General features: G+C 37.7%; 5 protein-coding genes across 6 annotated transcripts; all 5 read left to right on the top strand.

The window, feature by feature from the left end:
• Nucleotides 1-9,246: 9,246 nt before the first annotated feature.
• LOC110195046 (olfactory receptor 52B2-like) lies at nucleotides 9,247-10,211 on the top strand. The gene is given in 2 exon segments (XM_020967703.2): nucleotides 9,247-9,523; nucleotides 9,526-10,211. Coding segments are annotated over 2 exon segments (963 nt in total).
• Nucleotides 10,212-19,811: 9,600 nt separating this feature from the next.
• Nucleotides 19,812-20,744, top strand: LOC110195047 (olfactory receptor 52B2-like). Its single transcript, XM_020967704.2, has one exon. It carries the CDS (start codon nucleotides 19,812-19,814, stop codon nucleotides 20,742-20,744), a length of 933 nt encoding a protein of 310 aa, XP_020823363.2.
• A 10,436-nt stretch (nucleotides 20,745-31,180) lies between these two features.
• On the top strand, nucleotides 31,181-32,167 carry LOC110195048 (olfactory receptor 52Z1P-like). The gene has a single exon (XM_020967705.2). It carries the CDS (start codon nucleotides 31,181-31,183, stop codon nucleotides 32,165-32,167), a length of 987 nt encoding a protein of 328 aa, XP_020823364.2.
• A 10,756-nt stretch (nucleotides 32,168-42,923) lies between these two features.
• LOC110195267 (olfactory receptor 52H1-like) lies at nucleotides 42,924-43,858 on the top strand. Its single transcript, XM_020967928.1, is given in 2 exon segments — nucleotides 42,924-42,962; nucleotides 42,965-43,858. Coding segments are annotated over 2 exon segments (933 nt in total).
• Nucleotides 43,859-51,211: 7,353 nt separating this feature from the next.
• LOC110195268 (olfactory receptor 52H1-like) lies at nucleotides 51,212-53,372 on the top strand. 2 transcript variants are annotated; one of them, XM_020967929.1, is made up of 2 exons: nucleotides 51,212-52,134; nucleotides 53,351-53,372. In XM_020967929.1, exons 1-2 carry the CDS (start codon nucleotides 51,212-51,214, stop codon nucleotides 53,370-53,372), a joined length of 945 nt encoding a protein of 314 aa, XP_020823588.1. The 2 variants fall into 2 exon arrangements, with proteins under 2 accessions (XP_020823588.1, XP_020823589.1); XM_020967930.2 differs by lacking the exon at nucleotides 53,351-53,372 and having other exon boundaries at nucleotides 51,212-52,159.
• The last annotated feature ends 18,717 nt before the right edge of the window (nucleotides 53,373-72,089 follow it).

Here is a 72,089-nt window from a genome sequence, read left to right as displayed (position 1 = left end):
TTTAGAGAGTCAACTACAGCATTGAGAATTTGAGTGACTTGCCCAGGGTCACATAAGCAGCATGTGTCAGACAGAGGCAACGCTTGAATCCAAGCAAGGCCTGGCTATTAAATTTTCAATGTGAGCATTAACACCTGAGAAATTGACAAATCAGGTTTTGATCTATCGACTTAAGAAAGAACATGTTAAAACAGCAGATTATGCTTAAAAGTGTATTGTATGTGTATGTTTTCCCCTAGAGACCCAGTTGTTAAACATTTACACCCTTGAACTAAATCTTCCTGGCTCTTAGGCCATATTTCTATCCACTACAAGTCTGATCCCTGTCCCATAGAACAACTCTTCAGATATTTGAGGATGGATATTATACCCATGGGCAACTAGGTGGTGTAGTAGATAGAACAGCAAATCTGCAGTCGGGAAGATCTGAGTTTAAATCCAACCTCAGAAACTTATTAGCTATGTGACCCTGGGCAAGTCACTTAACTCTGCCTCAGTTTCCTCATCTGTAAAATTAGCTGGAGAAAGAAATGGCAAACCACTTCAGTATCGTTGCCAAGAAAACTCCAAAATAGGGTCACAAAGAGATACTGAAAAGACTCAACAGCAACTTCATACCCCTACTCCCAACCTCTCTCCTCCCAAGTATTCTCTTCCCCATGCTAAACATTCCCAGTACAATTTCTTCATGATTTGAATTAGTGCTTCAGATTTTAAATAAACAAAAACTTCCATGTTGGGAAGCGTAGTTCTGAGGGGACATGAGAGCTGCTATGTCATTTGAAAGACTATAATACACAAGAGAGTTTAGATTTGTTTTGATTGACTCCAGTGGCAGCAGATGGAGATCACAGTAAGGGGAAAGGGAACAAGTATTTACAGAGTGCCTGCCGTATGCCAAACACTAGGCTAAGTGCTTTACAAATATTATCTCATTTGATCTTCACAACAACTCTGGGAAGTAGGTGCTATTATTATTTCTATTTTGTTGGTGAGGGAACTAAGACAGAGGTTAAGTAAATTGCCCAGGATCACAAAGCTAGGAAGTGTGTGAGGACAACTTTAACCCGAAGTCTTTTTACTCCAGATCCTGCACTCTATTATGCCATCTAGTATGGGAAATTTCTCCTTGGAATAAGAAAAAGGAAACTTTCTAACAATAGCTCTCTCATTTTCTAATATGCATATATATCTATATCTATATCTATATCTATATCTATATCTATATCTATATCTATATCTATATCTATATCTATATCTATATCTATATCTATATCTATATCTATATAATGCACACATATGTATGTATATACATATAATAGCACTGGCTGCATTTGGAGTCCAATGACATCTTTAGATGCTGGGTTACCACTTAATGGGGATGTTGTAGGAGGGATTCCTTTTTGCAGTAGATGTACTGATGACTTTTAATGTCCTTTTCAATTCTGAGATTCTGGAATTCTGGCAAAACACAGAGTCAGAGAGGTTCCTTGGAGAAATTGATCACAATAGGAAAGAGTCTTGGATATTTTACTACCTACTGATTGTCTGACTGGAAAGGAACGCACAAAGAAATTTTGACCAAAGAGAAACTTAATCTCTTCTTTTGCATGGCAGCCCAGCTTGGTGGACCTAGGAACAGACTCTATCAGTAACCACAGCCTTTTAATAGAACAGCAACTAAGAATTACCTGTTTTTCTTGGGTTCTTGGAGCTGTCTCCATCCACTAGCTCCTGTAACTCACTCACCTACCTCCATGGTTTTTCTAACACCACAGATGAAGGTACGAGGCAGCCACAGAGACCTCAGACCTGTTGAAGAGTGGCTGAAGGACTATTTATCCTTTCTAGAGGCCTGAAGGAAGACCTCAGTATGTCTAGGGTGTGGAACTGTTCTCCCTAGTTAAAAATCCCCCAAGGACAATTCAATTCAACTCAATTCAACAAACTTCGGAGAATATATTAGAGTCTTTCATTTGACTCTCACTTGAGTTCATCCTTTTGGGTCCCTTGATGATCTCTGGAGCTGTTTATGCATGGAAAGTAGGAGGAGTGAGTAGAATTCATGAGGTTATGTGTTTACCTATCATTTCAGGACTCATACTTCTCAATTAAAGTTCTCTTGTCCTTAGGGGGCCACAGCTTTATCCCAGTGCAACTCCCAATGCACAAAATTATGTTATATGTCCTTGCCAGAATGATTTTAATAGCCAGATTATAAGAAATCAAAAGGTCATCAATTTTATTAGCACGCTTCAGTTTTTCCTCTATAATCAGCATTACTACACATATCTCCTGCTTTTCTTATTATTGGCTTCCTCTGACTTTGGACTATTTCCAGTAATTTATATGATGCTATCCACCTCCACAGAGAGAACTGATGATCTCTGAGTGCAAATTGAAGTATAGTTTTCTCCCTTTATTCTTGCTTTTTTGAAATATGGAAAACATGGAAATATTTTCATGGTTTCATATGCATAGTTTATATCATATTGCTTGCCTTCTCAGTGGATGGGGTAAAGTGAAAGAAGAAATAGAATTTGGAATTCAAAATATAAAAAGAAAAGAACATTGAAAGAAAATAAATATCAGATTGGCTAAAATGATAGGGAAAATGACAAATGTTGGAGGGGATGTGGAAAAATTGGGACACCACTGGTGTAACTGTGAACCGATCCAACCATTTTGGAGAGCAATCTGGAATTATGCCCAAAGAGTTATATATCGTATTAATCAGAATAGCCAAGTCTTTCACAGTTGATCATTGTTACAATATTGCTGTCACTGTGCACAGTGCTCTCTTGGCTCTTCTCATGTCATTTTGCATCAGTTCCTATAGGTCTTGACATGTTTTTTCTGAAACCACCCCCTCATGATTTCCCATTGCACAATAGTACACCATCACATCATATGCCACAACTTTAAATATGCATTTCTTAAGCGTTTATTATGTGCCAGGCACTCTGCTAAGTTCTGTAGATACAAAAAAAGGCAAAAACAGTCCCTTGTCTTTGATAAAGAAATGAAATAATTGTTATATTTTTTATTGTCATCTATTATCATTGTTTCACCCACATATAGTAGCTGACATGCCATTCTTTGATCCTATCCCTTATTTTACTTTAATTGACTCTGACTTTAGCTTTTAAATATCTTTTTTTTTTTTAAAAATTTTGTCCTTAAAATTCAGGACAAGGCCCAGTTCATTTTCATCTTTAGTGTCCCTGAAATTTTTTTTCTTAAAACAACATTTTGTTTTCTTGCAATTACATGTAAAAACAATTTTAACATTCATTTAAAAAACTGAGTTCCAAATTCTCTCCCTCTCCTTTCCCTTCTCTGAGACAGCAAGCTATTTGATACAGGTTTTGTATGTGTAATCTTGCAAAATATATTTACATATTAATAATGTCATGAAAGGAAACACAAAAAAAATTTTAAAAAGTAAAAAATAATATGCTTCAATTTGCATTCAGACTCTATCACTTGTTTCTCCGGAGGTGGATAGCATTGTTCATCAAGAATCCTTTGGAATTGTCTTGGGTCATCATATTGCTGAGAATAGTTAAGTCATTTACAGTTGGTCAACATACAATATTGTATTACTGTGTACACTGTTCTCCTGGTTTTTCTCACTTTAGTTGGCATAAGTTCATGTAGTCTTCCCAGATTTTTCTGAAATTAACCTGCTCATCATTTCTTGTAGAACAATAATATTCCACTGTAATCATATACCACAATTTATTTAGCCATTCCACAACTGAGTATCCCCTCAGGTTCCAATTCTTTGCTACCACAAAAAGAGCTGCTAGAAACATTTTTTTTTTGTACAAAAAGTCCTTTTTCAGGGGCAGCTAGCTGGCACAGTGGATAGAGTACCAGACCTGGATTCAGAAGGACCTGAGTTCAAATCCAGGCTCAGACACACAACATTTACTAGTTGTGTGACCCTGGGCAAATCACTTAACCCCATTGCCTAACTAAAAAAAACCAAAACACAAAAACACAAGAAGTCCTTTTTCCTTTTTAAAATCTCTTTAGAATATAGACCTAGTAGTGGTATTTCTAGCTCAAAGGGTAGGCACAGATTTATAGCTCTTTGGGCATAGTTCCAAATTGCTCTCCAGAATGGTTGAATCAGTTCACAACTCCATCAATGATGTAGGTGGGAGGTAATGGCTATAATTATTTCTATTTTGTAGATGAGGGAAACTGAGGCAGAAAGAGGTTACTTGACTTGACTGGGGTCACATAGGTAGGAAATATCTGAGGTAAAGATTTGAAGTCAGGTCTTCCTGAGGCTCAGCTTTCCAGACATCGAGCCACTTACCTGCCTCCTGACCAAAATAATGTGGAGAACACCTTCCTGAACTAGTGTGACTGGTTTCTGTGGTGTATGTGGAGGCAAAGGACAGTAGCCATTTTATTTGGATTACACTCTTGTTAACTTTAGGATCCTTAGTAACCTCTCCTCCCCACTCTCCATTCTCTCTTCAAATGCTCCCACATTAAAAAACAGACACAAAAAAACCCCACAAAAAACTCCAAAACACTTCCTTGTACTAGACAACTAGGTAGTGCAGTGGACAGAGCACTAGAACTAGAGTAAGGAGTACCTGAGTTCAACTATGGCTCTGAATGCTTACTAGTTGTATGACTCTAAGCAAGTCTCTTAGCTTCTCTCTGCCTCAGTTTCCTCATCTATAAAATAGGGATAATAATAACAGCGCACGCTCCTATGGTTGTTGTGAGGAGAAAATTATATGATATTTGTAAAGCATTGTGAAAACCTCAAAGCTCTGTATAAATGCTAATTGTTATTATTCACAAATAAGTGTAATCAAGTCAGGTCAATAAACATTTATCAAGCTCTTACTTTAGCAAAACAAATCCATACTTTGTCCTCATTCAAAAATGTTTATCTCAATCTGTTCCTCTAATCCTCCATCTCTCTGTCAGATGACAAGGCAGACTGAGAGTTTGTATGGGGAAGGAAGACCAAAGAGAAAGACAGCATGATAAAGGTACATCATAGATGGGAGTGGTAGAGGATGGTAAGATGAGGTGGGGAGATAGTGGTTACCATGGAGAAGTATGACTTCCCCCCATAGCAGCATTCTAGCTCAATAGAGCAAACATTTATCAATTATCAAACATCACATACTTGGTAGAAGCTATCATGTTTCTATTAAGACTGGATGTTTTATACCAAATATTCCAAATTTCTTCAATTGATCCTCATATGGAATAATTTCTAGTCCCCTTACCATCCTAGTTAATTTCCTTGGATGCTTTCTTATAGTTCCCAAAATATGTCACCCAAAACTGAACTTAATATACCAGGTATGGCTTTCTTAGTGGTAAGGATGTTGGTGCTATCACTTATCTCCCTCGAGTGCATGAAGCTTGTATTAACATAGCCTGATATTAATGTTTCATTAATTTCTTCAGCTGCCATACAACATTGTTAGTTTATATTGAGCTTTCAGTCCTCTGTAACCTTCAGGTTGTGGGTTTTTTCACATTAAAAATTACCTGGTTATATTTTTCTAGTCTCTCACTTATACATTTGCTTTATTGACGCCAAATATTATGTTTATCCTTACTGAAGCTATTTTTATTAGACTCAGCCTATCATTCTATTTGTTAGTTTGGGTTGAGGTAACAGTTTTACAACATGACAAGATAGCTTACAACCATAAATAAATGATTAATGAGGAAGACCATCCTGACAAGAAGATGGTCTGCCATGCAAGGAAGTGAATTCTCCATCAGACAATTACTAGCAGTGTGATCCTGAGACTTAACTATCTTACGTCTCATTTTCCTCATTTATAAAATTGAGATAATAATAACATCTATCTCCCAGGGTTGTTGTGATGATAAACTGAAATAATGTTTTAAAAATATTTTGAAAATCTTAAAGCACTATATAAATGTTAGCTATACCCATTATTAAATGGCATAGAATTAGGTAAACACTAGAATTGGAGGGCTGAATTCCCTTCTTGCCCCTGTGCTATTCCCTATTCCATATTTTTCCAAAGTATTCATGCAATTGAGGAGACCCAGAGGATACAGCAATGTGTCCTAATAGGTGACAACAGGGAGAAAGGTCCTGACTGAATTTCTGAGTCATAAGTGGAAATAACTGCTGAAACTCCGGTCCGTTTGGGACTGCTAAGCCTGAGGTATAAATGCTAGAGATACGAAGCTCTTGTGGACACTAAGACACAATCCAAGCAGGTTAGGGGTGAGATCAGTGACACATCTTTCTTCAGCCTGAAGAGAGAGACTGGAGCCCCTGATGGGCACAGGTAAGTTACTGACAGGTATAGAGAAGTAGTAGAGGGTGGATGGGGGAGATAGCAATAAGGATGAGAAGACAATGACTGGAAGGAATATTGAAAAGTATTAGAAGAAAGAACTGTGAATGGGAAGATAGTGATGGGTCCTGGGAGAGTAATAGGGATCATAAAAAGTGATGAAGGTGAGTCCCAGAGAGGTTGATACACCATTAGTAAGTGGTAGAGGCAATATTTAAACTTGTGGTTTTTGGATCCAAATTCTATACTCTTTTAATTACATTGCCTTCCTTAAGCTATGGTCCCTGGTGTCAAAACTAACTTAAAATCTAACTGGTAAATAAGCCTGAGCCCTGTGAAAATATGAATAAAATATCATAGTTAGGATGGCTAAGATCATAAGTGTGGACACTTTCATATTGATTATGTTTCATAAGCACCTTCTTGTGCTATGCCATTTTTATCAGTGCCTTCCCACATTTTCTTCATAGCAGATCTTGCCAATATGCTAAATTCCTTCCTCTGAATCATTTCTAATAGTTTGTGGCAAGTTTGTATAACTCACATCATCCATTTCTTTTTACCTTTTACTCCAATATGTGGAAAACATTTTGAAAGTTTAAATACTGACTACCGTTATTATACTTGCCCAGTATTCTTTTCTCATCATATATACTGCTTATAGTTCCAACACCTTAGTGACTTGTAATTTTATCACTATGGGTACTATCTCCTTTGATTCAGATTGCACCTCATATTTGAGCATTGCTACAGTTAAACGTTTCATTACCTTGTAGCCAATCTGGACATCTATATAAGAGGTAAACAACTATTTTTACTACACACCATCACAGTACACAGTTATATTATGCATTATATTATAATGATTACAAGACAACAAAGTGATTTTCTGAGCCAGCACTTGGTTGATTCCACCAATTATCAGGAAGGATGCCAATTTCTATGGAGGCCAGAGCAGGAACGGAGTGGAGAAAGAATAGTGTAGCCTAGACCTATACCCAAGGACCTGAGGGCTTGTCAGTGTGGGTCAAGGTGCTGCTTCATTCAATAACAAGCGAACTAGGAAGGCTGTTTGTAGTGAAACCAATGCAAGCAGCAATGCTCTCCTTTGGTTTGACTCCCTGTATGCTTCAACTCCTGTGGAGTCAGAACAGGCCAATGGAAAAGGATTTGGGGTAAGGAATCTAGAGTTGTGACATAGTAGATGGAGAAAAGGATGGAATTTTAAGCATTATCACCATAATTTCCATTTCATCTACAACTTTCTTAGGTCTAGACAATCTGCAAAGCAATAAATAAAGCTTTAATTTGTAGCATTTGCCAGTTTCCAAAGTAGAGACATATCTTGGAGATATTGCAGATTTGCTTCCAGACCACCACAATAAAGCAAAATCACAATAAAGTGAGTAACATGATTATTTTTTGGCTTCTCAGTGCACATAAACTATACTGTAGTCTGTTAAGTGTGCAATGATATTATGCCTAAAAACACCAATGTACATACCTTAATTAAAATACTTTATTGCTAAAAACAGCTACCTGTAATCTCTGCCTTCAGAGAGTCATAATATTTTTTCTGGTGGAGGGTCTTGCCTCAGTGTTGATGACTGCCGACTGATCAGGGTGGTGGTTGCTGAAGTCTGCTGTGGTTGTCTACTCCAAACTAGTGGTGATTTCTTAAAATAAGACAACAATGAAGTTTACCACATGGATTGACTTTTCCTTTTGCTTGAACACTTGGAGACCATTCTAAGTTATTAATTGGCCTAATTTCAATATTGTATGTCAGGGAATGTTGAGGCCTAAGGAGGGGGAGACAGGGGAATGGCCTGTTAAGGTAGCAGTCAGAATACACATATTTATTAAGCATGCCATCTTGTATGGTTCATGGTGCCTCAAAACAGTTTCCCTAATAATATCAAAAATCACTGACCAGAGATCACCATGACAGACATAATGATAATGAGTAAGTTTGAAATATTGCAAAAATTATTAAAATGTAGCACAGAGACATGATGTGAGCACATGCTGTTGGAAGAATGGAGCTAATAGAATTGCTTGATGCAGCGTTGTCTCAAACCTTCAATTTGTAAAAAAATCTCAGTATCTGCAACGAGCAATAAAGTGAAGTGCAATGAAATGAGACATGCCTGTATAAAGGCTCACACTGAAAATTTAACTATTGGCTCTTACTAGCTGGTTTGAGCTGGCTCCAGCACACAAGAGACCGTTGCTGCTTGTTGTTTGGGCCCGAGCTTATAATACTCATTAGGCTTGGGGATTTGCTTTATGGCTTTGGCCTTGGGAATGTAGACTCTGACCATCTCTCATAGTCCTTCTTATAAAGAGGTATCTTCCCATTGATATTGTCATAGAGCAACATGAAGTGAGATACTTAATCGACAAGTGGATTTCTTAGAAGGAAAAAAGGGGCTATGTAACTAAAGAGAAACTATAAGTGTGATCTACTCTGAGTTTCACATATCTTCTGAAATATCCCTGGCTGACTACTGGTGCCCTTTAGAATGTTATTTTTGTCTACATAAGCTTGCATTTGCTGACTGCAAGGCTTTGAGTAAACATCCCATTATGTGACCAAATTCCTTATTTGCAGCCATGTTATTCAACTCCAGTTACTTTGCAGGTTTCTCCCAGGTGACACTCTCCCTCCCCTCCTACCTGCCTCTCAGGCAGGTCCAGCCACAGGGCCAGAGGAGAAAGTTTTCCCATGTTATTTTCTATAGCTTTATAGTATCAATATTACTTTAAAGAAAAAAAGGACAATAATAGACAGTTTTTCACCAGTTAGAGTACTATGCTTTCATGAGTGCTATGTAACAGTGTTTCTAAACCTGGGATCTTTATGTTTTTAGGTGACAAAGCCCAGGAGTGAGGAGAATAAGCAAAACACATCTGTTCCATGTCTGCTGTCACGGAAAACACCAATTACACTTTCCACCCAGCTGTCATCATTTTGAAGGCCATCCCGGGCCTGGAGAAAATACAGTTTTGGATCACCATCCCCTTCTGCATCATGTACATAGTGGCACTTGGGGGTAACTCCTTGTTGGTCACACTTATCTGGATGGAGCACAGTCTCCATGAACCCATGTATCTCTTTCTGGCCATGTTGGCTACGACAGACGTCTTGCTCTCCAACACCATCATGCCCAAGATGCTGGCTGTCTTCTGGTTCCAGCTGAGTCCATATCTTTCCAGGAATGCATCACCCAGATGTTTTTTGTCATTTTCATCTTTGTCATGGAGTCAACGGTTCTTTTGGCCATGGCATTTGACCGCTATATGGCCATTTGTTTCCCGTTGAGATATACCATGATCCTGACCCCCTCTGTGATCAGGAAAATAGCAGGATTTTCTGTGGCCAGGGGCCTGGTCATCACTTCCCCTTTTATCTTCCTAGTTGAGCGACTGCCATTCTGTGGAAACAACATCATTTTTGAAACTTATTGTGAACTAACTAAGATTTCCAAGCTAGCTTGTGCAGATATAACTGCCAATAACATTTATACTCTGGTGGTGTCATTCTTATCCACAAGCTTAGATGTCTTGCTCATTTCCATCTCATATGTGTTTATTCTTCGAGCTGTCTTCCTACTCCCATCCTGGGATGCCCAGTTGAAGGCTCTGAGTACTTGCAGTTCACACGTGTGCGTCATCCTCATGTTCTATCTACCAGCGTACCTGACGGTGCTAGTTAGCCATCTTGATTGTGGGGTCCTACTGGCCAATCTTTATGTGGTTGTGCCCCCTGCATTGAACCCCATTATATATGGTGTCAGGACAAAGCAGATTCGACATTTTGTCACATCAAGGCTCTCTAGGTTGGGCATGTGGTGTGGTAGGGAAGCAATTCAGGAAGACTAGGCAAATTAAGATATTCTATACATGTTGCTCTAGGCTAGAGAGGCTAAAAAGTTACCTCCAATTTCTGTGATGATTATGGTATCAAAGGGTATTCCTTTGTGTGTAATTGGTCTTATAGACTATACCTAGATACAATTAGTGCTATTCATTATAAAGAGTGAAGTTTTGATAGAAAAGAAGGAACCCTAGGTAAATATGAGAGTTTCACTGAACACCTGACTCAGAAACCTTCAAGAGCTTCCCTTTGCCTAAGTAAAATCTGTAGCATTTAAGGTCTTACGTGATTTGGACCCCAAATTCCTCTTCAATCTGGCATCACATTCTTACTCTAGTAATTTGCATAAATATGGTGAAAGGACTCACTTGTTTTTCCATGAGTATGCACCATGATCTGCTTTTTTTTATTTGTTCACACTTTTCTCTTTTTCCTAGAATGCCCTTCCTTCTTTGTCAAACCTTTGCAGTTCCACCCATCCTTCAAAGCCCAGATCAGATGCCACCTCTTCCATGATGCTTTCCATGATCCTTTCACTGCACTGTCATCTTTCCCTTCTCAGAACCATCACAACCCTTTGTGTATCCCTCATGCTTATATCAAATTCAATTGAATTTGTTTCTGCATATGTCTTATATCAGCTCCCAGGTGACGTATGAACTCCTTAAGGCCAGAACATGTCTCAATTTTCCTCGCATTCTCTACTTTGCCCAGCTTGGTGCCTGAAAGATATTAACACATTAAGTAAATAAATAAATGGATACATGGATACGTAGACTCTTAGTAGGACTAGAAATCTCACCAATTTTGCAGGCATGTACCTAATGCTGGATAATAAGTGGCTTAATTTCCCATCAAGCCAAAATGGGGATGAGGCAGCAAAGATATGTCAATCCCTTTCCACCATCACTAGAATTCAGCTACTTTAGGAGAAGAAATCTGTCTTCTGTAATATGTATTTCTAGTTCTTCATTTAAAATTTTTTTCCCTAAATTGTTTATTTAAGCTCCAACCTTCTCTTGAATAAACCAAGAACAAGAGAAAAGGATTACCTACTGCTCAGTTGAGATGACTTAGGAGATCAGAAGTTGGCCAGTTGCTGTTCAGGAGTAGCCATGCATGCTGAGAAATTAAAGAGAGAGAAGTGATTCAGGGACAGAAAGAGGGAGAGGTCAGGAGATGAAGAGCTGAACACGTTTCACCACTGGTACAGTGGAAAGCGTACTGGCTCTGGAGTCAAGGTTCTGGGTTCAAATCTTTTCTCTGATCCGACTACCTGTGTGGGCTTGAATAAGTCGCTTAATCTTCATGAACCTCAGTTTCCTAATCTGCAGAATGAGGGGGTTGAATGAGGTGCCCTCTGATACCCCCTTCCAGCTCTAGCCATCTGAGCCCATGACCCCTCAGAGAAAATACTGGAAAATATTTGACAATTTTAAAATCCTCTAAGGATGAATCTCCTTGGTCATCTTTGAATTACGAATAGATAAAACTATTTAATAATAATATAGCTAACCTTCATTTCACACTTTAAGACTGACAAAGTGCTTTACAAATATTCTATTATTTGATCTCCACAACCTTGTGAGGTAGGTGCGATTATTATCTTCATTTTACAGATGAGGAAACTGAGGAAGATAGGAGTTAAGTGACTTGCCCAGGGTCATACCGATAAGAAGTTAAAGCCCTTTAATGACTCTTCTCTTGGTTCTTCTGACAATCTCCGTTAGCCATCCATTAAGTTCACTTGTTTATTTTTCTGGGGCTAGTGCTTATGATTTTCTGGAATATCATAGGTGGAACAAATGAAACCTCAAATACTAATGGTGAGGCAATAGGAACACAAAGGCCTGAAAAATATTTATGCATGTATGTATATGTGTGTATGTGTATGTGCATATATGTGCATTTATATTGTAGAGGAAACTCCAGCAGAACATTTTATCAACAATTTGTTTCACATAAGGTAGTTAAGACCATGCTTTGATGCCCCTTTCCTAAGATCTCCCAGGGTCTCCATTGTCTGGCAGTCCAGGTACCTTGAAATGAATCCTTTTCTCCTGAGTATGGTAAGGAGACTGGCGGATGGAGTCAAAGGTGCTGAAGGAATTGTCTCATTGAGTTTTGATTGATGTGCAGCTACAGAACTGGAAGGAAGGAGGCTACCATTGGTGATCGAAGGCTCCTATCTTTGACCCTTCTCTATTTAGTATTTGAAACATTTGCATGCAGTTGACTACCATGGACCACTGATGTGCAGTTTTTCTCCACTGAGGGTTGGCTTGGAGAAGTTACTACTAGGTGCTTTATCTTGGCAGATTATCAAGTGGACCACGTAGCTTGAGCCGTACCACCTCAGAGCAAGCTAAGCATGTGCAGATGTCTAACTGGCCTCTCACCATTTCTGACTTCACAAAATTCACAATTCATTCTGAGGGTAGGCATTAATTGCCCCAAATTATGACTGCAGATACCTTGGCCCTTAAAAAGCTCAGTTCTTATCAACACTCAATCAACAGAAATTTATTAAGTGTCCACTATGTGCCAAGCACTGTACCAGGTACTGAAGTTAAAAGTTCAGAAACAAAATGGGGTCTTGCAATCAAGATCTTATATTGACTTAGAGAACTAACATGTGCATATATCAATGTGTAAATACATAGATAGAAGTAAGTAAGAAGTCATTTCAAAGGGGGTAAGCAATAACAGCTGGGGCAAATCAGGAAAGGGAGTAGCACTTGAACTGAATTTAGAAAGGAAAGTGAAAAAGAAGGAAGGAGAAAGAGAGAGGGAGAGGGCAGAGTCAGAGAGAGATACGGAAAAAGAAAGTGATAGAGAATCAGAGAGAGAGAAAGGGAAGGAGAGGGTAAAAACAACAAAGAGAGAGACACACAGAGACAAAGAAATAGCAATGACACACAGAGACAGACAGAGAGAGACAGTGAGATGGGGAGGGATTGAGAGAAGACAGAAACAGCTAGGTCTGACAAGTAACTTTGGTATTCTTTCCAGTACCATCCAGATACTCTGTTAGGTATGAAGTATGAGCAAAATGAAGGGGAACACAAGCAAATGCTAAGCAACCTCAGTATACCTCAGTTGGGAATCATACATCTTTATCTGGCTTGAATGAAAGCATAAATCTAGTTTAATCTAGTACAATTAAACCTACTTTCATCCTATTCTATAAACCTCTATTAAGAACTTTTCAAATACATAAAGAGATCTATCACTGACACATCCATTTAGCCTGTTCTAGGACACTTAACACCTCACCTCCACTTTCTTCAATCCTCATGATCCTCATATGCTGTATTTTCCAGTCTCCTCAGCATTTTTAAAAATGTTATGGCGTGTATTCTAAATACCCATTCCCCTAATCTACCCTCCCTTCTATCTCCCCCATTTCTCTTATCCCCTTCCCCTTTTATTTTCCTGTAGGGCAGGATAGATTTCTGTACCTCATTGCTTATATATCTTATTTCCCAGTTGCATGTGAAAACAATTTTTAACATTTATTTTTAAAACTTTGGGTTCCAAATTTTTCCCTTCCTCCCCCCCCATACCCTTATTGAGAAGGCAAGCAACTTGATACAGGTTATACATGTGTAGTCATGCAAAACACTTCATAGCAGTCATGTTGTGAAAAACTAACTGTATTTCCCTTTATCTTATCCTGCTCCCCATTTATTCTATTCTCTCTTTTAACCCTGTCCCTCCTCAGAATGATTTGCTTCTGATTATACCCTCCCCCAATCTTTCATCCCTTCTATCATCCCCCCTGCTCTCTTATCCCCTTCCCCACCCTATTTTCCTCTAGGGTAAGATAGATTTCCATACCCAATCTCCTCAGCATTTTGTTAACCTTCCTTTGAAAGCCTTAAGATTTGTCACTAGACTTTCTAAGAAGAGGCACTCAGAACTGAACATAGAGCTTTTGACTGAGTATTACCAGTGCAGAGGACAGCCAGCCTTTTACTTCCTCTTTCTTGACCCTATTCTTTATTAATTCAGCCTAAGATTTCATTGGCTTCATGTCATGCCATTCTGTTGATTCACATTGAACTTATGGTCTATTAAAAAACCTTAAGGTCTTTTTTCAAATGAACAATTATCTAGCTAAATCTCTTATTCTGTACTTACATAATTTCTGAATTTCTGAAGTCACATTTCCCTGCACACCATTCCCTTATATATGTTGTCACTACCTATTATGATATAAGCTTCTTGAAGGCTGAGACCATATTTCTTTTAGTTTTGTATTTTCAGCAATCAGCATTTAAAAATCCTTAATAAATGCCTTTTAATTCATTCACTCATTAACTTAAGACTTTATTTTGTCCTTTTCACAGTGCATCAAATTAGATTCAGTCCATCATTCTACTCTTGGGATCTTTTGGATCCTTATTCTACCATTCAACATGTTAACTAACTCTGCTAAGTGAATGAATACAGATAATAGCAATGTTCCCCAAACAAGCCGTAAAATGGTAAAGTGGGCTATTATGTGAAACATTGAGTTCTTCATCACTGGAAAGCTTGTGGCCAGAATGGTATTTTTTATTTTGGGGGGGAGACATCCCTGATTCTTTTCCGAAGAGGAAATCCTGATTTCCTATATTGAATTATGATTCCTTTTTAACACTGATGTGAGGGAACCAGTGGGCCACGTTTGAGCCTATTACCACTTTCCCTATGGTCCAATCCCATCTGTTCCCAAGAGACTTACTCAGTTGGTGGAAAACATTGAACACAATCCCTCTTAAGGAAGTAACGTGCTGAAAGTTCTGACTTCACTTCTAGCTTGAGGCAGGAGTGGCTAGTGAAACTTCATCCCCTTTTGGAATATTGGGCATGAGATATAAGCACCAGAGACACTGAGTCTCATTGTCACTTATAAAACTATCAAGAAGATTTCCTTGGCTACCATTAAGGTAAGTAAAATGGTTGTCTGAAGAGAGGAGAGACAGACTGGAACTCCTGAGGGAGAGAGATGAGTCTTTGGTAAATAAAAAAGAGAATTGAAAAAGAATGATAAAAGGGTGATAAGGAGAAGGTGGTGGTAGTGGGAATGAGGAGACATTGTTAAGGATTGCAGTATAATTAAAAGGGTAGAAAAAATAATTCTACATAAGGGGAAGAGCCTAATTGAACTAGGGAAACACTGATGAGTCTGTGGTGACACTAATATTACTGGAGAGACACTAAAGGGATGGAGAGGTAATGAGAAGTTTGGGGATGGACTGGTGGGGATGAGAGGAAAATAAGGAGATAAGTATTAACATATTTTATGAATGGGGAGAGAATAATACAGGGTAAGAAACAAAAACAAAAGTACAGTATACTGCTAACGATGGGGAAGGAGTGAATGAAATGGAGAGATAGTAAGGGGGCTCTGGTGACAATGATGGTAGTAGTGAAATGATGGAGGTGAAGAAATAGAACAACATATGAGATAGTGACGAAGTTGGGAAATATAAAGAATATTGAGAATGCAGCAATGGGGAGAAACAAAGGTACTGAAGATAAGGGAAGAACTATGTAAATGAGGAAAGAGAAAGAAGCATGTGGAATCAATAATGGGAAGATAATATAAAATGATGGTCCTGGGTTACAAGAGAAGTAATATTGGGAAACAGGAAGATAAGAAGACAATAATGTAAATACTGGACTTGTTCAATTAACAATAAATTGATCAACAACAATATCTTGAACACCAAGTAAGTACCAGGGCCTGTGCGATATAGTTTTGAGGAAGGAAGAATAGAAATAATTTAAGACACAGATCCAGGTGTCCCAAAACTTACAGCTTAGTTGGTAAAATAAGTCCTAGCCATGTGGAAAGATGAACAAAGCTTTGGTAGATCTGTGTTTTCATCCAAATGTATATTTCCTCCACTTGTGCAAAGTACACATCCCATTTGGTTCTTTCTTACGTCCTTCCATAAAACTTCCCTAGAAGAACTACCTAACAAGCTTTCTTTAGGTCTTTGGATGTCCATTCATTTTCCTTCTCTGTCGTCAATATCTGGCACACATCAGGTTCCAGATATTTATGCAAGAGATAAAAAAACCATTTACTGAATGGTTTTCTAAGTGACTTTCTGAGACAGCACATGGTTGATTCCTAGAAAGTGGAAAGAATGGTTAGGTTTTAGTGCAACAAAACAGCAGGCTAATGTGACCCAAAGTGAGTCCGTATCACTCTGAGTACTTCTCAGTGATAGATAGTAATCCTTCATCTATGATCTTTCTACTTTATTTGTCTGAGTTTCTATTAGAAGTTATAGCAGGTGAATGAGAAAGATATAATAGCAACCCCAGGTGGAGGCAATAGTTGTGTAGTAATTGTGCTAAGCCACAAGCTAGAATCTCTGTGAAGCCAGGGAAAAAGATGTCTCAAATCAATGAAAGGAAGGAGGACATAAGAGCAAGCTGGAAATAGCTCTGAGATCTCCTTTTTTAATATTTCTATAACTTTGCATTTTAAAAGGAGGCGTCATCACAACAACATTGTGAGGAAAGAAATGCATTACCATAACTGCCTTTTTTTTTTTTTCAGATGAGGAAAATAATAAGATCGTAGAGCTGTGAGCTTGGTCATTTAAACCTAGGCCCTCCCAAAGTCCAGTTACCCTTCCAGTACATTAGCCAGTCAGCTAACAAGCATTTATTAAGCACTTGCTATATGCCAGGAACTGTGCTAAAAACTAGAGATAGAAAGAAAGGCAAAACATGGTCCCCATTCTCAAAGGAGCTCATATTCTAATTGGGATGACAATGTACCAAAAAACATACATACAAGATATATACCATATAAATGGGAGGGAATTTCAGAGGAAGGCACTGGCAGTGCGGGGAGAGGAACATCTGACTATCTTAAAGATACACATGTTCCCAAAGTTTTCATTGTCTTCACCCATTTTTTCCCTTTACATTGAAATTACCAAGTACTGTGGTAAGTCAAGTCAGCAAGTATTTATTAAGTGCTTACTAAGTGCTGATGATAAAGAAAATTAAAAAAATCCAATGCTTTCAAGGAGCTCACTTTCTAATGGCACAGGCAACGTGCAAACAACTATGTACTTATAAGTATGTACAGGGTAAATTACAGATGATCAAAAAGGAATGGCACAAACATTGAAGGGAACCGGAAAGGCAGTTTGCAGAAGTGAGATTTAAGCTGAAATTTGAAGGATACTGTGGAAGCTGGAAAATGGAGATGAGGCGGGGGAATATTCTAGATATGGGGGACAGCCAGTGAAAATGCACAGATATAAGTGCTCTGTTTGAGGAACGGGAAGGAGCATAGTGTTACTGGATTGTAGAGTATATAAAGGAGAATAAACTATAAGACTGGAAAAGTAGGAAGGGGCTAGGTTGTGAACGGCTTTAAAGCCAAACATAGGACTTAACATGTGATTCTGGAGGCAATAGGGAGTCACTAGGGCCTATTGAATGAGAGAGAGTTGCCAAGGTAAGACCTTTGCTTTAGAAATATCAATTGGGGGCAGCTAGGTGGTGCAGTGGATAGAGCACTGGCCCTGAAGTCAGGAGGACCTGGGTCCAAATTCGGCCTCAGACCAAACACTTGATACTTACTAGCTGTGTGACCCTAGGCAAGTCACTTAACCCCAATTGCCTAAAAAGAAGAAAAAAAAGAGCTTGAAGGCAGTCTAGAAGGCGATGAATTGCAGTAGAACAGTGGTTATTAACCTGAGGTTCATGGAATTCCAAGGAGTCCATGGATAGATTTCACAGTACCTGTGAGTCAATCTGAGATTGGTTGGACTGTTCAGCTATAGCTTATATACAAGAAATAAAGAATAATGATAAACAAATTGTACAATAATAAATACATATCCAGCTGTACCTCAGACTGAAATTCTCCAGGAATGGCACTAGGTCTTCCTATATACAACCTGCAGAAGGGAGTCTTTAAGAAGATAGACAACATGTGGATGGAACCCTACATTCTGAGTGACCCAAGGCTGTTCCAATTGTTGAGACTATAAGGAAAACAGCAAAAATATGAAACAAAACAAAAATCTGTTATGTTTGAAATGAATGCTTAAGGTATTGTCATTACCCAAAAAGGGGACTGAAAAACCACATAACAAGTTTGCTTGCTTGTTTATTTTTCCTTTAGGATATTGACTTGATGGCAAGGGTGTGCTAGAGCCAGCTTGAACTTGTTCAGAAATCTGACTGTTAAATTTCTAGTTAAATTTCCTCAGAAATCTCTAAATGCTTTAAATCACGAGTTGATTTGTTGTTTTGTTGATTGTCTAGACTTAAGAAAGTGATGGATAAAATTTTAATAATGCAGATTAAATTTAACATTTACCAACACACCCTTTTTGATATATTGCTGAGTTCAAATAAAGTAACAAAATTCTAGGAATTGCAAAAAAATCAGAAAATGTTCCCCTGTACTGCTCTACAGGATACTCTAGAGTGTCTTCTTTCAGACACATGGAAATTAGGCTTTGGGCCCTCTTATGTAGTCCAGAGACTCCTTGTTAGCTTTCTGTGGTAAAATACATGGCAGGATTTTGAAGGAATGGGGTATTGAACAGGGAAGGGTCTATGGCATAGGCAGAAGATGTCTAGAAACTGATGTGATTGATGTCTGGGGTGGGGGTGGGGGTTTAGATCTAGAAGGTAACCACAAGACTAGTGGATACTAACCAGACTTGAAGAGTCATTAATAGATGACTGTCATCTTGGAAAGAGGTCTCTACTTTAGCATCTCAGGGATTAAATATCCTTTATTTGTGCTATTGAATATTTAGATCAAGGAAATTTGTGAAAACATAGATAATACACTTATCAACTTCAGAGATGACACAGTGTTGAGAGAGGGAGCTATTGTGCGGGTGACAAAGTTGGGATCCTATGGACTATATCCAATTAGATTAAAAATTAATAGGGAAAATAATTAAGTACCACTTAGACTTAACAAAAATCCAATGCACTAAGCACCTAGGGAAAAAAAGAGACTAGAAGTAGATAGAATAGACAGAAATAGAAAGAATAGATTATCAGTTCCGCACGACCAAGAAGGAGATTTTTGTTCAGGCATAAGTTGAACATGGCTTCTGAATTTCCTTCCAACTCTGAAAATCTGTCATTCTTTGTTCCATTTCTTTTAGCCTAAAATGTTTTGTTTTACAAAATCCTGCCTAAACGTTTATAATTTTATATTCAATACAATAGGAAAAGAGAATTTTGAAGCATTACTACTTTTATAACTTCATACAAAGAGTAATACTAACAACACAAGTTGGGTTGTTTCGTTATGGAATAAGGCAATGGGAATGGGATTTTATAGTCAGAGGGCATGGGTTCCTCTCCCAGCCCTGCTGCCTGTGTGACCTGGTACAAGTCATTGAATATTCTGGGTATATGGTTCCTCATCTATGAAATAAAGAGGTGGATTAGATAACCTTCAAGGGGTCTCCCAGCTCTAAATCTATAATGATCCTCAGAGCTGTAAGTGACATAGGGGAGTAGTTAAATGAATATGGGTGTTTTTTTTTCTTCTTTTCTAGGTAATCAAGCAAAAGAAGGAAGAGGAGAGAGCAAAACATACTGTTACACCCATGGATATAACTAATCAAACCACCTTCCATCCAGCTCTCATCATTTTGATGGGCATTCCAGGCTTCGAGAAACTACAGTTTTGGATCTCCATCCTCTTCTGCACCATGTACTTGGTGGCTTTTGTGGGTAACTTCTTGCTGACCATTCTTGTCTGGGTAGAGCGCAGTCTCCATGAGCCCATGTATCTCTTCCTGGCCATGTTGGCTATGACAGACTTCCTGATCTCCAATACCATCATGCCAAAGATGCTGGCTGTCTTCTGGTTCCAGGCTAGGTCCATTTATTTCCAGGCCTGCCTTACCCAGATATTCTTTGTCATTTTCATTTTTATCATAGAGTCAACGGTCCTTTTGGCCATGGCATTTGACCGCTATGTGGCCATCTGCTTTCCACTGAGGTACACCATGATCTTGACCCCCTCTGTGATCAGGAACATTGGAGGATTTTCTGTGGCCAGGGGCCTGCTCTTCACCTTTCCTTTTGTCTTCCTAGTTGATCGGCTACCATTCTGTGGAAACAACATTATTGCTGATACTTATTGTGAACAAACTAAGGTCTCTAGGCTGGCCTGTGGAGATATTACTGCAAATAACATTTATACACTGGTGATATCACTCTTGTCCACAGGCTTAGATGTCTTACTCATTTTCATCTCATATGTGTTTATTCTTCAAGCTGTCTTTCGACTCCCATCCCGTGATGCCCAGTTGAAGGCTCTAGGCACTTGTACTTCACATGTGTGTGTCATCCTTATGTTCTACCTGCCTGCCTACTTGACAGTGCTGGTCAGCCACCTGGAATGTGGAATCCTGCTGGCCAATCTCTATGTGGTTGTGCCTCCTGCGTTGAACCCCATCATATATGGCGTCAAGACCAAACAGATCCGGGATATTGTCACATCCAGGCTCTCCAGGCTGGGTCTGGGTTGCTGAGCTAAAGTTTTCCAGGAAAATTGTGCAACTTAAAATATTCTATGTGAATCACTGTAGGCCATAAATACTGATTAATTGTTTCCAATTGAAGTGGTCATTGTAGATTGAAGACATTTCTTCTCATTTATATAAATGATCTTAATAATAATAATATCTAGCATGTTTATAGAGCTCAGTGATTTACATACTACTTTACATATTTGCATCTCACAGCATCTAATTCAATTATATTTGATGACTCAATAATTCAAATATATGTGATGAGAATTATTCCCATTTTACAGGTGAACAATCCAAGACTGAGATATGTTAAGTGACTTTCTCCAAGGTCACCTAGCTAGTAAGTGTCTGAGCTAGGGATAAAACTCAGATCTTCATCACTCCAAGTCCAGTATTCTATCCACTGTGACACGCAGTCACCTCTAGAATTATCCTTGTGTGAAACTAGTGCTATTTGTTATAAATTCAATTGTCCACTCAGAAATGTTTCCCTTATGGAGGGGTTGTGGAAATATCTAACCAAGTGCCCAAGCGGTGATCTTGTACGTGGGAATGTGAGAAGTTACAAGTTGTCTGAAGAAAATTACAAGCAAAAGGACACTTGTGCAATTAACATCCACAGCTTTAAAGTGAAGAGTCTACTTCCAAGTGAGTTTTCCCATGATGGATGTGGATCCAGCTTCATTTGTATCATGCTTATGTTGATGTACGATACCTCCGTCTACAAGAACACCTGTGGCAGTTTTTGGCAAGGGGAAGGAGGAGGAGTTTTCTGAGGAGTTTCATCAGCTCATGCTCATTAGTTATGTCTATGTTATGCAGGAGATCAGGGGTCTCTGGGGACCTTCCACTACTCTTGTGTGTCTCTCTATTTCAGAGTTAAGGAGTCTAATTACTGTGCAGGAACAAGCACCAAAGTTCAAGAATTCAGAAAGAATGAGGAATACAGAAATATTCTCGAGGGCAAATCTGAGGTCGGCATTATGAAGTGACTCCTTTGTCTATCCCTCCCTCCTGGGAATTTCTTATCACAGATAATGATGGAAAAATAAACGTTGACATTTATATTATTTAACTATATAATCTGTTATTATAATAATGCATCATGTATGACACATTACATTGGTATTTTATATTGAAATGTATACATAATATTGCCCTTGTATATTATATACTGTATTATCATAATATCACATTATTATATAATATGAAGCTTGCAACACTCCTTTACAAGCATCATATCATTTAAGTCATGAAATCATGTTTGTATTGAAGGTATATTTGGGGGGAAGCTGGATATAGTTTAAAAATCATTGCATATGATGTCTGGAAGACCTGGATTTCGGTTCTGATGAAAATGCTTTCTATCTGTGTGACCCAAGAAAGTAATTTAATCTCTTTCAGGCTGTTTCCTCATCTTTAAAATGAAGACAATAACATTATACACTTCACAGATTTGTTATGAAGTTCAAATGAAATAATACACGTGTAGTGTTTTGTAAACCTTAAAAATGTTATATAAATGTTCTCTCTCTCTCTCTCTCTCTCTCTCTCTCTATATATATATATATATGCACATACACATATGTATATGTATGTATGTGTATATATATATGCATATATATATATATATATATCATATTATCTCCATTTTCAAGATGACATTGACGTTCAGAGAAGTTAAATGATTGCCTGCGGTCACACAGTATGAAACTATCAGAGACGAAATTTGAATTTTTCAAGCATAGTACTTTAACTGTCTGTATTGCTTTTTAAGTAATTTTTAAGGTCCATAATCATAATTCTTTCTGGCATTCATTGAAATGAGGAATGGACATATTATTTTAATGGACATTATTAGATCCCTTGAGTGCTTCTCTTTTTGGTTCTTTTGAGCTACAGTATCATTGATCCCACTCATTCTTTTTTTATTTCCTGGGCCTAGGGCCTATAAGTTTCAACCACTTCTTAGATCTTCACCCTTTTCTCCCTCAGAACAGAGTACAGAGTAGGACAAAGGCAACCATGGACATTAATGGCCTAAGGAGTCACAAAGGATTAAAACACATATTTACATCTCATAGCAAACTCCAGATTTGTATCACCTTCACATAGGAAGATTTTTCCATAGGAAATGTGGCACAGGCTATGTTCTAATATTCCTTCTCCATGAAACTGTAGCTTTTCAAGTGTTGGACAACTCACATGACTTATAATTCATCATTTCCCCCCCAACATGGCAAAGATATTGATAAGTACAATAAGAACTGTTGAATAAATGATTCATCTGAGTGTTTATTAATGCATGGATATAACTTGAAATGAGGACTCCATTGGTAATCCCAGTTCTCCAATGTGAGATCTTTTCTGCTTAACTATTTTGCCACTGAATTAGATGAAAGTATAGGGATATTTCCATTGCATAAACATTTATTATTTCAGTTATATTCAATGAACATTTATCTTCTACATACTAAACCAAAATTTAAAATAGCCTCTGGTCTCAAGGTATTAGATACACAGTTTAGCTGAGCATACAGAATTGTTTAATAAATGATTCAGTTGAGTGTATATTTAATGCATAGTTGTAAACTTGAAAAGAGGACTGTATTAGTAATCCCCATTCTCCAATGTGAAATCTGTTTTGCCAAACTGTTTTATCAACGAACAGGATGAAAACATAGACAGATTTCCATTGTATAAACATTTATTAATTCAAGTGTATTCAATGAGCATTTATTAAGCATCTACTATATGCTAAAACAAAACAAAAAATGGTCTCTATTTCAAGCAGCTTATATTCTACTGGTAGGGATGGAGGAGATAAAATATTAACACAGATAAGTAAGTTCAACATAATTTGAGGAGGGCACTTGTGGTACACAAGTTGAGCCTTGAAAAGCAAGAATTCTAAGAGATGAAGGTGAGGAGGAAATGTATTCCAGTCTCTCTTTATAGCCTATGTGAAGGCATGAATATGAGAGATGAAAAGCCAAGTTCAAGGAAAACAAAGTGGGTATGTTTGTCTGGAATACAGAATACATGATGACAAGTAATGAGAAATGTGTCTGGAAAGATACACTGGAACCATACACTGAAAGGTTTTAAATACCAAGTTGAGTAGTTCCTATTACAGAGGCAATGGTAGCCATTGAAGATTATTGAATGACAGAATGATGTGATCAAAACTACATGTGTAGCTATGTAGAGAATAAATCAAAGAAGGAAATATATTAGGAGCAGAGAGTCAAATTAAGCCCCTTTTGAATAATTAAGGGTAGCAATCTTCCCTCCTCTCCATCCCTGCAAATCACCTTTTCTGTCCAATCTCTTCAGCAAACCCTCATATCTGCATAGTCTCTTCATCCTGTTCCTTTCAAGAACTTTTAGCTTATCACTGTCCTTAAAAGTTGGCACCCAAAACCAAACACAGTGTTCCAGATGTGGTCTGACTAGGGCAGAAGGTGATTGCCTCTATCAATATTATGCTTCTATTAATGCATCCTAAGCTCTCATTAGCTTTTTGATTTCCATATCATATTATTGATTTTCATTGAGACTGCAGTTCACTAAAACCCCACATACTTTTCACATAATTAGTATACAGTCACATCTTCCCCATATTATATTTGCACAGGTGAATTTTTCAATATAACTATAGGACTCTACAATTATCCCTATCACTTGGCATCTTATTAAATTCAGTTCATCATTCTAGCCTGTGAAGGTGGTTTGGGATCTTGATTCTGTCACATAAATTAGTTTATTCCACCTAAAAGAATGGATAAATGAAAGAATATCCAAAACCAAAAATGCCCAATGATGGAATAAATTGTGAGTTCTCCGTAGCTGGAGATCTTAAATAAGTGCACAAAAATTTTTATTGGCTTTGTTGCAGAGAGGACTCATGATATTCCATCAAACCCATCAAATGAACAATGAATTTTCATTCTAATATTTAATGTAATAGAAACAGCCAAACCACATCAAAACCAATTTTGATTTTACCCTCTTCTACTGTTTCCAACATCCCCATCTAGCTGAGGGGAGATTCTCAGCAAATTACCTCTCTCCTCCCCACTGCCCAACAAGAAGATAGGAAAGTGTTAATTGTCTTGATTTCACTTCTTTTGAATCAGAGATGAAAGGTGGCTATTAAAACTCCATCCTCATGGGAAATGTTAAGCATGAGACCTTAATATAAGTGACTCAGAGCCTCATTGTCCCTCATACCAGAGATCCTGTCACTAACCAAGATAAAATCACCATACCAACAAGTGAGGTGAGTGATATATCTTTCTGAAGAGTTAAGAGAAGGACTTCTAATGGTTATGGATGAGTCATAGACAAACATAAAGAAAATATGAGAAGAATGGTGAAAGGGTAATAAGAGGAGGGAAAATGATTGGTATGGGGAGGAATGCTGGAAATGGAGAGACAATGGGAAGATAAGGAGAACATCTGAGGGATAATGATGGGGATAAAAGGTAATGAGAAAAAGGAAAAGATAGATACAGGGATGTAAAAACAGAGGTGGGAATGAGTCGAGAGAAGGATTATGGAAAGAGAGGAGTGAGGTGAGATAGAAAGGATGGGAAAAAAAGTGATTGAGTTGGGAAGAGAGATAATGTAAATACAATAGGCAATCAATTCTTAAGCAATTTATCAACTAGGAATTTGGCACTTGCTAAAAGCTATGCCCCATGTTTGTTGTTGGAGGAGGAGAAATAGAGCAATATAAAGATACTTTCCCTTTCCTAGAACTTGCAGTCTATCCAGGAAGGTATTTTGTAACCACGTGAACAGAAAAATAAGCAATATTTTGGCATAGATAGATCCGTGATCTCATGCATGTGGGAACTCCTTCCACCATGGCAGATCAGAACCCATCCAAGCCTACTTGGGCTTTGCAAAGCATGTACATTTTCTCTCATAAATCTCTGGAGAGGGGAAAAACTATGACAAGAAGGAGAGTACTCTTTTAGGTCTTCTAATGTCCCAGGGATAACAATGCAATACTTGACCTGTCTACCTCCTCCCCTTTCAATGAGGGATCCATATTGTAATCTAAACATCAGTCAATCAATCAAAAATTATTAAATGCCTGCCTACTATGTACCAGTATGGAAATGCCAAAAAATAAAATGAAACAATGTTTGGCCTAAAAGTAACTTACATGATATCTGGAGAAACAGCATGTACAACTATAAGAACATACAAAATATAAACAAAAGATATTCAAAGTAATTTTGGGAGGAGGCACTAGCAGCTGGGGAAACAGAAAAAGCCTCAGATAGTAGGTAGTGTATGAGTTAAGCTTTAAATGAAACAAGAGATATCAAGAGGATAAAGTTAATTCCAGGTATTAGGGATATAGTGCATGAGAAGAGTGAGAAGGCCAGATTTATTGGATTAAAATTGTTAATGGACCAAAATATCATAAGTGGCTGCTTGGAATCAAGATGTGAAGGACTTTTTGGGCATATATTTGGGATATATATTTGGCATAAATCTGGGGCTTCTGATCCAAGCCCACTTTTCCTCCCACTACATCGGGTTTCCTCTGTGTAAGCTGAGCCTAAGGCTTATGACCACACAAACACTTGCTACTGGCTCCTTACTTTAGTGCATAACTAACATTCACCAGATTGGAGCCTTGATCTCTGGCTTCATCTCAGGAAATCTAGCCTCCTTCCATAGTCCTCTTCGTGAGCAGCCATCTAATTAGCAGGCTGTCCTCTCCTCTAATCATCATGCCATATAACACCAGGACTTCCTCAACGAGAAAGTATTCCCAATTAATTACTTAGATTTATTTGAGAATATAAATAGGTACCCAAAGAAAAACTGTAGGTATAATATACTGCAATGTTCACTGGCAGGTCATTGGCTCAATCTTAGTATTGTTTACATTGTTAGTTCATAGTTTATAGTCTTTTGTGTTTTCTTAGTGTATTTGACAAAATGGAAGTGAGTGTTCAATTTATCCAAATCATGAGTTTTAGGGGATTATTTTTATTAAATAATTTAACAGCTGTGGAAAAACATTTGAGTTGCGATGAACCTGGTTGGGCTATTTGGTTATGGCTTTGAAAGTGAAAATAGAAACAGAGTTTCCAAGCTGGAAGAGACTTCAGAGGTCATACAATTTAAATCATAACTGCACAAGAAAGGAGAGCAAGATAGAACCATAAACTTGGAGTCAGGAAGACCTGAGTTTATATTCAGCCTCAGACACTAACTAGCTTTGTCACCCTGAGCAAGTAATTAACCTCTGTTTGACTCAGTTTCCTCAATTGTAAAATGGGAATCATAATAGCACCTACCTCACAAGGTAGTTCTGAATGAGATAATATGTCCCCTGATTAATGTCTGACAAGTGGTCATCTGCTGGTTCAGAAGGAACCCCATCTACGAAAGGGGGAAATTATGCTCCTCTGATCCTACCTCTTAAATCAGATCATCCAACTTTTGGACAGTTTTAATTATTAGGAATAATACATTAATAATAATAATACAATGACACAATAACATCAATTAAAATAATAATAATAATAATAATACTACATCAAACCTAATTTCTAACTTCTACTCATTTCTCATAAATCTGTCCTCCAGTGGTCATAACTAACAAATCTAATTCCTCTTACACCTGAAAAACATTCAAATATTTGTTAGCAGTTATTGTACTTTCCCCCTCTACCTCTTTCCTTTCCCCTGGGTCTGAATAATAAAACAGAGTATAACTGTTCACTTTTCTAGATGCAGTAAGAAATAGTACAGTTTCATAAAGTTTAACACCAGTTCTTGGAGCCTTTTATATTTGACCAGGAAAAGGAACCACTTAGTGAAATCTGTCACCTACCAATGAAACCAAACTTTTTTGGACACGGAGACTCAAGAAAAGGGGAAGAGAATAAACAACTGTCTTATGAATGAGTTATTGAAATTTTGAGAAGGGTAGGCACAGCCAAATGCAATATGACTGATTTTGGAATAAATAATTCAGATTATACATTTGAATTGATTGACTGACATGTAAGGATCCATGAAAAGTAACCAGAAGTTCTTGGACTTTTTTCCCTGTTAAGACACTTATTTGACATATTTCCAAATTTAAAGAGGTTAGTACAATGCTGGGCATTATCAAGGAAAACACTTCAAGGCAAAGCTGCTTATCTTTGCTGTGCCCTTCTGTAGAGTATTTTCCTATATGTGCCAGGCTGGGCCATGGACTCGAACAAAGATATCATTAACCAGAGTCCTTATTAGCTTTCTTTGTCTAATCACAGTAGACCTATGAGGAAATAGGATGTGGGATGGGGCAACTTGAATTTTAGGCAGAAGTGACTGGATTTTAGTAAGGTTAGATGGATTAAGAAGTGGTTAAGCAGATTGAAGCATATTTTTTCACTTTATTCTTTTTCATGTTTTTTGGCTATTTGTCTCTTCTTTCACAACTCTGACTAATGTGGAAATATGTTTTACATGATAGCTCACGTATAACCTATATCAAATTGCCTACCATTTTTGGAAGGGGGGGAGGGAGGGAGAAAAAACTGGAACTCAAAATCTTGTAAAACTGAATGCTAAAACTTGTCTTGAAATGTAATTGGGAAAAAAATAAAATACTAATAAAATTCTTAAAAAATTAAAATTTTTAAAAAGACTTTAGATTTCTGATCAGTGCCATGAGAAACCAGTAATCCAGAAGATCAAAGATGAAGTAAGTTACCCACCTCCTGACAAAGAAACAATAGACTCAAAATTGAGAATAAGACCTACATTTTTGGAAATAGCAAATAAAGAATTTTGCATCAGTTAAAAAAAGAAGTGGTTAAGTGACCAGGCCTAAAGGATAGTTGTGCCAATTTTTTTTCAACATTAATTTTTTATAAGATTTTGAGTTTCAAATTTTTTCTCCTTCCCTCTGTCTGATTCTCCTTCCCCAAGAAAGCAAGCAATCTGATATAGGTTTTACATGTGTAATCATGTAAATATATTTCCACGTTAGTCATATTGTGAAGGAAGAAACAGAACAAAAAGAAAAAGCCACCAAAACAACAAAAACAATATAACAAAAGTGAAAATAGTGTGCTTTGATCAGCATTCAGGCTCCACAGTTCTTTCTCTGGATGTGGACTCATTTTTATCATGAGTCTTTTGGAATTGTCTTGGATCAGTTCATTGCAGAGAAGAGCTAAGTCAATCATAGCTGATCATCACACAAAGTTGCTATTACTACGTATCATGTTCTCCTGGTTCTGCTCACTTCACTCAGCATCAGTTCATGTAAATCTTTTCAGGTTTTTCTGAAATCATTCTGCTCATCATTTCTTAAGAAATAATAGTATTCCCTTACATTCATTTACCACAACTTGTTTAGCCACTTCCCAATTGATGGGCATTCCCCCAATTTCCAATTCTTTGCCACCACAAAAAGAGATGCTCTAAATATTTTTGTACACGTAGGTCCTTTTCTCTTTTTGATGATCTCTTTGGGATTCAGATTTAGTAGTTGTGTTGCTGGACCAAATGGTACACACAGTTTAATTGCCCTTTTGGCATAGTTCCAAATTGCTCTCCAGAATGACTGGATCGGTTCACAACTCCACCAACAATGCATTAGGGTCCCAATTTTCCCACATCTTCTCCAACATTTATAATTTTCCTCTTCTGTCATATTAGCTAATCTGATAGGTGTGAGGTGGTATCTCAGAGTTGTTTTAATTTGCATTTCTGTAATCAACAGTGATCTAGAGCATTTTTCATAAGGCTATAGATAGCTTTAATGTCTCCATCTGAAAACCGCCTGTTAGTATCCTTTGACCATTTATCAACTGAGGAATAATCATACCAATTTAAAGGTACTAGGGAGGTATCTTCAGTGAGTAGGATCTTCCTTTTGCTCTATACTATTCAATATTTTTAAATAAATTACATGAATGAAAGCACAGTGTTATAAATTTCCGAATGATGAAAACCTGGGAGTAAAAACTATTATGTTGTGTAATAGTCAAGATCTAAAAATATCTAATTAGAAAGGAATGACAGAACTATGGGGAAAAGAAAGAGAATCAAATTTTGGCTTAGTGGAAGGAAAATCTTTCTAAAGATCTATGCAGATGCAATGGGCTATCTTAGGGGAAAATCCCCTCTCTCTGGAGATCTTAAAGAAGAAAAAAAAAACAACTGGATGATCAACTGTCAGATTTATTGTAGAGGGGATTCCTGCTCATCCTTTCCAGAAGACCTCTGAGTCATTACCAACCCTGAGTATCAAGCAAATACTATGTGCCTGGTACAGAGCTAGGTGCTAGGGATGCAAATACACAACACACATATATGTACATATATTTATATATTGTATTGTTAATTTACTCATGTGGGAGGCATTAGAAGCTGGGAGAAATTAGGAATGTGCCTCGGGATGAGTTTTGAAGGAAATCTGGGATTCTAAGAGCAGAGGTGAAGAAGAGTGTATTCTAGGCATGAGAAACATCCTTAACAAATGCACAGAGACAGATGATATAGTGTAATTGGGGACAGACATTAAGAATGACTGTCTAGCTGGACTAGAACATATAACAAAGAGCATAATATATAAGAAAACTGGAAAAGTAAGTTGGAAAAGTAGGAAAAAGAATAAAGCAGTGTACTTGGGCTCACTAAATCAAATGCATCTAGGACTCAGAAGGAAGGAACTTGGAGATATTTACTTGAACACTGAACTATCACTTCCTGGGAATTTTGCAGAAGGGATGTCTTTACACTTAAATGTTGTACCAGATATCCTTTGGAGTCCCTTTCAACTGCGAAATTCTGTGATATTCTCTCCCCTCATCTCCAGATCCAAGAGAAGGTTTTCCAGAAACCTATCTAGAGATTTACAACATTAATATTACTTTATACAAATAGTAATCATAAAAATAAACAAGTATTTATTAAGAGCTTATTATTATAATTATAATTATCATATAATTTATTAAGAACTTATAATTGTGCCTTTCCCAGCACCTCTTAATTTTAGTGCCTTCCCTCTTTGAATAATTTCCTATTTATTTTTTATATAGCTTGTTTGTACATATTTACCTATTTGTTGCCTCTCCCATTAGACTACAATCTGCTTGAGAACAGGGACTATTTTTGGCTCTTTTTGTATCCCTAGTATTTATCACAGTTCCTGGCACATAGTAAATATTTAATAAATGCTTATTGACTGACTGATTGATCCCCACAAAGGTACATAAAAAGCAATGTCCTAGTAGAAAGAGAATAGTTTTTTTTCCCCTATAATATATTTGCAGGGACAGTATTTGTCCAAAGAAGCATGTAACTTTCCTTGGGCAACATTCTTCTCCTCCTTCCATTTTTTGTAGGTGATCAAACTAAGGAAGGAAAGACAAAACTACATCATCAGTTCCCAGTCTGATGTTATGGCTGCCATTAATCATACCTTCCACCCAGATGTCTTCCTCCTTTGGGGCATCCCAGGTCTAGAAGAACTGCATATCTGGATCTCCATTCCCTTCTGTACCATGTATGTGGTGGCCCTTGGGGGTAACTCTTTGTTGATCATATTCATCTGGATGGAGCACAGTCTACACTTGCCTATGTACCTCTTCCTGGCCATGTTGGCCCTGTCAGACCTGTTGCTCTCCAGCACCATCATGCCCAAGACGCTGGCCATTTTTTGGTTCAAGGATAGAATCATTTCTTTCCAGGCCTGTATGACCCAGATGTTCTCTGTCATCGCCATCTTTGTCGTGGAGTCAACAGTACTTCTGGCCATGGCATTTGACCGCTATGTGGCCATTTGCTTTCCTCTGAGGTACACCATGATCCTAACCCCTTCTGTGATCAGGAAAATTGTGGGATTTTCTGTGGCCAGAGGTCTACTTATCACTTCCCCTTTTATCTTCCTAGTTGAGAGGCTACCATTCTGTGGAAATAACATCATTACTGATATTTATTGCGTGCAAACTAAGATTTCCAGACTGGCCTGTGCAGATATAACAGCCAATAACATTTACACTCTAGTGTTATCTTTCTTGTCCACAGGCTTAGATATTGTCCTCATTTCTATCTCCTACACTTTCATTCTCCGAGCTGTCTTCAGACTCCCATCCCGTGAAGCCCAATTCAAGGCTCTTGGCACCTGCAGTTCACATGTATGTGTCATCCTCATGTTCTACCTGCCAGCCTACCTGACAGTGCTGATCAGTCACATGTACTGTGGAGTGCTGCTGGCTAATCTCTACCTTGTAGTGCCCCCTGCACTGAACCCGATTATATATGGTGTCAGGACTAAACAAATTCGGTATCATATCATACACAGGTTCTCCCAATTGGGCCTGGGAGGCTTAGCTGGAGGTCTCAGGGATAATTGGGTAGCCCAAGACATTCTGTTTAAGTCACTATGACTTAGAAATACAATGAAGCTATATCCACTTGTAAAGATCATTGTGACAATGATTTGTAACAGATGATTTCTTTCTGGTCTATTAGGCAGCTAGGTGGCACAGTGGAGCACTGGACCTAGAGTAAGAAAAACCTCAGTTCACTTCCAGTCTCATATACTTACTAGTGTGTTACCTTTGCCAAGTCACTTAATCTCTTTTTGCCTCAGTTTCCTTGACAGTAAAATAGGGGTAGTAATAACATTTGCCTCCTATGATTGTAGTAAAGATCAAATGAGAAATTTATAAAATACTTAGCACTTTGCCTGGCATATAGTAGGCATCCTATAAATGCTAGCTATTGTTGTTATTATTCTTATGTTTAACACTGGTCTTGTGCACTAAAAATGTGAAGTATTAGTGCTATTATTCTAAATTTCAAATAACCACACACAAGGTTTTTTTTAAATTTAATTTATATGCTATTTCACTTGGTGATCTTATCAGCAGCTCTGGTTTCAGTTATCATCATCATTATTCAGATGATTGCCAGATCTACTTGTCCAACCCTAACCTCCACGTTTGCATCTTTAACTACCTATTAAACACATCGAATGGGATGTCCCATAGACACCCTAAACTCAACATGTCCCAAACTGAACTCATGTTTCCCCAAAAAACTGTCTCATCTTCCTAACTTCCCCATTTTTTCAGGGGTATTATCATTCTCTCAGTCATCTAGGCTCACAAACTAGGTACAACCTCCACTCCTCACCCTCACTTACCTCTCATGTCCCATCAATTGTCAGATCCTGCCATATCTAGCTTCATAATATCTCTCATATATGCACTTTTTTCCTCTGACACTACAATTACCCTGGTGATCTTAATCACCTCACCCCTGGATAGGCTTGTAAAAGCCAGTTTGTCTTCCTGTCTTAAGTTTTTCTCTACTCCAGTCTGCCTTCCACTAAGCTGTCAAATTGATCTTTCTAAAACTCAAGTATGATCACATCACATTTACTATTTAAAAAAACCTTAGTGGCTCCCAATTACCTCCACAATCAAATTCAAAATCTGTTTGGCTTTTAAAGGCCCTACCTGCCCCTACCACCACTTTTGCAATCTTCTTACTCTTAATTCCCACCCATACACTCTTCAATCTAGTAATAACTGTCTCATTGCTATTCCTCGTACATGACATTTCATCTCTTGACTCTTAATATTTTCCCTGACCGTCTCTTGTGCCTGGATTGCTCTCCCTCCTTATCTTTGCCTTTTAGTTTTCCTGGCTTCCTTTAAGTCTCAGTTAAAGTCCTACCTTCTAGTTCTAAATCACTTTTGATTAGAGAAATGAAAATTAAAATAACTCTGAGATACCACCTCACACCTATCAGATTGGCTAATATGACAGAAAAGAGATAAATGTTGGAGAGGATGTGGGAAAATTTATACACTAATGCATTGTTGGTGGAGTTGTGAACTGATCCAACCATTCTGAAGAACAATTGGAAACTATGCTCAAAGAGCAGCCAAACTGTATAAAGCTTTTGATCCAGCAATAACACTACTCTGTCTATATCCTAAAGAGATCATACAAAAGGGGAAAAGACCTACATGTGCAAAAATATTTAGAGCATCTCTTTTTGTGGTGGCAAAGAATTGGAAGCTGAGGGAATGCCCATCAATTGGGGAATGGCTGAATAGCTGTACATGAATGTAGTGGAATACTATTGTGCAATAAGCAATGATGAGCAGGTGGATTTCAGAAAAACCTGGAAAGACTTAAGTGAACTGATGCTAAGTGAAGTGAGAAGAACTAGGAAAAAACATTGTACACAGTATCAGCAACACTGTGTGATGATCAGCTATTAATGATTTAGCTCTTAGCAACACAAAGAACTCATGATGGAAAATGTTATTCACATCCTGACAAAGAACTGATGGACACTGAATATAGATTGAAGCATACTTTTTCCACTTTATTTTTTCATGTTTCTTTTCCTTTTGATCTGTTTTTTCTTCTTCTTCTTCTTCTTCTTCTTCTTCGCTTTTAGGCAATTGGGGTTAAGTGACTTGCCCAGGGTCACACAGCTAGTAAGTGTCAAGTGTTTGATCTGAGGCTGGATTTGAACTCAGGTCCTCCTGACTTCAGGGCTGATGCTCTATCCACTGCACCACCTAGCTGCCCCTAATCTGTTTCTTCTTTCACTACTGTGACTAATATGGAAACATGTTTTACATAATTGCACATATATAACCTATACCAAATTGCCTACCATTTTAGGAAGAGGGGAGGGGAGGAAGGGAGGGAGAAAGATTTGGAACCAAAATCTTGTATACATGAATACTAAAAATTGTCTTGGCGCATAATTGGGGAAAAAATAAAATGCAATTAAAAAAATAAAGTCCTACCATTTGTAAGAACTTATTCGAGGTCCTCCTTAAACTTAATGCTTTTCCTCTGAGGCTATCTTTGATTCATCCTGTATGTATCTTGTTTTTACAGAGTTGTTTTGTAACGTTTGTTCAGTTGTAGCCTTTCCCTGAATCTCCAGTGCTTAGTACAGTGCCTAGTAAAGAGTATGTACTTAAATACTAATTGACTTGAAAATTTAATTTGTTTTCAAAGAACAAGAATCTGTTTTATCTCTCTTCCATGTCCTTCCTCGACATTAAAAAAAAAGCAACACACAAAACTTTGTAACAAATACGCATAGTTAAGCAAAACATTTACCCATTAGAGATGTCAAAAAAAAAAAATCCACATCTCATTCTGCACTGATCCTCTGAAATCAAAATATCTACAGACATAACAGAAAAGTGTTTTTCAAGCTTTAAAGTGCTACATAAATGCTAGCTCTGAAATCATTGTTGTTCATTCTATTGATTAGAGTTTCTAAGTCTTTCAAAGTTGTTTCTTTTCAATGGTGCTATTACTATATAAATTGCTCTCTTGGTTCTATTCATTTCACTGGAATTATTTCATATAAACCTTCCCAAGTTTCTCTGAAATGGTACCATTCATCATTTCCTATAGCACCAAAAGCATTCAGTTACATTCATTAGTGTCTCACCTACACAAGAGTAGTACTGAGAATGCCTGGCCATATGAATGAGAAGTGAACTTACGTGTGGGTATAAGTGGAGTTAGTTCAATTACCTCGATCTTCAAGAACAGTTATGAGGATATTTCAAGGAAATTCTCAAGCCAGCCATGTTCACTCTGTCATTCCTCTCCAGTCCTCATTCTTCTCTGGACTTCTTTCTTCAACATGACCTTGTTTGGATACCTCCCCCCCTTTTTAGCTTTATTTTTATGTTGTACCATTAGAGTGCAAGCTCCTTGAGAACAGGGACTATGTTTCTTTATGCTTGTATTTGTATTCCCAGGGTTTAGCATAGTGCCTGGAAGCAGTAAGAGTTTAACAAATGCTTGTTGACTTGACTTCATTGATTAAAGTTTCTCAGGCAGGAAAACCCACAGACCATTCATGTTTAGTAGCAGGATGGCTTCATGGCAGTTATATGGAAGGCAATACAAAAGGAAATCAACAATTTTTGAAAACCTGATCACTAGTTCTAAAGTCCTGTTGAAGAGACACAGTGGAGTACTTGTTGAAAGGTTAAACCCCAAGTGATCATCTAGACCTCAGATTAATTGTTAATGAGTTTCTAGTACTTTGCCATGTCACTTAGGATGAGTCATTTATATTTCATTCCTTGGATTCTATTCACTTTCCTTTTTGGTTCATGTTTAATTCTATGCCAATCTAATGACTAGGGGATATTTTGAGAATTATGGAATCCTAGAGCAGGTAGGACACACAGAGTTTACCTGTATTTGGACATTCATGATGTTCCTTAAAAAAGTAGTCTCTGGCTACTACCGCTTGAATATTTTTCTCAGGGTTTTTTGGCCATTAGGGGAGAGTTGGGCTCTTTTCCGTCTATGGCTAGGTATAAATGGACTCCAAGTTCACCACGAGGCAACTGTAACATAGCAACAAGTAAAGCCAATATAATCATAGGTTAAATTAACAGAGTCAAAGTATTCAAAATGATGGTACAGCTGTATCCAGCCCTGGCCAACACACATTTGGAATACTTTATTCAGTTGTGAGTGCCATATTTTAAGAGGTTAAGGTGCATAATCTATAGTGAAAAGGATCATAAAAAGAGGGGATTCACAGAGGACATGACAGCTGCCTTCATGTATCCAAAGGATGGCAACTCAAAGAGAGATTAGACTTATTATTTTGGCCTTATCAAGACCTGTACCTTCAAAACCTTTTTTTTTTTTTGCTTTTAGGCAATTGGGGTTAAGTGACTTGTCCAGGGTCACACAGCTAGTAAGTGTCAAGTGTTTGGTCTGAGGCTGGATTTGAACTCCGGTCCTCCTGACTTCAGGGCTGCTGCTCTATCCACTGCGCCACCTAGCTGTCCCCCAAAACCTTCTGAATGAAAGAAATAGGAGCAATAGACTTTGTAGAGAAAATCTAGGCTTTATATGAAGAAAAAATTCTTAACAATTAAAGCTATCTTGTATTTTAATGGACTGCTTCAGATATAGTGAGTTACTCCTCACTGGAAATCTCCAAGCATGGACAAGATGATGATTTGTCAAGTACATTTTAGAGGAGATTCTTTAGCGTGATTCGATTCTCAGGTGTGGTTTGGAATAGATTGTCTCTGAAGTCCTTTCCCACTCTGAGATACTGTTGTTCTTTGAGTATGTTTTATCATCCATGGCAAAATAACCGGTACTTGTGCTCAAAGTATAGGCTTTTCCTTCCCGCCTTCCACACCCAGAAGAGAAATTAAGGGGCTCAAGAAACATTTCTCCACTTCAAGATGTCACAAAAATGAAGTATTCCTTTCATTTTTTTTTTTGTGTGTGTGTGTGTAGGCAATGGGGTTAAGTTACTTGCCCAGGTTCACACAGCTTGTAAGTGTTATGTGTCTGAGGCTGGATTTGAACTCAGGTCCTCCTGCATCCAGGGCCAGTGCTCTATCCACTGTGCCACCTAGCCACCCAAACACATAACAGAAATGAAACATTCCTTTAAAAAATGGAAGAAAGCCTTTTAAAAAGTAAAACAAATACAAAATATCCGTCAAGGCTGAAAGGTTCAATAATGTCTTCAAGAGGACAAAGGGAAAACAGACCATAAAACACAGAGTTAAGTAATTGAATTGAGACTTTTTTTCCATGAAAGGGGAAAGTGTCCATTCTTAAAAAGGAATAGTTTTTTCATTTTTATTTAAACTTGTAATCCATTCATATTACTATTTTTCAAACCTATCAATTTTCAAATGAACTGCTTAGTGACGCTAGTCAATCAGTAGCATTTCTGTGAGAATTTAGCTGGTGAGCCAGTGATAAAAGTCACACATGAAGAGATTCTTTTCTTCTTTTTTTTACTTACAAACGTTAGTTCCTATATAAACACTATTAAAATGAAGCAAATTAGATTTTAAGTACATTTATCTTTTCAAATCCAGTCTCAGACACTTAACTAGCTGTGTGACCCTGCGCAAGTCACTTAACCCTGCTTGCCTCAGTCTGCTCATCTGTAAAATGAACTGGGGAAGGAAATGGCAAACCACTCTAGTATCTTTGCCAAGAAAACCCCAAATGGAGTCACAAAGAGTCAGAGGACAGAAATGACTTAACAATAATAAGAACTTAATACGGTGCTTGTAATCAGCCAGTAGAAAAGTAAATGTCTTATACCATAACTACATCAATTGGTTAGGTGGCTAAAATGTTAAACATGAATTTTCATATCTCAGCAAAATAGTTTGTAAAATCCTATCATTTCTACTTATGTAAATAAATATTTTAGCTTTATTCTTGTGTTAAGTCAAAATATAGAAATAAACTAAATGAAGAAACAGATTTAAGATTGTTTGATTTTTAAGCCAAATATTACAAACCTTTGTTCAAATGAAAATGTTCAACATATAAGCTAAATTTATAGGTCATTATTCTATTATGCAAACATCTTCCAATTTGGAACTAATTTCATTAAAATGTTATTTACATTCAACAGAATCTGTAAAATAAAGAAATTTAATATGAAGTCTTATAGATAATAGTAAACATTTCCTGCTGAATTGTTTCTTTTAATTCTTAGAGTGCACCATATAAAATATTTGTAATTACTTTATATCTTGAGTTTATAATTTTGTATATAAAGTTTTTATAATCACAAATAAAATAACACTCTATCTTTCTAATTATATAATTTAAATCGTAATGTGTATTTTAATGTGTAATTAAATGTGTAATTTGAATCTTAATAATAGCTTTTGGGAGTAATATTTATCATTGTATTTAATTTAAGTATTCAATTAATAAATCCAAAGGGATGTTATTAGCAATATATTCAATTACCCTGCGGGTTCATAACACATATTTTGTTGTTGTTGTTGCAAGGGGTTTGCAAAACGAAAGCATTGGGAACTACTGAGTCATAGATCAAAATTCAATCAGTTATTTTCAGAAATTCAGAGTTCAATTTTGAATCACAAGGTGGCACTCTACTTGGTCTGATCCCTTTCTAACAGAATTCCTCATTTCAGCAGGTTGCACTATCACTAGTGACCACTAGAGGGTGGCCTCATTTATATGCATGACAACTCAATACCTATAAAGACAAGTATATTTATGAACAATTCTTATTCTACATAAAGACACAAATCTCATAACATACACTGTTACTTTCTTGGATACATACAAAAGTATATAGACTTTGAAGCCCGATGACATAGCACCTGTACACACACCCTAAAGTCAAGAAGGGACTTCACAAAAGGAAACTATAAAGAGGAAAGGGGATCATTGCCTTTTCCCTCCCTTTATTCTTCGCCCCTGCCCCACCTCAAATGCAGACTCATTGGAACTGCCTATGCTGGCTAAAATTCAGCAATCTCCTCTCCATAGTTCCACAATCATCTCTACCTTCTCTGTCTTGCTTCCTTGCTTTTCATTCTTCTACCCACAAGCTCCTTTTCCAAAGGGTGATGAGAGGAGGGTCAGCTTGGGAATCTGGGGGCTGTCTATACAATAGGTTAAGTCTCCTGAAGTCTCTTTGTCCATTTCAGGTGTGGCCAAAGACAGACAAAGTCGGGGATATTGAGGCATAGCAGAAGAAACATAGAAAGTGAGAGTCAACACTCAGATTCTGGTGGCCTTGGAAGGAATAAATTCTTATATCTCCTCACCTTTCCTGACTCCACCCTGAGATGTCTCATTAGTATCCAAAGATGCAGAGTATAAGGAGTCAGGACAAGAGCTCTAGATGCTGAGCCCTATTGCACTTCCTGAGGTCTTCCTGAGAATAGGTCATTCTGTGGGGACAAAGCAATATTCAAGCCTCTAAGAGAGATAAAAGGTAGGTTATTTACATTACCTTCTAAATCAAGCCATATTTCTGTTTCCTCACCTCTACTACTTCATATCCTACTTCTTCACACTTTTCATCATTGATTCCTCCCATCTCAGGAAGGAAAGTGGCTCTTGTGAAGACTAAAGTCTCCACCTGTGCCATAGATTTCATGACTTTTCACCTCCTTGTTCTGTCATCAGCCTTCTTCCCTTCTTTCTCTGAATGTTCTTATTTGACAATTACATTCATTTCCTTGGGTTCAGCCACCACTCCTATACAGATGACTTGCAAATTTTTGTTCTAGACACATCCTCTCTCTTGACCTCTAATTGGAAGAAAGAATGGAAAAAGGGTGGGAAGAAGAGAGAAAGAAAGGAAACAAGTATTCATTAAGTACCTACTATTTGCTAGGCACTATGCTATGTGCTTTACAAATATTATTTCATTTGATCCTCCCAACAACCCTGAGTGGGAGATACTACTATCACCTCCATTTTATAGTTGAGGAAACTGAGGTAGAGATAAGTCAAGTGACTTATTGGGAGTAATACAGCTAATAAGCATCTGAGGCCAAATCTGAATTCAGGTCTTCCTGACTGCATATCCAGTGCTACCTAGCTGTCAGTGGACTTCTACATGTGACATCCTGCTAAAATCTCAAATTCCACATGCAATCTGTACAAAGCTGAATTTATCATATCCCCCTCCCTTAATACCTATCTCAGATCATCTATTTCTGTTGAAGACACCACTATCCCTCTAATCATCCAAGCTTGAACTTTCAGCCTCAATTTTTCATTTTCTCTTTCATATTCATGTCAAATCAATTTGTTAGGTCCTCTCAACTTTACCAGCACAGTGGATTTCTCATCTCTTCTTTCCTCTCCATGCCCTTGCAAACATCCTATTTTAAGTCCTCATTACCTCTCTCTAGAACTATTGAAATGTTCTTCTCGCTAGTTGTTCTGCCTCTTGACTAATTCCTTTCCAATCTATCCTTTACTAAATTGCCAAAATACTCTCTCTAGAACAAGGTATGATGACTTCATTTATCTGCTTTAAAAATCTTATCTTCATTGGCTACCCATCCTTTTCCAAATGTAAATTCTTTCACCAGACTTTCAAGCATCCCCACCACTGGCTCAATCTATCCTCTTCTTTAAAAACAAACAAACAAGAACTCTTACTTTTATTTATTTTGTTAAATATTTGCCAATCCATTAAAACTAATTTAACATTCATTTTTAAAATTTTATGTTCCAAATTCTCTCCCTCCATTACTCCTCATCCCTTGAGAAGGTAAATAATATATCATTCATGACTTTCTACTTGATTTAGTTCCCCACAAGCACTTTCTATTTTGGTTAAACTCAACTATTCAATGTTCCTTAATTTGTCCTGCCCTTTTCCACCTTCTTATTCATAGAGACTGCCCCTGCCCCTCAACTTTGTGGAACTCATTCCTTCCATATCTCCACATATTAAAATCTTTCCTTCCAGGCCCAAGTCATTTTTATCCCCAAGATACAAGTGTTCTCTCCCTGCTCAGATTTCTCAGTGAACTTTCTTAGACTACTCTTATTATGCATCACATTTAGTTATGCCATAATTACTTGTGTATATGTTTGACCTCCCTTACTAGATAACAAATTCCTCAAAGGCAAGAATTATGTGTTTTTCAGGTGAGATAAATTATATAAAGTGCTTTGTATGCCTCAAAGTATTTTATCAATATAAGCTATTATTATTCACAACAACACATTTATGCTTTCCTGAAAAGAATACTTGAATCAGTGAGAAAAAAAAAGGTTTCCATTTTTCAGTAAGACATTGAGGCTATTTGAGGTTCAGTGCTTTTCAAATGATTTTGCTAATCAGTGTATGAGTTAAGATTGAAGCCCAGCTCTCCAAATACCAAGGCCACATACGTTTTCTTTATCTTAGTATCCTATGTTTTCCCTTGGTGTCTGTGTTTTGCACATTGCATGGATTTATTAAATAATGAAATCTTGAATTTAATTGGCAGTCACTAGGCCAGTGAAGTCCTAAGTAGATTCAATATAACATGCAGAAATTGTAATTCATAGTACAGTGGTAAACATCATCTTGATTGAAAATTTTGCTAACTTTTCTGTTCCCATTTGTGGTTCTGATGAACAAAGCTACAGACACTGTAAAAAGAAGGGTACTGGGTCATTTTTAATGCCATCACCCAAGGAATAAATGGTGTTTTCTTCTCCATATTAGGCACTTTGTCTCTTCACAGTTCTCTTCCTTGGTGGACTATAGACACATCCCCTACTCAATAACCATTGAAGATGCACAAATCCTATATAATGGGAACAAAGAGAAAGTGAAACATGATTCTTAAATGATGGGAATATTAATATGAGCATTCTCAGGCTAAAACTATATAAAATTCTATAAGGTATGGCTTAGCTGCATATACATCTCCTTTACCTCCCGTCATTATATTTGCCAACTTCTAAGAGGTCATATCAACTACTCTCAACCCCAGACTCTATGTAATAAATACACAACAGATAAGGACAAGAGATTCTTTGTTCTCTACAAAAGGGTCAGTGATAAATGCCCAGGGCTGGGATAAAGGTTGAAACAACTTAATGGTGTCATACAAAAGACTAAACTTACAGTTGATGGTCCAGAAGGAATACTGTAACATTTAGGGGCCTGTATGTAGCTATATATATTGCACAACTGTGGAATCCAGCTTTTTCCAGTTTTACAGATAAATATGATTTCTCAGTTCTACTTAGATCCTTTCTTTCACAGTGCCTTGGTTCAAATCTCACCCCTGCCTCATATCATCTGTGTGACCTCGGGCAAGTCATTTCACTTCCCTATGTTTTAATTTTCTCCCCTTTAAGATGAAGGAGTTAGACTAGATGATGTCTAAAGTTTCTTCCAGCTCTCAATCTAGGATCCTATGATACTACCCACACACCTACCTTAAATCCAATATGTCAGCCAAATCACTGTGAGATTCCTCCCATCTGCGATGTGATGTCATAGCTAACAATACAATGTAATCCTGAAAAGAGTAGCTTTGTCTTCACATAACAAGGGAGGCTTAAGGACATTGAATATTTACTTGGTCTTATCTACCACCAAATATTTCCCAAGAGCTTAGGTCTAGAAAACCAAGGTGAATGCTAAGGGGAGACCCTGTAGTCAATCAAGAGAGCTTACTCAGGGAAGCACTGACTGATTTGGCAGGTGGGATACATATAATTTACAAGGACAGGCGTCTTTGGGAAGAGGAATAGTCATAGAGGAGGCTTAGATATGCAAGTGGCTCAGTACACGCTAATAAGCAGTCACCAATTTGTCCTTCGCAGTCAAGAGCCATCTGACCCCAGATAACAATGGCCCCATTCAACAGGAGCAGCTTCAATCCAGCCCTCCCTTCACCCTGACGGGCATTCCAGGGCTGGAAGAGTACCACATCTGGATGAGTATCCCTTTCTGTACCATCTACTTTGTGGCCATTGCAGGTAACTCCATCCTGCTGTACCTCATCACCATACAGCATAGCCTGCATGCACCCATGTTCTATTTCCTTGCTATGTTAGCAGTCGCTGACCTTGTCTTATCTACCACGTGTGTTCCCAAAACCCTCAGCATATTCTGGCTTGGCCCTCAGGAAATTGCCTTCCCCAGCTGCCTCACTCAGTTGTTTTTCCTCCACTATAGCTTTGTCCTGGACTCCGCCATCTTGTTATCAATGGCATTTGACCGTTATGTGGCCATCTGTTCCCCCCTGAGATATACAGCCATCCTGACCCCCCGAGTCATTGTCAAGATTATGGTGGGAATCTCCTTCAGGAGCTTCTGTGTTTTTGTCCCATGTGTTTTTCTGGTAAAAAGACTGCCTTTCTGCCGTACACACGTTATCCACCACACATACTGTGAGCACATTGGTGTGGCCCGGCTTTCTTGTGCTGACATCTCCATTGATATCTGGTATGGTTTTGCTGTGCCAATTATGACTGTGATTTCAGATGTGGTCCTTATTGCCATCTCCTACACACTCATTCTGAAAGCTGTCTTTTCCCTCCCATCTCGTGATGCTCATCAGAAGGCTCTAGGCACCTGTGGCTCCCACGTCTGTGTCATCCTCATGTTCTACATACCAGCCTTCTTCTCTATCCTTGCCCACCGCTTTGGGCACAATGTACCTCTCACATTCCACATTATGTTTGCCAACCTCTATGTGGTCATCCCACTTGCCCTCAACCCAATTGTCTATGGAGTGAAAACAAAACAGATAAGAGAAAGGCTTTCCTCTTGTTCTCTCTGAAGCACACAGAGTAACATGGAACTGGAGACAGAGTAATGGTTGGGGGAAGCTGATGTGTGAGAGCCAAAGACTCAGTTTATGACTGGTGAATATAGAAAGTATGCCTCCATGCTTCAGGAATCTATAATTTCATTGGTATGGTCACTCTTTCCACTCTTCCAGGTCACTTAATTCACTCATCTGGTCATTACACCAAAGTGAGCATTTTACATAATCCTGTCACTAAAATAATGCAAATTGTTTGTCTTTTCTTCTGAAGAGGACCAATAGCATCATAGGACGCTCGGGTGCTGCTTGTTTTCCACCTTTTTGGAAATGGCTAATAGGGCATGCTTTTCTAAGTTCTATCTCTGTTTACCTGCTTTATACATACATATATATATGTGTGTATATATATATTATATTATATATATATATATATATATATATATATATATATATATATTGTGTGTGTGTGTGTGTGTGTGTGTGTGTGTGTGTGTGTATACACCTGTGTATGTGTATATTTTATGGAAGAATACATCATACATACGCACATACATACATACACACTTATTATCCTATAAGATACACATATATATTCAGATAGTCTAACCCCAAACACATCATCATCATCATCATCATCATCATTTTAGCTCATAATCACCAACCTTCATGAAGAAAGAGACTTTCAAAATACAGAGAATTGGCTGGACAGATGAAAGTGTGGGAGAACAGGATGAGGTTCCAATCATCTCCGAGGTCCTGTGCACCACTAAATGAAAGAACGATACATTTGTAAGTATGATGTTAGAAGCACTGTGCCAAACAGCAGGATATAAATAGAAAAATGAAACAATCCCTGCTCTCCAGAAGGTCACATTTTAAGAGGGAAGACAACACATATGGAAGGTTTCAGCTGCAAGTGAGATGGAAATGCCCCATGGATCTTAGGATACAGGAGCAAAGTAGATGTTAATTCAGAAAATGTCTTCAGTGAGCCTGTGAACTCTTTTGCTCAACTCTGGGAAGTGGTTATTTTCTCCATCTGTACAATAGTCCACAGAACACTGAATATATAAGAATATGAAAATAATAGCAGAATAACAGGTTGTTCCAGCATTGTTTCTATCTGAAGCCCTTTGGAAAAAACATTAAAAGAATAAGATAATGGTGATGATGATGATGATGATATAGTAGCTTATAGTTACATTAAGGTTTGCATTAAGGTTTGCAGTGAACTTTTCCTAAATTATCTTATTTGATCCTCATAACAACTCTATGAGGTAGGTGCTATTATTAGCCTCATGTACACAAATACATACAGTAAACAGGCACGTGCACATAGCAAGATAGACATATACATGGAAATATTTCATATACATATTACCACATATAAACACAAGTGCAAATCACACATCAACACACAAAGTCAGATTACACATACTCAAAAACAGGAAAGAGTATTGAGTTTGGAGTCAAAGGTATCGAGTTTGAATTATGGCTCTCCTACCTAATTCTTGTGCAACCTTAGACAAGACATCTTACCTCTTTGGGTCAAAGTTTCCTCATCTTTAGAACAAGAAGATTAATGTGGAATGGCCCAACAAGTTATGATATATGATCTTAATGGAAAACTATTGTGTTCTAAGAAGTGCCAGGCAGGCTGATTTCAGAAAAAACCTGGAAAGATACACACTAATGCAAAGGGAAGTAAGTGAGCAGAACCAGCAGAACGTTGTACATAATAAAGCAATTGTATGATGTTCAACTGTGAATGATTTAGCTTATATTGGCAATACAGTATGATCCAAGACTTTCAAAAGACTCATGATGAAAAATGCTATTCACCTCCAGAGAAAGAACCGATGGAGTTTGAATGCAGATTTATTCATACTATTTTTCACTTTATTTCTTGTGCATGTTTTGGGGTATCTGTCTTCTTTTACAACATGATTAACATGGAAATCTGTTTTGCATGATGGTACATGTATAAGCTATATCAAATTGCTTACCATCTCAGGGAGGGAGGTGGGAGGGAGGGAGAAAATTTGAAACTTAAAATTATTAAAAAATGAATTTTAGAATTGATTTACGTGTAATTGGGAAGAATAAAATATCATTTAAAAATGAGAGAATTGTGCAAGAAGTCAGTTCAAGATCTAAATCCTTGTCTTTTTTGGACATATACTAACACACTTTCTGATATTCCCTGATGCCCAAACATACTCTTGGAATCTGAGGATAAGTTAAAGCATTTAGCAAGCACCCACAATTTGGGAATATCTAAAGCTGTTTCCTGAGCATACCAACAGATTGGCCCAGCCAATATATCTCAGTGACCCAATTATTTCCATCCTTTGGTTCCCTTGAGCCAAAATAGATACAGGAAATGATGCTGGCTTTTTGGGCAATAAAATGGTTAATTTTTCTGATTTCGTGTGGCCTGAACTTCTGGGGTCCCAAGGGATATGGCTGGCTCTGCATGAACTTATGTCTCCTCACATCCCAGGGAATAAGCATAAACAGCCCCATGTCTGCCTTCTCTTTGAAGTGCAGCTGTCTGCTCCATCCACATTCTCATTCTCTGAGCTTCTTCCAAGACTAGGGCCTGGTAGGTAAGTGCTATTAGACAGTGGGAAAGTCTAAAAGCAAAGTAACAACAATATTGTTTTAAGAACAACTTTGTGTGACTAAGTCATTTGACTATTATAAATCCTCAACCTAACTACAAAGAACATATGAAGGAGGACACTATTTGCATCCAGAGAAAGAACTGATAAATAAAAGTGTGTATAGAATTTTACATATAGATATATATGTGTATATATATGTAAAATTCTATATATATATATGTATATATATACACACACACATATATATGTATATGTATACATGTATGTGTAGGTATAGGTATGCATATATGTGTGTGTATATACATATATACATATTTATGTCTAATGGTAGCTGTCTTATGGTGGAGGGAGGAGAGAAGAAGAAAGGGAAAAAAAAGAAAGTTACATGATGACTTTATTATATATATACTATATTATATATTTAAAAGGAATAGCAAGTTGTACATAATAGATCTGTAGTTTCATGCACCATCATCTTTTTTTTTTTCTATTCTACTATGTTATGGAAATGCTTGTTTTGTTTAAGTTCAGAATGAAATAAATAATTATTTTTTTAAAAAAAGCAGAGTTAACATTCAGGCTAGTAGTGGGGCAAAGTCCTGAGGGGATGAGAGGGAAATGAGAGGAGATGGATCCACCCTTCAACTTCTGTCAACTGATCTCGGTTTCAATTAGAGATCAGCATTCCAGAGAAATATCTGTAACATGAGGAACAGAGAACAGAGAAGAGAACAGGAAAGCTTCATGGGAAAGGGCTCTAACCAAGGAGTAGGGGAAGGACAGGTTAGGGCTTTAGTCAGTGGGCAGGGGTTCACATCCTTGCCCTGTTACTAGTTCCCTGCCTGACTTTGGACACATTCCATCTGTAAAATGAAGTAACTGAATTAACTTGTCTTGGAGAGCCCTTCTAGCTCAAAGTCCTGATTTCTCCTTGCTGAATCTTCAGGTAGTGGCCTTAGTATGTTTTTAGTGTATCTATTGAACCACATATGTGCTTATATACACATTATATATACACATTATATTTATAGTATGTGTGTGTGCGTGTGCACATGTGCAAAAACATGCTGGTAAAATTTTTAACTAGCTCCAAAAGAAAAGTAAAATTCACACACAATACACTTATAAGTTTAATTTGCATTATTAACTTTTTTCTATTGTTTTCTTAAATCTAGACAATCAACAAAAGGACAAATCAAGCCTTGCTGATCTCTGAGGTGTAAATGCTTACTCTGAAAATTTAACCACTGGCTGTCTTGCACAGGTTCAAGGGGGCTCCAGTATCACCTTTCAGATGCCTAACTGACATATTCTAGCTGTGTGATCTTGGGCTAGGCACAATCTCTCAGGAATTTAGATAAGGACATAAACAATAGAGTAGGTATTAACTTGAGTTGATGGAACTTATCTGGGAATTCCCTCCCTGTGTCAATGGTCTGGTCCTTCCCCTGCTTTATATAGCATTATTTCCAAGCAGGGGGTAGTGTAAATGACCTTGAAGATCATTTAATCCAATTGCTTCTTTTTCCTGAGGGAAAAAAAAAATGGAAACCTGTGGAGCTGAAGTGATTTACCTACAGCTACAAAGCAGGAGTCAAAATGAGAGCCTTTTATTCAGCATCCAGGTCTCCTTCTGCTGTTTCATGAGACTCCCTTTAAATCAAGGTGCTTCCTGCCAGAGGGGTGAAACAAGCATGGTTAGAGAGAGTTGGAAACCATGTTATTATCTTCCTCCAAAAACATTTTTCTCTTCTTAACATCCCTGTTACTGTCCAGTACACCATCTTTTCCCCAATCATCCAGGATCACAGGTGTCATCCTGTACTCCTTACTCTCCTTCACTTCCCTCATATTTAATCAGTTGTCAAATCATAATAATTATGTCTTCAGAATGTCTCTAGTACCCCCACACCCCTTCTTCCCTCTAATGCTGCCACCACCCTGGTGCAGGCTTGAACTATTACAGTTCCCTTCACAATGGCCTCCCTGCCCTGAGTCTCTCCCCACTCCAGTCCATCCTTCTCCCAGATATCAAAGTAAACTTCCTAAAACATAGGTCTGACCGTGTCACCTTCCCCCTTCCATCCCATTCAATAAACTCTAGTGGCTCCCTATTATCTAATGGAGCAAAGATAAAGTCCTCTTTTTGGTTTTAAAGCCTTGGCCCTTTTCTTCCTATACAGTCTTCTTATACCTTCTTTCCCTCCATGTACTCTCCTTATAATCTGGGGATACTGGCCTCCTTGGTGTTCTCTGCACAAGACAGCATCTCTAGCTGTCCCTCATGTCTGGAATGGTCTCCTTCCTTATCTCTACTTCTTGGTTTTCCAGGCTTCCTTCAAGTCCCAGCTAAAACTCCACTTTCTACAAGAAGTCTTTCCCACCCCCCTAAGTGCCTTCCCTCAGCTGAAAATCTCTGATTTATCCTGTATATATCCTGCTTGTACATAGTTGCTTGTATGTTATCTGTCCCATTAGAGTTTGAACTCCTTGAGAGAAGGAACTGTTTTCTGCTTTGCTTTGTATTCCCAGTGCCTGGCACATAGTAGGGGTGTAATGAATGCTTGTTGACTTGACTTGACTAAGATTGGTTGAAGGTCTCAGGGACGTTTAGCCTGGAGAAGAGATTTAAGAGAAATATTATAGCTGCAAAATTTTAAACATGTGAAAAATGTCATAGGGAAGACTAAATAAATTTGTTCTTCTAGAAAAAAGGTAAAAAAATCGAAACAGAGTCAGAGGGAGGCAGAGGAGTTGCAGGGGCAGATTTCAGATTAACATATGAAAAAAAATTTCCTAATTATTCATGCTATCCAAAGTTGAATGGATCACCTTAGGAAATTGAGTTCCACAGCCCAGGAGGTCTTACAGGGGTGGGCTGGGTGGCCACTTATTAGGGGTACTTTAAAGTAGATTTTTTTAGGGTTGGATAAAATTACTTCCGAAGACCCTTTCAATTCTTTTTTAAAAAGTTATTTAGTATTTCATTTCCCCCCATGTAAAAACAATTTTGACATTCATTTTTAAAAATTTGAGTACCAAATTCTCTCCCTTCCTCCCTTCCCACTCCCCTCATTGAGAGCAAAAGCCATTCTATATAGGTTATACATGTGCAGCCATGTAAAATATATTTCATATTAGTCATGTTTTGAAAGAAAACATAGACCAAAAAAATCAAGGAAAATAAAGTTAAAAGTATGCTTCAATCTGTATTGAGATACAATCAGTTATTTCTCTGGGATGGATAGCATTTTTTATCATAAGTCCTTCTGAGTTGTCTTGGGTCACAGTTTGCTGAGAATAGCTAAGGCATTCATAGCTAATCATTTTACAATATTGCTGTTACTTTATATAATGTTCTCTTGTTCCTCCTCGTTTCATTTTGCATCAGCCCATGTAAGTCTTTCCAGGTTATTTTTTTTTCTGAAATTGTCCTGCTCAACTTTTCTTTTAACACAGTAGCATTCCATTGCAACCACATAGCACAATTTGTTCAGCCATTCTCCAAATGTGCATACCCTCAATTTCCAATTATTTCCCACCAGAAAGGAACTGCTATAAATATTTTCATACATAGACGTACTTTTCCCATTTTTTCATCTCTTTTTGTGGTATGGTAGTGGCATAGTAGTGGTCAAAGGGTATCCATGGCTTAATAGCTTTTTGGGCATAGTTCCAAATTGCTCTACAGATTGGTTGAATCATGCCACAACTCCCCCAACAATGCATTAATGTCTCGTTTTCCCCACATCCTCTCCAACATTGGTCATTTTCCCTTTCTGTCCTATTAGCCAATCTAGTAGGTACCAGGTACTACCTCAGCATTGTTTTAATTTGCATTTCTCCAATCAGTAGTGATTTAGCATTTTTCATATGGCTTTAGATAGCTTTGATTACTTCATTGGAAAACTGTTCATGTCTTTTGATCATTTGCCAATTGGGTAATGGCTCTTATTTTTATAAATTGACTCAGTTCTTATTTGAGTAATGAGGTCTTTATAAGAGAAACTTGCTTCCAAAATTTGTTTCATAATTATGATGGCTAAAAGAACTTCCTTCCATTTTTTCCCCCTCCGACTTTATTCTATTCTCTCCATCTTTTCATCCTGTCCCTCCTGAAAAGTATTTTGCACTGGACTCTACTTTCATCCTAGTGCAACAGACCTTTCCTGCAGACCTTCTAAGTTGCCTTTGGCTGGAAAATTATTTCACCCCAACCTTTTGTGGGTTCTGCTACTCCAGGAATTGTTTTATTTAAAAGTGTTTTGAAGGATTTGGGGGAGAGCCCAAGTGAGTTGCTGCCTTTTCTCTGCATCTTGGCTCTACCCTCCTCCAACTCTTTTGAAGATTGAGTCTTTGCATTTTGAGGTAAAGAAAAAGGTTTGCCATTTACCATTATCTCATCTGCCTCCAGTCTGTCTGTCTGTCTGTCTGTCTCTCTCTGTCTCTCTTTCACACACACACACACACACACACACACATTTAGTAGTGGAAGTGCCATTTGAGGAAAAAAATGGGATAGAGTGTGGTGTTAATGAAGGTAAGGGAGGAGAAAATATCCAGTAAGAGAATACAGTTAAGTGGGTTTTTTTTTTTTGAGGATTCATCCCATGTTTAGGTTGGAACTAGAGGTAAATTTGAAGGAATTGGAGTTAAGAACAGTCTAGTTGGTCCTAATGATTGGTGATCACGTTTTTTTTTTTTCCAGGTCCTCTGGGCTATCCAAAAGCAGCTCACAATGGTCATCTTTAACTTAAGTAGCTTCAACCTGGATGTGTTCTTTCTGGTGGGGATCCCAGGACTGGAGCAGTTCCACATCTGGATTGGCATTCCTTTCTGCATTATTTACCTTGTGGCTGTGGTGGGAAATTCAATCTTGCTGTATCTCATCATTGTGGAGCGCAGCCTCCATGAACCCATGTTCTTCTTCCTCTCCCTGTTGGCTTTCACTGACCTGGTGCTGTCCACAGCTGGTGTTCCCAAAACCCTCAGCATCTTCTGGCTTGGAGCCAGGGAAATCACCTTTACTGGCTGCCTCACCCAGATGTTTTTCCTTCACTACAGCTTTGTTTTGGACTCAGCCATTCTATTGGCCATGGCATTTGATCGCTATGTGGCCATCTGCTCCCCATTGAGATATACCACCATCCTGACTCCTCGAGCAATCACCAAGATCATAGTAGGTATCTGCTTTCGAAGCTTCTGCATAATTCTCCCAGACGTTTTCTTGTTGAAGCGCCTACCCTTCTGCCAGACACGCATCATCCCACACACCTATTGTGAACATATTGGTGTGGCCCGCCTCTCCTGTGCTGACATTTCCATCAACATCTGGTATGGCTTTGCTGTGCCCATTATGACTGTAATTTCAGATGTAATATTGATTGCTGTCTCTTACACACTTATCCTCCATGCTGTCTTCCACCTCCCATCTCATGCTGCCCGTCAGAAGGCATTAGGTACCTGTGGTTCTCATGTCTGTGTCATCCTTATGTTCTACACACCAGCCTTCTTCTCCATCCTTGCTCATCGATTTGGACACAATGTTCCCCGAACCTTCCACATCATGTTTGCCAACCTCTACATAGTCATCCCACCTGCACTCAATCCCATTGTCTATGGAGTTAAGACAAAGAAAATAAGGGACAAGGTCGTCATCTTGTTCTCTCCAAAGGCAATTCAGTGACATGGCACTGTGAATCGGAAGAGTTTAAATAAGCTGTTAGTATGCAACTAGGATGCAAAATAGTAATTTTTTATGAGCTTTCAGTTAGAGAACATTTTAAATCTTCACTCTACACGGCAAGTTACATAAAGGAAGGATTCCATCCTATCCAATTTAGTTCAATTTAACAACCATTTTTTATTCATCTCAGCATCTGCTTCGTAGCATAGGGTCAGGTACATAGTAAAGACTCAATAAATTATGTTCTTGGTTAGTTCTGGAATCAATAAATAAATTATGTTGGACTGAGTTGTGGAACTTCAGAAGTACAAAATCCATTCTGGTGGAATTTAAAATGCATGATCATTTATTGATAGGCACAAATAACTGCAAAGAATCTAGAATCAGTAAAAACTGACATATGAAGAGTAATCTGGCTCCTTCTTGGGCTCTGTTTCTTTCTCTTCACTGTGTTCAATTCTTAGTCCTAGGATCTTCTCTTTAAATCATATCATCTTATATGTATATATGTACATACATGTATATATGTATATATTATATATAATAACTATATAGAAATATATTTTATATATAATTATATACTATATATTTATACATATAAATATAATAGAATATATGTATAATATATATGTATATATATACATTCCCTTAGTGCCTATCCATTGTTATGACTTAAGTTTACCTTTATACAAATACCTCTTAATCTCTGTCTCTAGCCTTGAAATCTCACTTGAGTTCTAATCCCTCAGCTTAGTTGCTGACAAACTACAACATCAGAAGCATGCCCTAGTGGAAATCAAACAAATACTGGATTTACAGTAAACAAATAAACAAAACCCCAAACCTGTGTTCAGTGCCTGACTCTACTAAATATTGTCTTAATTTTAGGTAAATTCAATAAATTATTTCAATCCCATCATCCTCCATCATTAAAAGAAGGGTTAGACTAAATGATCTCAAATATTTTCTAATTCTAACATCTTCAAAGAAAGAAGGGCAGGACCCATATGTACAAAAATATTTAGAATAGCTCTTTTTCATAGCATCAAAGAATTGGAAACTAAAGAAGTACCTATCAATTGAGGAATGGCTGAACAAATTTATATATTTATACATGTATACATATATATGCACACAGTATACATACATGTATGTGTGCCATAAGAAATGGCAAAAGGGATGTTTACAGAGAATTCTTAGAAGATTTTCATGAAATGATAGAGAAAAGTAAGCAGAACCAGGAAAAAAATTTATACAATAAAAAAACAGTGTGGAGACAAATAATTCTGAAACCTCTAAGAACTCTGATCAATACAATGACCAAATATTATTCCAGAAGACTGATAATGAAGCATGCTAATCATCTCCTGACAGAGGTAGACTCGGTGTAGAACGACGTATTTTTTGGGTGATGGGGGGAGTAAATGGAAGAGAAAAAAATTTTGAAAAAAATATTTTTAAATAATCAAAACAAATTCTATGATCTCCATTTGAATTTTAAACTATTTCCTCAAACTCACCAGGTTGAAAAATACGCATCATATTCCCCCCAAAAATCTTCTCTTCCTCTCAGCTTCTTAATTTTTATTCACACTGAATTGCATTCAGCAATGGAAAATCAGTATCAGGAAACAACATTAATCTAGAATTGTTATCACTCTCTTTGCCATCTTATGTGCCCCATTCCACATATCCCATATTATCTTTTAAAATAGATTTTATTAATATCTTTGGTTTGCATTACCTACATTTTCACTGTATTTTTCCTCCTACATCATCCCAGAGAGCCATCCTTTACAATAAAGGAAAAAATAAGAAGTAGCATTTATGTAGCACCTACTATGCCAGGGACCATGCTAAGTGCTTTCCAAATATTATTCCATTTGTTCCATGAAACAACCTTGGGAGGTAGACACTGTTGTTATCTACATTTTGCAGTTGAGAAACCTGAGGCAAACAGAGGTGGTGATTTTTTCAGGGTCACACAGCTAGTAAATATCCACGGCAAGGTTTGAATTCAGGTTTGCCAACTCCGGATCTAGTGTTCTCTGTGCTGTGCCATCTAAGCTGCCTTCTAACCAAAAAGAATCAAGAATTTTAGAAAGTCTAATGTTATATACAGTGTTCCATTACTATAAACCCCTCTTTTGAAAAGAAATAGAAGGAGATGTCTTTTCAAATATTTTATTTGGGACAAACTCAATCATCATATCTTTACAGTTTTCAATTTCCATTATTCTTGGATCATTTGCAACATTGTAATCATTATGTATATTGTTTTCCTGGTTCTACTTACTTCATTCTGAATCAGTTCATGTCAATGTTCCCATTCTCTGTGTTCCTCATGTTTATTGCTTCTTATAGCACTTCTATTGTTTTGTACAGCAAATAATATTCGTTATATTTATGTATCACAATTTGTTCACCCATTTCTCAATTGATGGGTGTCTACTCTATTTCAAGTTGTTTGTTACCATAAATATGTTGGAGTTTTTTCTTGTTATTGACTTCCTGAGGGTATATTCCAGAAGTAGAATCTCGTGTTAGAGTATGCGAACATTTGAATCACTTTTTTTGTATAATAGGAAATTTTTACAGCATGATTGTACCAATTCACAGCTCCACTAATAAAGCCTTGATGTACCTCTCCTCTCCTCCAACACTGATTATTTACATGTATTGTCATTTTTTTTTCCAAATTGAAAGTGTGAGGTAGAACCTCATGGTTGTTTTTTATCTGCATTTCTCAAATTATTTGTAATTTGGAGCATTTTCCTCAATGGTTGTCAATGGTTGCAATGCAATTCTTCTTTTGATAAATGTTTGTTCATATCCTTTGATCACTTATGTATTGGGGAAAAAAACTTTCGGCTACATACGTACATACATACATATACACACATATTAGTTTTCTCTATCTCTTAGTTATTAGGCCCTCATAAATGATATGTGATACAAAATTAATTTTCCCAGTCAACTTCTTCCCTTATGAGTTGTATCAATTTTGTTCATAATAATTAATAACTGCTAACTTTTACATAGCACCTATTATGTGCCAGGCATTGTGCTAATCACCACACATATATTATCTCATTTGATCTTTACAACAACCTGGGGAAGTAGATGCTATTTTTACCTGCATTTTACAGATAGGGAAACTGAGGCAGAGGATAAATGCTTCCCAGGGTCACACAGCTAGTAAGTGTCCAAAACCAGCTTTGAACTCAGGACTTGCACTGTACCACCATGCTGCTACTGCAAAAAAAAAAAAAACACCTTAATTTAATTTTTCAAAATTACCTTTAGTCTTTTAAAACTGGCCTCCATCCCTTGTATAGTTAAGAATCCACACTTTACCCAGAGCTATGAATGGTATTTAACCAGCTTCTCTTCTAGCTTTTGTTTTTGTTTTTAGATATGATCTTAATATTCAGGTCACAACTACATTTTGAATTTATTGTTGGTAAAAGTTATCAGGCTAAACCTAATTTCCACTAGGCTGCTTTCCAGTTTTGTCCAGCAGATTTCATCAAATAGAAATTTCTTATCCTAGGTAATTTCCCGTTTGAGATTTATTGAACACTTCTTACTGTGTTTAATTATTTAATTTTCTTGCTGTTAGCTGTGTGGTGCATCAGAAAGAGTTCTGTTTGTTTTTTGTTTGTTTGTTTGTTTTTGGTTTTGTTTGTTTGTTTTTCTGGGGAGGCGATCAGGGTTAAGTGAATTTCCCAGGGTCACACAGCTAGTAAGTGTTAAGTGTCTGAGGCTGGATTTGAATTCAGATCCTCCTGACTCCAGAGCCAGACCTTTATTCACTGCACCCCCTAGCTGCCCCAAGAGCTCTGGAGTCAAAGATCTGAGTTAAATCAAGCCTTAGACACTAATTGTGTGATCTTCAGCAAATCACTTAACCACTACCTGCCTCTGTTTCCTCAACTGTAAAATGGAGATAATAGTAGCACCTATCTTCCAAGGTTGTTGGAAGGATTAAATGAGATAATATTTATAAAGTGCTTGGGCATATGCAGGCACAATAAATGCTTGTTTCTTTCATTTCTGTTTAGAATTTTGCATTGATCTACTTTTTTTTAAAACCAGTATTAAATGGTTTTGATGATTGCTGTTTCATAATATAGTTTGAGATCTGGAAATGTTATTTGTCTTTTTTTTTCATAATTTCCCTGGACATTCTAAATGTTTTGTTTTTCCTTAAAACATTTTGTTACCATTTTGTCTACCTGTGTTAAGTATCTCTTTAGTAGTTTGATTGGTGTAATGCTAAATATCTTAGTTAACACTGATAATATTTACCATTTGTATTACATTGGCGAAATCCAGAGGAAAACACAGAATATTCTTCTAGACAGTTAAGTTGTTAATTTCCTTAAGGAAGATGATGTAACTTTATCTACACAGGTATTTTCACCAATTTGGGGAGTTTCATTCTCAGGTATTTTGTGGATTTTATATTATTTTGAATGTGACTTCCTTTTCTTCTTATTATTATAATATAGAAATTTTATTGATTTTTGTGGGTTTGTTTTGTAGCCTCATACTTTACTGAAACTATTATTTCAGTTTCTTTAAGATTTTCTAAATAAGCCATAATGTCATCAAGAAATAGAAATATTTTTCTCCTCTATCAGCATTCCTCTAATTTCTTTCTTTTATTTTAGAGCTAACATTTCTAGAACTTTTTCCAACAATAGCCAAGAAAAAGGGAATCTTTATTTTAATTTCTAAATTTGGGAAAGCTTCTAGAGTTTCACTACTACATATAATGCTAGCTTTGGGTTTTCAAAACTTTTATTTTAGATACAATTTTTTAAAAAGAGGTTCTTAATTGGCATTCATAAATATTTTGAAAATAATATTTGAATAACTATTTCTTATTTATTGGTTTCTTTTGTAATCGGATGTATTTCATTTTATGCATTTTAAAACATGATTCTGAAGAGTCCTTAGATTTCACTTGACTGCCAAAGAGTTTCATCACACACACACACACACACAACACACACACACACACACACACACACACACAGAAGGTTAAGAACTCCTTCTCTATGCCTATACCTTTAATGATTTTTAGAATATATGTAAGATGTACTTTGTCAATGGCTTTTTCATCATCCAGTGAGACAATCAAAGGGAAGCTAGGTGGCATGGTGGATAGAGCACAGGCCCTGGAGTCAGGAGGACCTGCCCTATTGCCTAGCCAAAGAGAGAGAGAGAGAGAGAGAGAGAGAGAGAGAGAGAGAGAGAGAGACAGAGAGACAGAGACAGAGACAGAGACAGAGACAAACACGTGGTTCTGGATGTTTTTATTCATAACATGGTTATCTTTTTGTTTATGTTGAACACACCTTATATCCCTTAGTATAAATCCAACTAAACCATAATGAATGTCTTGTTTTTCATTTATTCATTTGTTCATTCATCTGTTTATTTATTTGTGAATTGCTGTGTGTGCGGTTTTTTTCTTTTAATTTGTTTTGGGGGAAGAGGATTTTCTTCAAAAGCTTTGAATTTAGCTCTTAAAAGGAGTTTGGTAGAGTTATTTCTTTTTCTTTTTGAATAATTTGTATTGTAGGTATTAATTGTTCATTAACTCTTTTATAGCTTTTCCTGTGAATTCTTGCTGACAAGGCTTTTTCTTCTTTGTTAATTCCTTTATAGCTAGTTCAATTTTCTTGTGTGAGACTGGATTACTTAAGATTTTCATTTGATGTTCATACGAATATAGGTAATTTCCGATTGCTTTTGAGTTATCAGTTTGGTGGCATAGGACTGTATAATTTCCAATAATTCTTTTCAATTTTACTGAGTTTGCTTTTTTTTAAATTTTAAATATATTTATTTTTAGTTTTCAACATTTACTTCCACAAGATTTTGAGTCCCAAATTTTCACCCCATCTTGCCCTTTCCCCCACCCCAAGATGGCATGCATTCTGAATATCTCTTCCGCTAGTCTGCCCTCCCTTCTATCTCTCCCCTCCTTCTCTTATCCCCTTCCCCTTCTACTTTCTGGTAGGGCAGGATAGATTTCTGTATCCCATTTCCTGTATTTCTCAGTTGCATGTGAAAATATTTTTTTAAACATGTGTTTTTAAAACTTTGAGTTCTAAATTTTCTCCCTTCCTCACTCCCCACCCACACTCATTGAAAAGGCGAGCAACTAAATATAGGTTATACATGTGCAGTTATGCAAAACACTTCCATGGTAGTTGTGATGTGAAAAACTAACTCTATTTCCCTTAATCCTATCCTGACCTCCCATTTATTCTATTCTTTCTCTTGACCTTGTCCCTCCTCAGAAGTGTTTGCTTCTGATTACCCCCTTTCCCAGTCTGCCCTCCTCTCTATCATTTCCCTGCTCTCTTGTTCCATTCTCCCCTTATTTTCCTGTAGGATAAGACATATTTCCATACCCAATTGAGTGTATGTTATTCCTTCCTTAAACCAAATTCTATGAGAATAAGATTCATTTATTCCCTTTTGCCTTCCCCTGTTTCCCCTCCACTGTAAGAGCCTTTTCTTTTCTGTTTTTTTTTGTGAGATAAATTACCCCATTCTACCTCTCCCTTTCTCCTTCTCCCAGTATAATCCTCTTTCAGCCCTTAATTTTATTCTCCAGATATGATCCCTTCATCTTCAACTCACCCTGTGCCCTCTGTCTATCTATATCCATATCCATATCCATATCCATATCCATATCCATATCCATATCCATATCCATATCCATATCCATATCCATATCCATATCCATATCCATATCCATATCTATATCTATATCTATATCTATATCTATATCTATATCTATATCTATATCTATATCTATATCTATATCTATATCTATATCTATATCTATATCTATCTATATATATATAAAATTCTTTTCCCTCCAACTACCCTAATATTGACAAAGGTTCATGAGTTATAAATATCATTTTTCCATGCAGAAATGTAAACAGTTCAATCTTAATAAGTCTCTTATGATTTCTCTTTCCTGTTTACCTCTTCATGTTCACTTGAGTCTTGTATTTGAAAGTCAAATTTTCTATTCAGCTCTGGTCTTTTCATCAGAATGCTTGAAAGTCCTCTATTTCATGAATGACCATTTTTTCCCTGAAGGATTATACTCAGTTTTGCTGGGTAGGTGATTCTTGGTTGTAATCCTATCTCCTTTGCCCTCTGGAATATATATTCCATGCCCTCGGTCCCTTAATGTAGAAGCTGCTAAATCTTGTGTTATCCTGATTGTGTTTCCACAATACTTGAATTGTTTCTTTCTGGCAGCTTGTAATATTTTCTCCTTGACCTGGAATCTGGAATTTGGCTACAATATTCCTAGGAGTTTTCCTTTGGGGATCTCTTTCAGGAGGAGATCAGTGGATTCTTTCAATTTCTATTTTGCCCTCTGGTTCTAAAATATCAGGGCAGTTTTCCTTGATAATTTCTTGAAAGATGATGTCTAGGCTCTTTTTTTGATCATGGCTTTCAGATAGTCCAATAATTTTTAAGTTCTCTCTCCTGGATCTATTTTCCAGGTCAGTTGTTTTTCCAATGAGATATTTCACATTCTCTTCTATTTTTTCATTCTTTTGGATTAGTGTTACAGTGCTTTATTTCTTAAATTGTCACTAGCTTCCAATTTCTCCTTTCTAATTTTTAAGGAAGTATTTTCTTCAGTAAGCTTTTGGACTTCCTTTTCCATTTGGCCAATTTTGCTTTTTAGGGCATTCTTCTCATTGGCTTTTTGGACCTCTTTTGCCATTTGGGTTAGGCTATTTTTTAAGGTGTTATTTTCTTCAGTATTTTTTGGGTCTCCTTTAACATCACTCTCAGTTTTTCCTCTACTTCTCTTACTTGCTTCACAAAATCCTTTTTGAACTCTTCCACGGCCTGGAACCAATTCATATTTTTCTTAGAGGCTTTTGATGTAGGAGCTTTGGCTTTGTTGTCTTCTTCTGGTTAAACTTTTTAATCTTCTTTGTCACCAAAGTAAGATAATGTAGTCTGACTCTTTTTGCACTTCTTGCTCATGATCCTGGCCAATTACTTGAGTTATAAACTCTTTGTTAAGGTAGGAGTCTGTTTCCAGTGTGGAGAATGTACTATCCCAAGCTTCAGGGGTTTTGTGCAGCTGGTTTTCAGAGATCCTTCTAAGGACCTGTAAAGTTTCAGTTCTTCCAAGGTGCTATGATCAAGGGTGAGGTGTTTACTCCTTTCTTGGCCTATGCTCTGGTTTTTGAGTGACCACAAGCAGTCTTTTCTGTCTTGGAACTGTGAGGGTTTCCTCTGCACAGCCACTACAAGCTCCACAACACCAGCACTTCTCCTTGCCCCAGGACCGCCACCCAGAACTGTGACCCAGATCCAAGCACGGGCAAAGCAAGAGAATCCTGCACCAGCAGAGAGATCCCTGCAGTCCCCCTCTGATCGACCACCTGATTCCCCTCAGTCTGTGAGCCAGAAGCTTAGGAGACAGCCCCCATCCCAGGGGCCATGCTCTTGGGAACTGGAGCTGAGACTCCACGCTCCTCTCTCACCATTGTAGAAACAGATTTTCCCACTGATCTTCTAAGTTGTCTTTGGCATTTGTGGGATGAGAGTTCTGGAAACTGCCACAACTGGCCACAATTCAGTCCTCTGAGGCCTACTCTATGTTTGCTATGGCCTGCGCGCCCACTCCGCACTATGCTCACCTACCGGGCTTGCATGATATACCTTTCTGATCAAACATCTAGCCTGTCTTGGGCTGGAAATTTGTTTCACTCTGTCTCTTTGTGGGTTCTGCTGCTTTAGAATTTGTTCAGAGCCATTTTTCATAGGTATTTGGAGGGGTTTGGGGGACAGCTCAAGCAAGTCATGGCTTTTACTCCGCCATCTTGGCTCCGCCATTTAAGCATTCTTCATGAAAAGACCAGAGCTGAATAGAATATTTGACTTTCAAATAATAATCAAAAGGTAAATAGGAAAGGGAAATCATAATGGACTTAATAAAGTTAAACTGTTAATATTTCCACATGGGAAGATGATACTTGTAACTCATAAGACCTTTCTCATTATTACGGTAGTTAGGAATATATATATATATATACAGAGGGCAAAAGTGTGAATTGAATATGAAGAGATCGTATCTAAAAAATAAAAAAGGGGTGGGAGAAAGAGAGGGAAAGGTAGAATGGGGTAAATTATCTCACATAAGAAACAAGAAAAAGCTTTTACAGTGGAGAGGAAGAGGGGGGAGGTAAGGGGGAGTAAATAACCTTACTCTCATAAGAATTGGCTCAGAGAGGGAATAACATACACACTCAGTTGGGTATAGAAATATATCTTGCCCTACAGGAAAATAGGAGGGGAAGGGGATAAAAGGAAGGGGGGAGGTGACAGAAGGGAGGGCAGACTAGGGGAAAGGGTAGTCAGATGCAAAACACTTTTGAGGAGGAACTGGGTGAAAGGAGAGAGAAAATAGAATCAAGGGGGGGGGATAGGATAGAGGGATATAGTAGGGATCCACAGGATAGAGGCAATAGTAACTGTGAAAAAAATTTGAAGCAGGTTTCTCTGATAAAGGCCTCATTTCTCAACCATGTGGATAATGGAGTCAAATTCATAAAAAATAAGAGCAATTCCCCAATTGATAAATGACCAAAAGATATGATCGTTTTTCAGATGAAGTAATTAAAGCTATATATAGGCATATGAAAAAATATTCTAACTCACTATGGATTTCAGGAATGCAAATTAAAACAGTTCTGAGATATTACCTGATACCTATTAGATTGGCTAGTAGGACAGAATGTGGGGAAAATGAGATATTAAAGCACTTTTGGTGGAGCTCTGAACCGATTCAGCCATTCTGTAGAACAATTTGGAACTATGCCCAAAGGGCTATAAAACCATGCATACCCCATTGACCCAGCAATATCACTACTAGGTCTGTATTCCAAAAGAGATTTAAAAAAGGAAAAGGACCTAGATGTACAAAAATATTTATAGCAGCTCATTTCTGGGGGCAAAGAGTTAGAAATTGAGGGGATACTCATCAATTGGGGAATGGCTGAACAAGTTGTGGTATGTGATTATGATGGAATGCTATTGTACTGTAAGAAATGATGAGCAGGATGCTCTCAAAAAAAAACTGAAAAGACATGCATGGGCTGATGCAAAGTGAAATGCACTGTGTACAAAGTAAGATGATCATTGTAAGATGATCAGCTGTGCATGACTTAGCTATTCTCAGCAATATGGTCCAAGACAACTCTGAGGGATTTATGATGAAAAATGTTATCCATCCCCAGAAAAAATAACTGATGGTGTCTGAATACAGATTGAAACATACTTTTTTTCCCCTTTACTTTTCTTGAGGATTTTTTGTCTGTTTTCTTTCACAACATGATTATTGTGGATATGTTTTGCATTACTTACACATGTATAACCTATATCAATTGCTTGCCTTCTCAGTGGGTGAGGGGAGGGAGGAAGGAAGAGAATTTGGAACTTAAAGTTTTAAAAACAAATGTTAAAAATTGTTTTTGCATGTAACTGGGGAAAATTAAAATACTAAATAAAAAAACAAAAAAACAAAGGACAAGCAAACAAAATAAACATTAAAAAATGTCAGTTTTAATTTCTAAAATAATAAATATTGGCAGATATAATCCATGTATGCAAAAGCTCTTTGGAATACTCAACGATTTTTAAGAATATAAAGGAGTCTCAAGACCAGATGTTAAGAATTACTAGGCTCAACTATTTCTAAAGCCCCTTTCTGCTTTTAATACCACGGTCTTATGAACTACCCTAAAGGGACTTGGGTAGAAGTTTCAAAAAGGCAGGTTCAGGTTCATCATAAGAGCACACTTCTTGGCAATTAAAATTGTCCCCAAGTGAAATGGACCTTGGACAGTGGTGAGTACTCCATCACTGGAGTTCTTCAGATTGGGGTTTGATGACCACTGGTCAGGGATATTTGAGAGAAGATTCATGGACAGGTATTGATTGGATTGTTAGATGATCTGTTTTTTTTTTCAATTTGAAAATGAAAGTAGTTGATATCTAGCAGAAAACAGAAAGGAATTTTATCCCCCTCATTATCCACCTAGACTGCTTTATTCAAGATAAGATAAAACTGGCTATTTTCTCTCTGAATCTTTACACTATAAACTTTGTCATCTAAACAAATGTCTTTTCCTTCCTCCCTATGATTTCTGCCTTTCCTCCTCATCTCATCATTTTTTCCTATTTATTTTTGGCATTTTTTTTTTGGTGAGTTAGTTGGGATTAAGTGACTTGCTCAAGGTCACACAGCTAGTAAGTGTCAAGTGTCTGAGGTTGGATTTGAACCCAAGTTCTCTTGACTCCAAGGCCAGAGCTCTATGAACAGTATCATCTAGCTGCTCCTATTTTTTCCTATTTTCTCTTTCTCTATTTTAATTAAAATGTGACAAACACTTTAGAATAGGGGCTCTTATCCTGAGGTCTATAAACTTGGTTTTAAATACATATTTTTGGTAACTGTATTTCTACATAATAGTTTTCCTTTGTAATGATATATATATATATGCATATATATATATATGTATACACATATATATTTTATGCATTTAAAAGAAGGGGTCCAGAAGCTTCATCAGATTGCTGAAAGGGACCATAACATAAAACAGTTAATAAACTGTGATTTACGGCACACAACAAAAAACAGCAACAACAGTAACACAAACGTGTAGTTATAATGCAGCATCGTTCTCACCAGCTATAAAATACTTTCCCAAACTACTTAATCTACTCTGTTTTTTTCCCCCCAGAATTGACTATGAACAAACTAAGCTGTCTTTCAGAGGAGAGGTTAATGTGACTAGGTGTGTTTTCTAAGAAGGTACCAAAGAGCAGAGAGCTGAGATTAATGACTTCGGACTACTCAGGTAGTAACAAGTTACCCAATCCCCAAGCCTATTAATGACCCCAGATTGTTCTATTGTCGATTTGCATTTTCCACACTACTGCCTAGTTAAAAGTATCTGCACAAATCTTTAACTAGAAGTATTGGGCATAACCAGTATTCTTTATCTTTTTCTCATTGCTGAGTTAAGGAAAAATTTGACTACTCCTGGAAGCCTCTGGCATATTCATGGCTAAGGTTTATTGCCTAGTCAGAGTGAATCTTCATGTCACAATTTTGGGCAATTTATTAAATCTATTGTAGCTGACTTCCTTGCAATTTGTCATCATTTTGACCCACTGAGTTGCATCTGTTTAGCTTATCCAAGGGTCTTCTTTCTTTCTCTTCTTTTCATGAACCATTACCCACAATCCTCCCAACTTTTAAGACAAAAAGGGAAAGAGAAAATTTTAAAAGTCATTTGAGACACTTGTGAATGTAGACTTTCTCTTTGGTGTTAGAAAAAGCCTTCACTAAAGAAAAAAAAAAGCCTTCTCTAGCAGCAGCCTCCTCTGGTGCCTTACTATGGCATGGAAGTGACTGTCAGCTCTTGAAAGCTGCTGACCCAACTGGAAGTGCTTCAAGAGCAGGCCCAGGGAGAGACTATGAATCTAGTACTCAAGAGCAAGCCTAGCTAAATTGGGAGACTCTCTGCCTCATGGCTGGCCACCATCAGAAGGCTGGGCACCATCACCAGAGCTGGCTACCTTGTACTTCTTTGTTGGAGTCAGAACAGCTCATGACACCACCCACTAAGCAGTGGGGGGGGGGTGCCATCTGCCTCAAAGGGCAGGCCCACATTGACACTGATCTTTTCAAGTGTTACAATTGTAAGAATGTTACAACCATCTACAACTACAATTGTAGAATGTTAGAATTGGGGAAAACTTTGTAGATCCACCAGTCTAAGGAATCCCATCTGTAACAGGTCTGAGAAGTGGTTATCCAGCCTCCACTAGAACACCTACAGTGGTAACAGCTCTAACCAATCCTCCTGAAACAGGCTGTGAGGCTCCAGAGTCAATATGTTGGTGACCAGAGCTTTTTGTCCTCTCCTCTGAGTGTGAATTATGGTTCCAGGAACTCCTCTACAAGAGGAGACAATGAGAAAGAGCCAAGACATCAGGTCTCCTGAGCCCTCTTTCCCCCCACTACTATCCTTCCTGCCTTCCAATACATGAAGGGCAAAGTTTGGTGGCAGAGCGGGAAAAGATTTGATTTGCTTTTCTCTCAAATCTTTAGGTCAGGGGACACTTTGGGTGGCCTTCTAATTCTCCAGTCTGTTCTCCAGGACCATTCTCCCTCCAGTCTCCCAGTAGGGGAACATTAAACATACCTAGACCTAGAAACATCTCTTCCCTTCTTAGTTTCCAGTGACCATAGGGCATCCTTTGTCACTAGGTCCCTGTGCCTCAAACTCTTCAATCCCTGGAGATTTTTCTAGAGGTCTAACTTAAAGATCTTCAATTCTATCACTTCTTTTCCTAAGCCTGTCTAAATAACATAGGGTCAGAGGTTCTGATTCTGGAATGAGGATGGATTGATGGAAAAAAAGCATGGACACAATGGAGGTCTTCATTTTCAAAAACTGAGCCAGGAAAGTTATGGTCTCACCTAATCTTGTCCTTGGTGTGAGGTTAGAACTGACACGGAGACTCACAGACCCAGCCACAGACAGACAAATAAATGTATTTATAAACATGAGCACACACAGTGCATGAAGAGACACCCCTGAGAAAGGAGCAGTATTTATCTTGCTCCTTCCCAGGGGACCTGGTCTGTGTGGTACAGAATGAGTTCTTGCTGATATTCAGGTCAAATTGGCCTCAACCTTCCTGCTCCTTTTAATCCTACCCCTGAGGATTAGTGATGGGCAACAGAAAACACAAACCCTGCCTCTCCCAACCACTCCCTCCTCTACACAAACAGGCCAGTCTCACACATTACACAGTCACACACAGTTATTTACACTCAAACTCATGCTTAATTTCTCATGTACAAACCACTTGAGTCTCTCATATGCATATTTAGTTAATTATCTACACAAGTGTGTTGTACATGCATACCTTGAGTCTCCCACATATACTTATACTATCATGTACTTTCTCATACACACATATCCTGAGTCTTTCTTGCACTCAGTATAACAAATACACACACACACACACACACACACACACACACACACACACACACACACCCCTCAGTGGTCATCTAGCTTAAGCCACCTGTGAAAAAGAATCTCTTTACAACACACCTAACAACTGGTCATGTGGCCTTTCTTTGGAGGCAGAATTGTGCTGGAGGAGTAGCCAATTGTTTAATGCTCAGTGTGAGCATTGACACAAATGAGAACTCGATTAATTGGTTGTTTTTTCCTGTTTTTCATTTTTTTGTTTTTTCAATTGTCTAGACTTAAGAAAATGATGGAGAAAATATGTGCAGATTAAACTTAAAAGTGTGTTGGTGATACTTTTTTTTTCCTGAAGAGCCAATTGCTAAACATTTACTGATGCACCAATGCTTAAAATTTCTAATTAAGAATGAGCCACTATCTCCAGATGAAATACATTAGACTTGTAGACAGAATGAATTGTTAGGAATTATTTTTTCTCTGACATCAAAACTAAGGTTGTTTTTGTTCCCCTCCCCCTCCCAATGCTTCATGGTTCCTGATTCTATCCTCTGGGGCCAAGAAAACAAACCTAATCCCTTTTTCACATGATAACTTTTTGAGCACTCTAAGACAGTTGTCATCTCTCTGCCTGCCCCCTCCCCAGTGTTCTTTTCTCTAGGGTTTACATCCCAGTAACTTTAAAAGATCTTCATGTGACATGATCTGCAGACCCTTCATATCCTATTAACTCTCCTCTGAAAGGGCTCCAGTTTATGAATGTCTTTTTTCTGTTGTTTTTTGGCAATTGGCATTAAGTGACTTGCTCAAGGTCACATAGCTGATACCTGAGGTTGTATTTGAACTCAGGTCCTCCTGACTTCAGAGCTGTTGCTCTATCCACTGTACCACTTAGCTTCCCTATCAATGTCTGTTTTTTTAAAAGTGGTGCCCAGAACTGCACGTGGTACAGTAGATAATTGGTACAGATGATAGTGTGCTGGCCCTGGGATCCGGAGGACCTGAATGCAATCCACCCTCAGACACTCTCTTGTTATGTGACCTTGGACAAGTTGCTGAACAACCTCTGTCTGCCTCAATTTTCTCATCTGTAAAATGAGGATAATAATGACATCTACCCTCCAGGGTGGTTGTGAAGATAAAATGAGATGTTATATGTAAAGCACTTTGCAAACCGTAAAGTGCTATATAAATGCTAGTTTTATTGCTACCCCAGATATCATCTAATGAGGATGAAGTTACAGTATCACTACCTTATTCCTGGAAACTGTATCCCAATGTATCCCAAGATTGCATTAGCTAGTTTTTTTATTTTGCTGCCACATTGCAGTGGACTGATATTGAGTTTATAGTCCACTAAAACCTACTAAAGCTAATCTTTTTAAAATAAATTTTATTTTAGTTTTGGACTTTCACTTCCACAAGATTTCAAGTTTCCACTTTTCTCCCCATCTCTCCCCTCCCAACACCGCAAGATAGTGTGCATTCTGAATACATCTTCCCCTAATCTGCCCTCCCTTCTATCTCCCTCCCTTACCTTATCCCCTTTCCCTTCTATTTTCCTGTAGGGCAGGATAGATTTCTATAACCCATTGCCTGTATATCTTATTTCCCAGTTGCATATGAAAACAATTTTTAACATTTGTTCTTAAAACTTTGGGTTCCAAATTCTCTCCCTTCCTCCCCTACCTCCCCATCCACCCTCATTGAGAAGCAAGCAACTCGATACAGGTTATATATGTGTAGTCATGAAAAACACTTCCATAATAGCCATGTTGTGAAAAACCAACTATATTTCTTTTCATCTTTTCCCTCCCCCCATTTATTCTATTCTCTCCTTTGAATCTGTCCCTCCTCAAATGTGTTTGCTTCCTCTATCCTGCCCTACAGGAAAATAGAAGGGGAAGGGGATAAGAGAAGGGGTGGGGAGATAGAAGAGAGGGCAGACTAGGGAAAGGGATATTAAGAATGCATGTCATCTTGGGGTGGGGGAGGGGTGAAATGGGGTGAAAATTTGGAATTCAAAACCTTGTGGAAGTAAATGTTGAAAACTAAAACTAAATAAATTTATATTAAAAAAAAATTAAAAAAAATTTAAAAAGTGTTTGCTTCTGATTACCCTCTCCTCCAATCTGCTCTCCCTTCTATCGTCTCCCCCTCTCTTATCCCCTTGCCCCATATGTTCCTGTAGGGTAAGACAGATTTCTATACCCAATTAAACATATATGTTATTCCCTCCTTAAGCTTAATCTAACGAGAGTAAGAGTCACTCATTCCCTCTCATGTTTCCCCACTTCTCCACTATAAAAGCTTTTCCTTGTCAGTTTTATGTGACATAATTTACCCCATTCTACCTCTCCCTTTCTCCTTCTCCCAGTATAATCCTCTCTCACTCCTTAATTTTATTTTTTAGATATCATCCCTTCATCTTCTACTCACCCTGTGCCCTCTCTATATACATATACACATATATATATTCATACATACACACATACATACATACATACATATTCTCTCCAACTACCCTAATACTGAGAAAGGTCTCATGAGTTACAAATATCATCTTTCCATGTAGGAATGTAAACAGTTAAACTTTAATAAGTCCCTTATGATTTCTCTTTCCTATTTACCTTTTCATGTTTCTCTTGAGTCTTATTTTTGAAAGTCAAATTTTCTATTCAGCTCTGGTCTTTTCATCAAGAATGCTTAAAAGTCCTCTATTTCACTGAATATCCATTTTCCCCCTGAAGGATTATACTCAGTTTTGCTGGGTAGGTGATTCTTGGTTTTAATCCTAGGTCCTTTGACCTCCAGAATATCATATTCCAAGCCCTCCACTCTCGTGATGTAGATGCTGCTAAATCTTGTGTTATCCTGATTGTGTTTCCACAATAATTGTTTCTTTCTGGCTGCTTACAATATTTTCTCCTTGACCTAGGAACTCTGAAATTTGGCTATAGTTTTCCTAGGAATTTTCCTTTGGGGATTTTTTTCAGGAGATGATTAGTGGATTCTTTCAATTTCTATTTTACCATCTGGTTCTAGAATATCAGGGCAGTTTACTTTGATAATTTCTTGAAAGATGATGCCTAGGCTCTTTTTTTTGATCATGCCTTTCAGGTAGTCCAATAATTCTTAAATTATTTCTCCTGGATCTATTATCCAGGTCTGTTGCTTTTCCAATGAGATATTATTTTTCATTGTCTTCCATTTTTTCATTCTTTTGGTTTTGTTTTATAATTTCTTAATTTCTTATAAAGCCATTAACTTCCATTTGCTCCATTCAAATTTTTAAGCAATTATTTTCTTAGTGAGCTTTTGGATTTCCTTTTCCATTTTGCCAGTTCTTCTTTTTAAGGCATTCTTCTCTCATTGGCTTTGTGGACCTCTTTTGCCATTTGGGTTAGTTATTTTTTAAGATGCTACTTTCTTCAGTATTTTTGGGGTCTCCTTTATCAAGCTGTTGACTTGTTTTTCATGATTTTCTTGTATCACTCTCATCTTTCTTCCCAGTTTTTCCTCTACTTCTCTTACTTGCTTCTCAAAATCCTTTTTGAGCTTTTTCATGGCCTGAGACCAATTCATACTTTTCTTGGAGGCTTTGGATGTAGGAGTTTTGACTTTGTTCTCTTCTTCTGGTTGTATGTTTTTATCTTCTTTGTCATCAAAGTAAGAATCTAAGGTCCAACTTATTTTGTGCTGCTTGCTCATCTTCCCAGCCAATGATTTGAGTTTTAAACTCTTTGTTAAGGTAGGGGTCGGCTTCTATTGTGGAGAATGTATTGTCCCAAGCTTCGGGGGGTTTGTGCAGCTGTTTTCAGAGATACTTCTAGGGATCTGTAAATTTTCAGTTCTTTCAAGGTTTATGATTAAAGGCCAGGCGTTTACTGCTTTCCTGGCCTGTGCTCTGGTCTGAGTGATTATATGCACACTTTTCTGTGTTGGAACTGTGAGGAGGATTCCCTCTCCACTACTACGACAAGCTCCACCACGCCAGCACTCCTCCTCACCCCAGTACCCCCACCTAGGACTGCAACCTAGCATGGGCAAAGCAAGAGAATCCTGCCTTAGCACCAGCAAAGAGATTCCTGCAATCCTACTCTGATCAGCCGCTTGATCCCCCCACAGTCTATGGGCTGAGTGCTCTGGAAGCACCTGCCACCCTGAGGCTGCACCAGGACTGGGGCCAGACTATGCTTCTTTCTCACCTAGGTCCAACAGGCCTTTCCTACTGACCTTCTAAGTTGTCTTTGGAGTTTGAGGGTTTAGAAGTCTGGAAACTGCTACAACTGCTAGCAATTCAGTTCCCTGAGGTCTGCCCCAGGTTTGCTGAGGCCTAGTCTTTGCCTGCATGGCCCCTGTCAAAATGCACCTCTCTCCCAGCCCAGAGCAACCAACCTTTCCAATCAACCATCCAAGTTGTCTTGGGCTGGAAATTTGTTTCAATCTGTCTTTTTGTGGGTTCTGCTGCTCTAGAATTTATTTAGAGCCATTTTTTTACAAGTATTTGGAGGAGTTTGGGGGACAGCTCAAGCAGGTCACTGCTTTTATTCTGCCATCTTGGCTCTCCCCCTCTAAAGGTAATCTTTTTCAGACCAACTGCTATCTAATCATGCCTATTCCATTTTATTGTTGTTCAGTCATTTTTGTGTTCTGTCTGACTTTTCCTGAATCCATTTGGGGTTTTCTAAGCAAAGACATGGGAGTGCTTTGCCATTTTTCTTCTACACCTCATTTTACAGATAAGAAATTGGGGCAGAATTAAGTGACTTGCCCAGAGCCAAATCTGTCTGAGGTCAGATTTAAACTCATTAAGATGAATTGTCCAGACTACAGGCACAGTACTGTATTTATTTCACCACATAGCTGCCTACTCTATTTTGTACTACAAATACTAAATTGTGTTGACAGTCATATATGATTAAACTCAAAAAGTTAATGGTACATAGCATTTATCCTTGTATTGACACTCTCTCTATTGACTTGCCTAAACGGAGGGTGGGTGAGTCTGGGAATGTACTCCTGGCTGCATATGCTAGAGAGGAGGAAGAATGAAAAAATTATCTGCTTTGGTGCATGATGACTTTCAACTGAGAGAATGCCATGAACTTTTGAAAAAGGAAGTACAAAACAGCTGAACAAAGAACACCAGCTTCCCATGCCATATAATACAGTATTTATGACTATCTGATTGCAGCCACATTGGTACAGCCTGGACTCTCTTCACTACAGCTGTTGTACATACAGAATAAAACTAAGAGTGGTTTCAGATCAGCAAATACAGGCAGCTAGCAGTGGTAGCAACCAAAGGTGGTATTTGCTCAGGTGAATGATTAGTGCCAAATGCAGTCAGGCTTCAAAGCCTGTAGTTCCTCAAGAGAGGCAGAATTAGAAAAAAGAAGTGACCCTGAGTTCTTAGAGTCACTCTACAGACTTGGGACTGATTTTCCAAGAGTTTCCTTGTGGTTAGAAAAGCTCCATGGTTCATGACATTGCTAGCTCCTGTGAAAGCAACTGGAAGAAGAATTAAACTTCCAAGTTTCAAAGTTACCCGCTAAAAAGAGAGAAGCTGCTTGATGTAAAGAGAATCATGAGGGCTGGAGGGAGATGCCTAACCTGGGTATATTAATGTTGCCTTTTGAATTAGTTTATAAAACTCTGATTAAAGTTTATGTAATAGAGTGATTCACAAGTGAATAAATAAGATACGCAGTGACTCAATGAAGGAAATAAGCCAATGGGAACATAATGAGCCATAACGTGACTGGGAAAGTCCATGGTAAACTGAGACAAATGTTCCACCACAGAAAGTGGGGAAAACTAAAGGGAGAGAAATAGTGAGTTTTCTG

Source organism: Phascolarctos cinereus, unplaced genomic scaffold (assembly GCF_003287225.1).
Source record: "Phascolarctos cinereus isolate Bilbo 61053 unplaced genomic scaffold, phaCin_HiC Scaffold_726;HRSCAF=1367, whole genome shotgun sequence".
Lineage (NCBI taxonomy): Eukaryota > Metazoa > Chordata > Mammalia > Diprotodontia > Phascolarctidae > Phascolarctos > Phascolarctos cinereus.
This window is presented reverse-complemented; position numbering and strand designations above follow the sequence as displayed.

Bases quoted from the DNA above. Each gene is read 5' to 3' on its own strand.
- LOC110195047 (XM_020967704.2), top strand. From the start codon at position 19,812: ATGGATATAACTAATCAAACCACCTTCCATCCAGCTCTCATCATTTTG.
- LOC110195048 (XM_020967705.2), top strand. From the start codon at position 31,181: ATGGCTGCCATTAATCATACCTTCCACCCAGATGTCTTCCTCCTTTGG.
- LOC110195268 (XM_020967930.2), top strand. From the start codon at position 51,212: ATGGTCATCTTTAACTTAAGTAGCTTCAACCTGGATGTGTTCTTTCTG.